General features: G+C 41.2%; 1 protein-coding gene across 1 annotated transcript; it reads right to left on the bottom strand.

Moving 5' to 3' along the window:
* Positions 1-16,764: 16,764 nt before the first annotated feature.
* On the bottom strand, positions 16,765-55,206 carry STMN2 (stathmin 2). The gene is made up of 5 exons (XM_057426202.1): positions 54,962-55,206; positions 31,102-31,197; positions 30,295-30,467; positions 20,350-20,541; positions 16,765-16,995 (listed from the first exon to the last, which is right to left on the bottom strand). The coding sequence occupies exons 1-5, from the start codon at positions 54,978-54,980 to the stop codon at positions 16,936-16,938; spliced, it is 540 nt and encodes a 179-aa protein (XP_057282185.1). The 5' UTR covers positions 54,981-55,206; the 3' UTR covers positions 16,765-16,935.
* Positions 55,207-72,089: the final 16,883 nt, after the last annotated feature.

Here is a 72,089-nt window from a genome sequence, read left to right as displayed (position 1 = left end):
GCCTGAGCTACTTCCTCTGTCAGAGTTTCAGGCAGTGGGGAGCACAGGGAACATTTGGAAAGCCTTTTCTTAGTCTCCTACAGCACTTAAGCAAATGGTAGCAAAAAAAAAAAAAAAGAAAACCAAACCCAAAATAACCCAACAAAAGGAATCCAGTTTCCACAGTACCTTCCAGTACCCTTAACTGTAAGACTATTTGACACTCCAAAGTCTTCTCACACATTCAACTATTTCAGCAACAATTAGACCCCTTCACTACTCCCTGCTGAAAGAAAGCCCAGCCAGTGGTTAGAATGAAACAGATTTCTTAGGCAGCATTTATACTCCCCTTAGATGTGTTTTTGTGTGTTTGGCTTCTTAAGTCAGCATTGTATTTTTAACACAGTCTTTTGTGTATAATGTACTAAGTCCTAAATAAATTATTTGAAGTCACATCTCCCCTTACGATGTCTCAGGTCATCATGTGTATGGTTCATCGGTAGGGCTGAAGGTCTTGGATTTGGTGCTTGGAACACTTTAACTGGGAGAGATAATTGGTGACACATGTAGGTTTTCTTCATGTGGACCAGATCTGGAGAATAATGGGCTTAAGGGGAAAAAGTATCCAGTTGAGGAGCTCAGCATGGGGGTGATGGTGGGGGATGCACTGCTGAAGGATGTGTTGAGATAGCACAGATAACCAGTGTGGTGCTGAGCCATGGTAGGGACGTGGGGAGGTGCAAGCTGGGATCCCGGGGGAAAATCTAGCGTAGACAAAAATGTTTAGGAGGTGAAAATTGACAGTTAGAGTGCAGTATTGGGAGGAATAAAGGCATAAAATGAAGCTGTCTGGGGCTGTGGAAAGAGGTTGGGGCTGTGGAAAGAGGTTAGGGTTGAGGAAAGGCTAGTGTTTGAAGGGAGAGGATACTTTCCTCAATCCTCCTTGTTTGCCAGAAGTGTCATGGTAGTTACCAGCCCTTACTCCTTGGCAACTTGGACACCAGAGGCAGGATTACCATTAGTTGGGCTATACCTTTATGCTGACTGAAGTTGCCTCTATTCACGAAATGAATGTAATTACCTGGATGAGAAGCTGGCAAGAAAACATTGCTCCTTTTGAACAAGGTGTCCCAGAACCTGAATTGCTGCAGACGCAGCTGTGCTCTTGCAGTCTTCCCTGGGCACAAGCAGTACCATAGCAGCATATTTTTCCCCTGACTAATTGCTTGTTTCCCTTCTGTTGCTTCGCTAGTTCTACTGTCTGATACCAGGAACACTCACAAATGTGTAGCACTAAGTAAACAACTAGGTGCTTCAGCAAAGCATTTGTGCCTACACATGCCTTGGTTACTTCAGATGGCCAGTTTGTACCTTGGAGTGGTGGCAAGAACCTGGTCAAGAAATGAACATGGAGCCCTTATAACTTTCAGCAAGTTGTCTCCTCATCATGATGTAAGTCAAAAAATGTAATTTGTACAGGAGGTTTGTTTAGGAATCCTTTGTAAGAAGATAAAAAGTAAATCTCTTTAGAGCAGTAGGAAAACTTTTCTGAAGGACACAAAAAATACATCAGTTATGTCTCTTCTTAGGGAGTGAAACCACATTACAGAGTAGTCTCTGCAACAACTTTGCTTTGTGCTCTGACTTTCACAAGACAGAGGAGGAAATCTGAGAGGTAGCAGAGCAATTGCTGTTTTCAGTGGCATGGCCCTTGGGAGCGAAAAGAGCACTGTTTGGGGCGGAGGTGTTGGCTGCACAATAGCAAGGGAGCTGTTGGGAAACACTTTCATACAATTTTATGAGAGAGAGAAAATAGGCGCCTATAGAAATAACTTTTACAACTTCATTTAAAAGAGAATGAGAGTGCAATGAGGGTGCTTTTGTTCAGCAGAGGACTTTATAGTATGTATTGTGTTCTGAGGTCTCTGTGACTTTCTGCTGGTTGGGGCGCAGCAGGCTGACTCTTCTTGACGTTCCTTCACCTCCCTTTAAGGCCAGCAACTGTGTCTGAGCTCAGTTCTAACATGTATGGCACAAGGAAAAGAAGATTTCCTTAAAAGCCCAAAACAAACCAAAAAACCTGTGCAGAGGCTTGAAACCATGGGGTAATAATTAAAAGCTTCACCATGTTGTCTTCATGGGGATGAGATCACTGTTGCAGTCCAAGGCTGCCATTTCTTTCCGGGATCTGTGGGAAAAAGAATGACATGGTCATAAGTACAAAATAATAATTTCGGTGCCACTGAGCACTGAGAGATCCCTTAAAGAAAGTGATCTGGTGTCAGAAAATATCTTTCTGCTCTGGAGCTGTACTGGCATCTCTGTGGAGTGAGAGCATTACACTCCTGCAAATGGCTATTCCAGATGAGAGGTTCATGTTCTGGTGAAGTAGTCACTGTTAATAGGTTTGAATTAACTGTTATTAAAAAATGAGAAAATAGTACTGGGAAGCTCAATCTGAAAAGTGAAATGTGGTGGGCATTCTGAACTGTCAGAGTCCCGCAGGCTCACATACAAGCGTACCTAAAAGTAACAGCGGTTGCAGGCATCGCTGCAAGTCCTCCCTCCTGGACCCCTGAACTTCCTCCTGTAATCTCAGCGATAACCCAGCCTGTGCCTCACATGTAAGGGATGATACAGTGTGACCTTAGCAACACGCACACTGCTAAGGTGTCCAGATGATCAGGGATGGATCAGTATTAACAATTCTGGATGTATTGTTGAAGGAGTCAGATACAATTCAATCCATGTATGCTGCTAGTATCAAAACCAAACCAGGTCACTTTGACTTTTAATAGGCAGTGATGCCTTGACCAAAGGGGAAACCTGATGGCAAAGGACAGTGGTGCTGGCCAGAGGATTTGCATCAGCAATGCCTCTCATGTTGCTGAAGCTCCGGAAAGTAAACCCAGCTTCTGGGAGGGAATGTTTGCCATCTACTTCCCTCTGTTGACTGAGTTACTGAAGTACACTAACCTTTGGTAAACTGAAGGCAAACCTCATGGACAATAAAGTGGGGTCAAAAGGCAGACAATAGGCCAGATTTCTGGCATTTGTGAGCTGGTGGAGCTTTGCTCAAAATATTGCAATGGCTGAGGATTGGCCCACTTCGCTCTTAGCTTAAGCAGCCCTCTTTTATATAAGACCATGCTCTCAGAAAGAGAAGACATGACCTATGTGTGCATACTTTTGCAGGTGCTTCATATTTTTTATGTCTAAAAAATAACACTTTTCTTTCATCAAACTGTCAGTCATTTCTAGCTGTTGGCATAAAATCAAGGAAGAAGATGAAGCAGAACTACAGTTTTCTTGTTCCGAAGCTGGTTTTAAAACAACAGCTTCTTATTAGTCACCACAGCTACCAAATGTGGGCAGCAGTTCAGAAGGACTTTTCAAGAGTATTGCTTTCTGTCACTGAAGTGTTGGTAAACTTACTCTGGCTGGGAGGTTCAGTTTCCAGCCTTTCATGGAGTGCTATGGAAATGTAATATGCATGATAGAGGGATACTTTTATTAAACCCTAACTGCTCATTTGCACTGGAGTCAAACAGAGTAAAATCTATCATCCTGTCCTGCTCTGCCTTGACCACAGAGTATAAATTTCCCTCTTCTGAGCAGGGAGAAATGGCAGCAGTGACTCATGTTTGACACTTAGGTCATTTGACATGAAAACCATTTCCACTGAAGACTTGCAAGACCCTGGCTTGCAGTTTCTTTTGTTTTCTTACTACTCTGGCATCCTCCTATGTGACATTGTGTTTAAAATGCTAAAAGGGATGCTCAGTTGGCATAATATCCACATGATTTTCTGTTGGCAGAAGAGTGTTACTCAAAGGGGCTTTAGCTCTCTATAAAGCAGTCCTCAGATTTGAACAGATTTGTGTTTGCACTGGTTACCTGAGCTGCGCTGCAAAACAGCATGTCTATGCCCAGAAACAGACTTCACCCATGATAAAGGCACCTTTATGACCTTGACACAATCCTTTTTGTGGGCGTAGGGGTGACTTTGAGGTGTCCCCTGAATTTGTTGAAAGAGCACCGTCAGCTCTGCATTATCTTTTGAGACGTGAGCTAAAGTGCCCCATCACCTACTGGACACTTTGTCCCGGCTCACCCTGTGCTGAGATGCTACTGCCTGGGAGAGATCTTAGAAATATTGTGGATCTCTTTAAAAGAGTAAATCTCTTAAAGCTTCTTGGCACCAAGATGTGATCATCTGCCCATCTACAGAATATATTGGCGGGCCACCACATGGTAGTTGTCAAAAATAGCCACGGGATCTCCTGAATGTGCCAAGGAATGTTGCAGCTCTTTCTTGGTGGCCTTTGATCAGAGGCACAAGCTTATGATTTGCTTGGCTCTGTTCAGTAGATATATGTATTAGGACTATGGTTTTAGCTGTCATCACCAGGCATCATTTGTTGTTGTCTTTACTTGAGGCCTGCTCTGGTACATACAACAACCAGTGGATTTGCTCAAAGGTCAGTCTTTTTTAACACTGCAATGGAACAGGTACTTCCCTTGTTTGGCTCCTACATGATGCTGTGTTCACTTGGGGTATCCTACCAGAATCCTAAATAATCCTAGATGATGTGGGATCATTACTGAGGTCTCCTACTTCTAGCAGTTTCTTCTGGTTTCCTTAAATGTTCTGGGTGATGGACTACTGGGCTTTCGCCCAAAACCAGGTATCACTAATCAAGTGAGCATAAACGTTCTATTATTTACACCTCTCTCAAAAAGTGCTGATAAAGAAATTTCTTTTTGGAGTGGGTTAAAATAGATATAAGTAATATTTTCAGTCACCTTCACAGATGCCTAACTACAGCCTATACAACCTGTCCTTTACTTCAGGTTTAGCACTTTACATGATGGGAGAATTAGACAGGATGCACAGAGCAGTGGCCTGACTTTCTGCTTTAAGGGTGTGTTGGTTTGTAGCTGGGAGTTATGGTAAAGCAGGCAAGCTCCTTCATGCATTTCTTGCTGTTAACATGAGACCTGCAGTGCTTGCATCGGGCATGCAAGGACTTACTCTTAATAAATGCCACTGCTTGGATACTTTGTTGAGATGTAGAGTACCAAACCTACTAGTCTGATGGCTTCATTAATAGCACAAGGACTGATAAACTCATGAGACATCTGGCAGGCAGGAAGGTAGCTCACCCGGGAAGTTCATCTGTGTTAGAAGATGGAGACATGCAGCTCCTAAGCTGAGTCGCACATGGAGTCACAGGTACTTAACCAGGTAACTTTTTCTTTCTTGGTAGGAAGGCAAAGACAGCATTTAATTTGCTGATACTGTTTTTTTTTTTTGAGTTTGACATCAGATACAGGTACTATTTGGACACGTGATGAATGAAAGAATGATTGCCACAATTCTGTATCAACAGCAATGTACTTTTCATTTTAGAAAAAAATATGCCATGGTATCTAGACAAAAAAAGGATGTTGTCTTAAAGTGCCACAGTGTGTGCCTTTTCTTATTTACTTAAGTGACTCTAAATGTTTTCTTTTTTACAATGACTCAGCTTTTCAACTGTAAGATTTTGAATTACCTATTTGGAGCCCAATTCAACATTTACTGACACTGTGGAACAAATTTCTGATGGTATTAGTGAATATTCAGGTCAGATCCTTTATTAACCATTCAAAGGTCAAATGAGCAACCACACCTCAACTCTTATATTGTCCTTTTTGATGAATTGTACAGTTTACTTTTAATTGTGTGTTTCTATGAAGTGTGATCAAAATGCAAAGGTTTAAATCTAAAACTGCAAAGATTTCATTTTGAGGATGTATTTATTATGACTATTATATGATCATCATTTTTTCTTTAGAATAATGAAAACTGATATAATGCTTCAATACCATAAATTCATTCAGTATTCTCTCAGGGATGAAAACATGAATGATCAAAACCAGTTAAATGCTAACATAATGCAAAACATTTGCAGCACTTACCAGTGATGTCCAGTTAAAGAGTTCAATATCTGTTCAGAATGCCACAGCCACTTCATTATAGAACAGAACAGACCAGAATAATACTTCAGATGGAAGGCACTTACAGGAACTGCCACATCCTTCTGTCTGACTAATTCAGGGCTTACAAAGTTAAAGCCTGTTTTTAAGGGCATTGTCCAAAAGCCTCTTAAACAGGCCTGGGGCATCGACCACCTTCCCAGGAAGCCTGTTCCAGTGTTTGGCCACCCTCTTGATAAACAAATGCTGCCTAATGTCCAGTCTAAACATCCCCTGTAATCCATTCTTTTTAAAGAATCCATGAAAATGGCCCTGGTGTAAGTAAATCAGGTGAATCAGATAGTGATTAATGGGAAAGAAACGTCTCCTTAAGTAATTTTGCAGATCCACATCTGTTTTTTGAGAGGCAAAGTTAATTCTTTACAAAGTAAAACACTTCAGTTTGACAGTGGTACTGGATTTTGTGCAGTTCCTTATGTGTGACTTAGGCAGGTTTCCACAGGGTAAGCATTGCACCGTTTCAAGAAGCTTGCATGAACTGATGAGGTTCAAAGACTCAAAATGATGTGTTACCTTGTTATTTATGTTGCTTTATCCCCTCATGCAAATCCCAAAGAATGACCTGTACTTGCTATGAAACACTTTTTCCGGGACTTGTGAATATTATCTTATGGTATGATGGACAAAATACGTAAGGTGGGGTAAACCAGACATATTTTAGAAACTGCCTGCTTATCCTTAACATGTTTTTCTCTGCTATAGCCTCTGAGACCTCTTTTGCCAGCAAATATTAAGAAGTTTGAAGTAAGGGTTTGTGTCCTTCCTAAGATGTTCAGTAGCACTTGAGAAGTTCATGGGTTCATGTTCTCTTATGACTGCTGTACTAAATGAAGCCCAATGCCATGCACAGGCTTACTCAGAGGATGGGTAGCTTGTGAGGGTACCTAGAGAAGTTGTCTGAGGGACTTGCGTCATGAGAGAGGCCCATTTAACTAAGATAGGTAGCATGTTAGTTGTCCAAAGTGTGAGTGAGAAGACAAAATTAGGGAAACTTTAATTTCTGTTTTGAGTTGCCTTGAATTTAATACTATTTAAAGGAACAGTGTCTGGACTTCCAGCAACTTTCCAAATGCAGCCGTTAGTGGTGGCTGGGTAGTAGCAGCTACCTGAATGCAGGACATTTTTACCTGAATCACATAGCTATCTGGCCTGCTCTTTACAGGAACGGCCATTCTGTGTCTTGCAAGTTGCCTCCAGTTCCTGAGGAGGCTGTTTCTGTGCAGCACTATGGACTACATGAAGACCTCTATTTGCTGGCCCCTTGTTAGAAGGTGGGTTTTTTTCTTTTCTGCGGCTTTTTTGATAATTATGTCAAAACAATTTTATGATTCCATATGGAGCTGTTAATGCTTCATAGTTGGTTTTACTTTAGAGGTGTATCATGCCCAAAGCATATGATGACATGTAGTTAAAGGTTTCTCCGGTAGGAGGCTGATTGCTACTGAAAGTGACACATTTGTAAGTTTCTGGTGGACTTGTTCCTCGTATTTAAATTTAATAAAATATCTGCTGTTACTGACATGGTTACTGCTGTTGATGTGTAGCAGCTACCTCATGCAATGCAATGAATACCAAGAATATTCGTAGTATCTCCCACATATCCACTTGCTTTTGACTTTCTAAAGCTTGTTGCTTCATCAATGTGATTTATCTCCATCTCCAGGCATTTTCTCAGAAGTAAGCCTCGAGATGGTAAGATTCATGAGTCTTTCCTCATTCTGAGAAAACTGTGGAGTTACTGATTCTTCTTGAGACATTTTGATATCAGATTTATTGTCTTTCTTTAAGGCCAGCTGCTGAGCAAAACTGCAACTGCTCTAGCAACTTGGTTTTCAGCCAACCCTTCTCTGGCCAAGTGTAATGGAGATAATTTCATACTTAATTTCTGTTTGCATTCTTTTAAGACCACTGTAAACACAGTGGTCATTTGGAGAACAATAGTGTCTTCATAGTGACGCAAAGATGCAAAAGCTTGTTTTAAGACTTTTTCACAGTGAGATAATATGCGTTTTGCAAAAACTTTTCTGTCAAATACAGCTTCTACTAAAAGGGTAGCAGAAAGAAAATAAGTCATTGTTAACACCAAAATAACAAATAGATCACTGAGCAGAATAAGGAGAAAGATTGTGTTTTCCCATGTTACACAAACCAAGAAAGTTTATGGGTATAGCCATGCCAGGATTCCGTATCAGAGTATTTGTGTTTGACTTCCACTGCAGGGATAGAAAGCTAGATGCTACATTGAGCAAAAAAACAATATACTCTTTAGAAACATCGTGTGTTAAACATCTGGTTTTGTTTACACTGCAGAACTGTACATCATCCTATGCTGGACATAGGACTTCAGAGCTACAAAATGCATATACAGAGCTCTTTAGCAGGCTGGAATACTTATTTCTTGGTTTTGTCCTGTCTTTGAGTCCATTGGAAGCTTGAAAAATTGGCTGGTGTGTTTAGGAGCTCTGCTGAGACCTACAGGACAAACCTGCAAGTCCTACCCACACCCTTTGCTTCCTATCTGCTTTGGCAGGGGTCTCAGTGCAGCAAAGAGAAGGAAGTGTCTGAGTAGCTTCGGAAGTCAGCCTCAACACCCTGGCAGCCAACTGGACTTCCAGAATACTTCCTGGAAGAGAAAGGGAATCAAATCCACTTTAATACTCCCCAAAACCCCCAAGGACTAACTGGGCTTTAGTAGTAAAAGACAGGAGCAGCCAACTTGGCTGCAGAAAGAGTGGGGAACCATGGCATGGGAAACCTTGACCAGAGGAACCTGCTGCACTAGAGGAGAAAGAGACAGTGTGATGGAGGACAAAGTGCCAGCTCTGCCTTGACTTGGGTCTGGAGAGTTCTGTGCAGTTGTGGTGGATCTGCCTGTACTCCACACCAGCTGAGCTGAGCTAGCAGTGAGTGGATCCCATGTAGCTGTGCTACAGCAGCTGAGTGCTTGCACTGCCATGTCCTGGGACTCCCAGCATGGAGTTGCTTGGCTGGGGAGATCCTGTTTTCAAGCTGCCTGTGCTCAGCTGGCTCTAAGCCCAGACTAGGGAGGTGAAGGTTGTTTGAATACATCCTTACATATGTGCTGCAAGAACCAGAAGATGCCTTGGGCAATGCAAAGGACTTTGTATAGCCAAGACTGCTTGCTACATCTATGGTCATTAAACATGCCTCAGCATGGAGGCCAAATGGTGCAAACAGCCCATGTCTCAGTAAACAATCAGGGTGTCCAAGCAGTGCAGCTGCATGTAGGCTGTCTGATAGCGATGTGGGACCCCCCAACCCTGCCTGAGACCTTCTTGGCACAGCAGAAACTTGCATTGGCCAAAAGGGTGCTTGCAGCACTGTAAATTCTGCATGTTCCAGAGCTCTGGAAGAAGATGTCTGAGTTATCAGCTTCACAATAAAATGATACTAGGTGACTTTTTTGTTTTAAATTGCCTCCTCCTAGTCCTCCACAACTATGTCACTTCGAAAGAAAAGAAGTCCTCAGCCTTGATGTGGAGAGACTGAGAACCTTGTCTAACCATAAAAATACAGGGAAATAATGAGAAAGAATCTCTCTAATGTCAACATTGTAAATTCCATATTGGTTTGCTGATGAGCTGTATCAAAGTTATGGAGGTGGCCTCCTGAGAAGACAGAGATGCTGGCCTGTCTTCAAAAGTCATCATCAAGCCTTTCACAGAAAAATACAAATGTCTTTAAAACTAGCCCAAGCATTTGGTTGTTGCATAAAGCGCAATTGTAAAAATGTACAGAAAAATACATATAATTCCTACAGTCAGCTCTAATATGAAGCCAACAGCTGGCCAGAACATATAGACAATGCCCAAGGCTGATCTGCTGTAAGCTGGGGAACACAGGGGCAGACATCCACGTAGTGGTGTCAGGGCTGGGGAGCATCTTGGGTGGCTCCATGGTGCAGCTCCCAGGACACCCTGTGATCCCACTGTCCTGTTTCAGCTGGGACAGTGTTAATGTTCTTCCTAGTAGCTGGTGCAGTGCTGTTTTGGATATAGCATGAGAATAATGTTGATCACACAATGATGCTTTAGTTGTTGCTAAGTAGTACGTATCCTCAGTCAAGGACTGTTTGTCTTCTCACCCCACCCCACCAGTGAGGAGGCTGGGGGTGCACAAGTAACTGGGAGGGGACACAGCTGGGACCCTAAGTAACCCATGGGATATTCCATGCTATATAATGTCATGCTCAGTATATAAACTAGGAAGAAAGCTGGTGAAGGGCCACTGCTCAGGAACTGCCTGGGCATGACATGCATTGGTCAGCTGATGGTGAGCAATTGCATTGTGCATCATTTGTTTTGTATATTCTAGCTTTTAAATTGTTTTTTCTTTTTCTTCTCCTTTTTCTGCTTATTTTTTATTTTTTTTTTAATTTTATTTTCCATTGCTGTACTCTTAAACTCTCTTTATCTCAGCCCATGAATTTTACTTTTCTTTCCCCAGTTCTCTCCCCCATCCCACTGTGGTGTGTGTGGAGTAAGCGAGCACCTGCATGCTGTTTAGCTACCTGCTGTATTAAACCATGACACCCACATTCAGATCACCTTCCCACGAGACCCGTCCTGAGGTCCCAGAGATGAGTGGAACTCAAAGCAGAAGCAGCACCTCCAACTTCACCCTTGTTTTCCTCCAGCTCAGCTGCTGCTGCCAATATTCTGCTGTTTTCCAGTGGCAGCCAGCAGCCTCCTATTTCTCTGCAGTTCCCAGGGGATGTCTCCTTTCCCTACAGTTCTGCTGCCGGTTGTGGCTGCACGGGCAGGCTCTCAAGCTGACACACCATTTTGGGCTGAGCCAGGCTCCCTCCAGCATTGGCAGGGTGTCCTAGGATCACGGCACAAGGAAAACTGAGCTTCCCCTTCATGGGGACATCTAAAGGTCTGACAGAAACTGTTAAGCCAGGTGCAGGCTGTTGTCTTGTGAGCAAGCATCTGTGCTCCTTCCAAACCTCTGTCCCTGAAGGCTGATTGTGTATTTATTATTATTATTTATTTTATTTATTATTTATTTTATTCATTATTATTAATTTTTATGTAAATGCGTATTTATCCAGTGCTGGATGCAGCTGATTCAAACTGAGTGTTTCCACCCAGCACTCAGGAGCGCTGGGTCAGACTTGCTATGAGTAGGAACTATCCCCTAAACTCCAAAGTAATGGAACAGCTAATTTTAAGATGTTTACTCATATGGCTGCCTTATCCTTTTGCTTATATGCACTGCCTGCCCGGAGGTGTATTCTTAAGGGAATGTTGCAAGAGTAAAGAATTTTGCCCAAGGAAATAATGCTATCTTTTATGTTGTATATAAACCCAAATACAGGTTTTAGGGTAAATATAGAACATCAGTCTCTACGAAGAGAGATTTCAGGATAGTGCACAGCTTGACAGGTTTTTTAAGAATAAAACTTACCATCTGTAGTTGTCTGTTAAATAGTCAGAGCTTGCCCTCTTCTGGTGACAAGCAGTGTACATGGGGGTATATTTTTGTAAACTGTGAACCTGTGGAAATCAATATCTAAAAGACTCCTTGGAAAATGACATATTTTAAGAGTTAATGTTCTTAAAAATGTATTTTATTATGGTGTACTTGTTTTTCAAAGTTTGTTTAAAAATCTGTTGCAACTACAGTAGCTAAAAGAAATATAAGTTGTAGCTCAGCTGTTTCTTTCTATCACACTTGCACGGGCTGTATCTTGGATAATGCCTTTCATGTCCTCCAACTTCAGGAACTGCCCAGGAGCATCCTTTTGTGGGACCCGTTTGACCAAAGCCAACCTGTTACAGTAGGAGAGTTTTCAGCAGCTCTTTGTCGCCACCTAAAAGAAAGAGACAGCAGCATCACGTTGTAAACTTGAAGAAGGTGGCTGTTTCTCTAAGTAAATGATCAATTATACGCATTCCTATGGTCTTTTTGGACACTGGAATAGAAAACAAAACCTCCATTAATTTCCCCAGAGGAAAAGTTAAAGCTCAGATGCTATCAGAGCATCAGTATAACACTGGAAGTTGCCAGTGCCTGTAGCGCATGTGTTTTATTACACACTGGAGAGGCCCCTAACCCGTGGTGAGTCCATAGCATACTCTGGTTTCTTCTGCCCACAAAGCTAGGAGTTACATTTACATATATACTGCAGGCTGGGTTTTAGGCTCCTCTGTCTTGTGCCCTAGTTACAAGTATTGGGATTGGGGTGGAAAAAGTTCAGCGTTTTTCAAGGGAGACGGCTTAAAGTGTGACCATCACATCTCCTCTGCTGGGACACAAAGACAGCTTTTCAAATGTGAGAACTGTTTCATGGCTCATTTAGCCCCTGATCTGCTGGCAGTTTTTGATGCTAGCTTTTCTTATCTTTCCATATACTTCTGACATTGTTTTTATCATGTCCTTGGTCTTTCTTCTGAGCTGGGCACTGTCTATTATCTGCTGCTTTCTATACGTGTTTCAAGTTTCAGTAATGCAGGTATTCTCATAGTCATGAGAGTTTCTGATGGTGCTGTTGCAATAGTTGTAATTCTGGCTATTCCTTGTTCCACACAAAAATATCATCTCTTCTTGGTCCTACAGGTATCTGTGGTTGTGCCAGTCATGTTACAGTGGAGTTAAACCTGAATATGTGTGGTCTCAAGCTTCAGATTTCAGAACCACCATCTACACGACTCAGTGTAAAGTGCACAGCAGACTAGATGGATATCCCTCAGAGGAAATTCTCACAATCCCTGATGTATTTAGAGATGATCCCCATTATTAAGACTGGCCACTGCATGGCAGTATTGCACCAGCATCACTGAGGCGTGGGAAAGACTCTCTAACGTTCTCCCATTGTCTCCCTCGAAATATTCCTTCTGCCATTGCTGAAATATGCTCAGAATGGGACATGTGCTGTAAGATGGAAGTAGGGCCTACCTCTTCCTGTGCAATCCTTTCTTCTCTCCACCACATACCTGATGAGAAGGCTTGATGCGACATGATGAGATCTGGATGAGAAAGAAGATGTTCATACTGCCCTAAATGTAGGTTTTAAACCATGTCCCTCTCCTTTTGGGAGACGAGAGAAGTACTTCTTTGTATGCTTTAAGGTGCTGAGGGTAAAACTCTTTCCTACTCTGATCACAGAGCCCATCTCTGTGACAGGACTGCTGAAAAGCATACAAGTAGCAAACTCTCTGTGTGTGCGTAAGATGTTGCTGTACATCAGTGACGTGTTTGGGGATTCTGGAATGAAGGAACAGACATTGCTATTTGGCTATAGAAGGGTCAGGATTTTGTTCCAGTCATTCAAAACAAAACCTCAAACCTCAAACCTCCACATGCCAAGTAGCATGATAACAAAGGAAAAGGGCATTGTTTTCAAGTTCTGGACCAGTGATGGGTATAAACCCTACATACAAGCCTCCTGACTTTGGAAATGCTTGGCTTGGTTTGAACATAAATTCCGTGGCTTCAGTAGGACCACATGAAATTTGACAGGTTTGAATCGTTCCTGTTTGATTACTTGGGCAGCCTTCTTGTGGCAGCCTGAACATAACTGATGGGTTAACTAGTGGGAGAGCCCTACCCTATCTCAGAGGGGCAGTCCTGGGACCTGGAAGCCACAGATCGGAAGTGCCTTTCTCCATGTGCTGCACAGCTCTGCCCTGCTGCTGAGCCACCATATATCTATTTTAGTGAGGGGGGGTGCATCTGCATGGTGCAGCGCCAGTGCTCCAGGCTCCCTTCATGTCCTGCAGGAGCTTTCAGGTGGCCTATGGAAAATGCTCTGCATTTCAGCATCAGCTGCTCGCAGCATGTAGTTGGGCATCTACAGCTAATCAAAGCCACGGCCTACTTTTTTATCTGAAAGTCCTGAGTGCTCTGTTTGCCACTGAATTAAAAAATAAGCTGAAGTATTTCAAGTAGCAAGAATTGTGATACTTTAAAAATTTATGTTTTGAATATTTCATTCCTTTTCAAGGTGATCCTTAATCTGTAAATCCACATGAGAGACCCATGGCACCAACATGCTTTTGCTAGCACAAGCAGGGAGGAGCTAGGAAGGCAGTACTAAAGCAAAATACAAGGAAATAAAGTAAGCTGCCATACTGCAGCTCTCCAGGTATTTCTTCTTGCTATTATAGATTAAATATGCAGTGTATTTGCAAAGAGACTTTCAAAATATAGTTATACCTTAATAAAATTAATAAAACTTCAGACCCACAGCTGTTTAAAGATTCAAGTGAACAGGAGCAGAGTATGGCTTTAACATGGGTCTCTGGCACTCACAGTGTATTGGTCTTCACTTGTTTCCCTGGTGCAGTCTTGGTACTTGCTGAGAACCATTTGCCAGGCAATGCCTAGGCCTGTGCTGGGGTGAGCATGTGCTGGGGACCATCCCAATGGGCACTTTGGATGTGGACACCCTCATCTGTGGGGGAAGAGAGTTTGGCCTCATGGAGGCAGGCTGCCCTGCTTGGCCTCAGCACCAAAGGTTTGTCCTTGGCCTGTTCTCCAAGCAAGCATAGCCAGCAGGACAAACAGGAAAAGGGCTTGAAGCACGACTAGAGCTTGTTAAATCAATGCACAGGGAAAACTGTAAGTGACTTGCCATTGGGAAATGAAATGGAAATCCAGGAGCCCTCAAACCAAGATCCTGGACCTTAAATGGAAATATAAACATGACTGAGTGACCTTTTATACTGGGGCTTAAAGCAACATACAAACTTTGAAGGCTTGGCAACATTGAAGCTCATGACATACAGATTCAAAGTTTGCTATTTGGCTTCTCTGCCAAGTTTACTTCTGGTAGTTTTGCCAGACAAGGAATTTAGGCAAGGAAACCCAGCTGCCATAACGAGCTGGAGTACTCCTGTCATTCTGTGGTACAGAGCTCACTGCACACAGAGCTCTGCTTGCAGCCTTGCACATGGATCAGCTTCTGCTGCTTTTTGACTGAGCGCCAAGTTTTCCAGGGCAGTAATTTGGCTCTGAAATAAAACAGGCTTTATGGGTCAGAAACTGGCTGTTACAGATCTGTAGCTTTTGGACCATCTCTCCAAAAAAGCAAGTAGATGCATGACCTTAGGTCGAAAAGCTAATCCTAGAGGTAATACTTGATCACTAGTCCAGTTCTAAGTGGGGCCTGATCCAATTTTATATCTCAGCTCTGCAGCTCAGAAGCTTTCCTAATTATTTTGTGTTTTTCAAAAAATCATGTAAATAAATCCCTTTTACCTTGAAAATCAGCGTGTTAACAGCTAAAATCTTGCTGCAGCTGCTGACGTATGTACCCAGAGCTACATTATTCACTTTTATTTCTCCCAATTCCTTTTTTTCTCAATATTGAGTCTGGACTGAGGGGTGCATGTGCATGTGTGTGTAACTAGCTCTCTTTTTTAATAAATTCAGTGCTAGAGATCACATTCATAGGCTCAGTTTATATGGTAATATTTATAAAAAAACAGCCTAAACTCTAGAAAACACGTAGCAGGAGTTAGTCCTGTATTAGAAGGGGGATAGGCTTGATTTATTAGTAAGTCTTATTTAAGTCTCATTTCTATGCTTGTACGATTACATTAGGTTTCCACATGGGCACACGGCAAGAGAAGTAATGGAGCAAGAGAAGAGACAAGCCCTTTTTCAGTTCACAGAACCCCAATTCTTTATTAATCACAGCTTGCTCACAATGACATACAGGAAAATAGCACTAATGAAGAGTAGAATATGCAGTCAGCAACCTCCAGGGGGGTAGGGACAACTTCAAAACTGCAGCTATTTTGGGAGTGGTGTTAGGTTTGGTGATACTGTACTTGGCACAAGCACCCTGTCTAGTCATTCCTCCTGCTTCAGCCCTCTTAGTCCTAGATGTCTGTCACTAGGTAGGGTTGGCTAACACTGAAGAGTTAAGGTCATGATGAATGGAAGTCAGCAGTGTCAAAAATAAAAGGTAACAACTGGCTCATGGTTTCCAGATGAAATATTCTTTAGCCTCTTGTACTATTTATTACAGATGTAATGTGGTAGCATCAGATAAGTATCATAGATCATGGCACCTATAGATAAAGCCACTTGATGCTGTTTATTAGTTGCTCCATCAATAAATTTTCAAGTGGTGAGTTAAGCTCACTTTACAATTAGCATTTGTATGGCTGTTTGGCATCATCCAGAATTTGTCATAGCTTGATGGTTACAATGTGCCTCTTAAATTTGCCTCAAACTGATCCCACTTTGCACAGCTGTGTTTGTTGCCTCTTACCCCAAGAAGCAGAAACAACAAGTACTGCATGTGGCTATTTAACCTCAATTATTTAGTACACTACAGAGTCCTGTAGTGCAAGTTGCATTTGAAGAAACTACATTTTAAGAGCCTTTTGTCTTGGACAGCTGAATATGAAGTCACAATACCTGTGATCTAGTCACTGTTTCAACATAGCTTATTGATGGCAAAGCAGTCTAGGTTATTAGGCAATGACTGGTCTCTAGCACCATAGAACTACTACTGACCTCGTGGTGGATTGGAATGAAAGTCGCAGGGGATGGAATTAGACATGAGGTGCTTCAGATGAACAGACCCAGCAAATTCAACCGAGTGGAAGTAGACAACATCAGAAGCCTGTTACAGGACATGTAAGATTATGAAATAACTTGCATAATGCAATACTTGTATTTTTTAACAAAAATGTAAGTATTTACAAAATAAGATCCAAGTTTTTTAAACATCAAGCAAATCATTCTGCAAAGAGACCACATTGGTTTTGTTTTCATTTTTGTTTCTTTTTTAAAGTTTTTTATTGAGTTCTTGATTTTTATTTTTTTTTTAAACCATGTCATACATTTCCCATACTGATATCGCATGATCCATAATAATATAGGCAGGGGGAGTTTACTAATGGTGGGGATGGGTCACATCCACCATTGCTGTTTTCAGCCAGACAGTTCCACCTGGAGCTCCTTGTTTCTACGGACCTCTGCAGCATGCCTCTCCTGAAAAACATCAAGAAGGGAAAAATCAAACCTTTTCTCATTCTGCCTGCCCAGGGAAGCTCCTGACAACAACCCGTTTAGACTGTGCGTTTAATGCTTGTGCAAAACTTGTTTTGCAGCACAGCCATCTTTAGAGGTTGCAACTCAGGAAAGGTGCCATCCAGTAGACCAGCCTGAGGCCTACATTCTACTTATTCTCTGGAGCTCAGTCTTATATCTGATATGGCCTTATACTCCTCAGTACCTCACAGATTTTCATTTTTAAGGCCCACACAGAGAGGTGGTGCTTGCAGCATAAAATGTGCCTCATGCTCACATTTGCCCTTTGAATTCCTAGATGTTAAACTTAATCTAGGGAAGGATGAGTGGGCTTGAATTAATTTTGTGCACATTGTATGATGAAATAGTGTTTAGTTACTGTGTTATCTATCTGTAGCATTTAGGAACCATATATAACAGCCCAAGAATTCAGTTCTATCAAGATGGGTCAATCTGAACATCTCAAACATCCTCTTACACTGAACGTTGAAGCTGTCTGTCCTCTCTGTTGTTTATCTGGCTGTGATGGAGAAGGGACACGGTAACCAAAAGTCAATATTGGCCTTTCAGTCCACTTTCAGCCATGTTGTCTTCCCTTTTACAAAAGCAGTCATTATTAATTTAGACTTATTTGGGCCACTGTATGTTCATATACTTCTGTGGAAATGGGCCTGTGGTCACGAATAACAGATGTCAAACTAATTTAATCATGATCTACCTGGGGTGTTTATAAAAACCATCATTTTTGCAGCTTCTGGGTTTTAGGGGATTTGGTTTATGCCTCTCTCCTTTCAACTCTCAAACTATCAGACTTTTACCTCTTGTGTCTGAACACTAAACCCCCACCCCAGACAATGAAATGACAAGCAGAAATTGACTTCAGAAGAAAACATCCATCCCTAGCTGCTTTGTTTAAGGCACCCCCTAGGTAGTTCCATGCATTAGTGGGTCTTTTTATGATAAACATTTTTCAGAAGGCAATGGTTACCTTTTTGTTGTCTGAGTTGGACTATGGATCAAAGGCCAGCTTATTGCATCAAGTGAAACTGTAAATCACAGTTCTTTAAAGATCCGTAACTCTGAAGGCTAGATTTTATAAGGGACTTTTTCCTCAGAACTCTTATTAACTGCAGTACACAGAAGTTACTTTGATTGCAGGTACTTCTAGACACCAATACCTTTGGGCATCCACAGTTCTGTGTAACTTTTGAAGACTTGGATCCAGATGCCTCACTTTTTCTTTTCCTGCATATTCAGGGTTCACTTTTGTGTTAGCAAAACTGTATAGTCATGCGATTCTTAATTACTGGTCTGTACAAATGTTCCCAAATTAGTTACTGTCATCTTTTTTTCAGAAGTTTTTTTTGGATTTCATGCACATGCTGTAGAAATAGGGTTTAACAGCCTGTTAACATTAACCTAAGACAGAGAGATGCTTCAGCTGTCCTCATTTCCTTCTGGACCTCAAAGAAGGCTAATTGGCTTTTTCCCTTGTTTTCATAAGCTCTGGGATATGTGCCTGCAAACTAATCTAATAATGCAAAAATGTCAAGTAATCTGGGTACAGCTCTTAAGTTCAAGAATTATCCCATTTGTGTAGTTACTTGTAGCATCATCCTTTGGTTTCTGTTGTTTCTTTCCTACTTTCTGGGATTTTTGACTCCATCACAGAAGTAGAGGTGCTTATGGAGAAGATCTCATCGAAAACCACAGAGCTATTTCTTTGTTAGTCAAGTCACTAACATACTAGAAAGTTCATCACTGAAAGACACAAGTGATCACTCACACAGAGCTAATTATTTTTTTCTTAACAATTCTAAATCTTTATAGACATATTTCCCTCTGTCCTGGGTTCAGCAGTAGCAGTCATTTTTCTCCTTCTTGGTAGCTGGTGCAGTGCAGTGTTTTGACTTTCGGCCTGGGAACAGAACTGATAGCGATGTTTTGGTTTGGCCAAGGACTTTGTGAGGCTCATGCTCTGCCAGGGAGGAGGGGAAGCCAGGAGGAAGCAGAGACAGGACACCTGACCCAAACTGACCAAAGAGGTATTCCATACCACAGCACGTCATGCCCAGGATGTAACTGGGAGTTAGCCGGAAGGGCTGGTAGATGGCAGGGTTGGAGGAGGTATCGGTCAGAGCTTGGTCGGGCTGAGGGGGGTGAGTTATCGGTTGGCTGGTGGTGAGATGTTGTATTCTCTTCCCTTGTTATTTCCTTTATCATTGTTATTATTGGTAGTAGCAGTAGTGATTTGTGTTATACCTTAGTTACTAAACTGTTCTTATCTCAACCCGTGGGAGTTGCATTCTTTTCGATTCTCCTCTCCATCCCTCCGAGAGTAGGGGGAGGGAAAGAAGGGGGGGGGTGTGAGTTAACGAGTTACCTGACTGGGTTTAAAACACGACACCCTCTCTTGTATGGAAGGGTTGTTTTGAGACTGACACGCTTGGTCCTGAATGATGGGGTTTGTGGTTTACCTGTTTCCTTTGGTTGTACCAAAGATCTCCAAGAGAAAATTTACTGTTTTTTAGTCTTATGGAAGAACAGACCCCTTTTGTATAGGGATGTATAGGAAAGAAATTTTCCCCATATTTTTTCATCTTTCTTCTCTGAGAAACTAACAGCTACAGATGGACAACAGTTTGATTTGATCAATGACTGACTTAAAACCTGAAATCTAAACAGAAGTGACCTTTCATTTGTTCACAGCACTTCTTAAAAGCTAGAAAATCAACCTTTCTCTGGAGAGAGTCCAATAGAGAGCCATTGAGATGAAGGAACTGAAGGAAAGGCTAAGAGAGCTGAGACTGTTCCTCCTGGAGAAGAGAAAGCTCAGGAGGATCTCTTCATTGTGTATAAATACCTTAATGGAGGATACACAGAGCCAGGCTCTTCTCAGTGGTGCCCAGTGACATGACCAGTGGCAATGGATACACACTGAAACACAGGAGGTTCCCTCTGAACATCAGGAAACATTTTTTTTCACTGTTAGGATGATTGAGCACTGGCACAGATTGTCCAGAGAGGTTTTAGAGTCTCCTTCCTTGGAGATATTCAAAAGCCATCTGGACATGCTCCTGGGCAAGTGGGTCTTGGTGTCCCTGCTTGAGCAGGGGGGTTGGACCAGATGACCCCCAGAAGTCCCTTCTCACCTCAAAAGTGAGTGCTGGTTTAGACAGACATAAGGGGCTCTGACTTAAAAATTGCTCAAGTCTAGCATGTAGCAACTGAGATAAGATCTACCCACAACATCTCTTCAAAATGTTGATTAGATTTTCCTCTCTAGTCTAAGGTGAAGAGTGATGGTGTGGTTACCTTCTCTTGGAGACGTTCAATAAGAGCAGCTAAGTTAGCTTCACGGTTTTCTTTGATCTGTTCCATTTTCAGTATCAGCTTTTCCTCTGCCATTTTGCTGAAGTTATTGTTCTCCTCCAAAGCTTTTTGAAGCACTTCTCGCTCATGTTCTCTCTTCTCTGCCAGATGTTTCAGCACCTGGGCCTCCTGGGACTGGAAACAGAGAGACACACAGCTGAAATTAAATACTGGCATGGAGCAAAGTAACCACCATGGGCAACAGTTTACTGGGTTTGGAAACTGCATAAATTTTGTTGCTTTGTTGTTACATGCACTGTTTGGAATGATCACTTCTGTGTATAAAGCAGATTATCTCCATTAATAGGGTATATGCCTGAGACAGCAGCAGAGAGGTGTCTGAAGCACTTCTGTTAACAAGAAATGCAGCCATGTGTTACTGCCCTGGGTTGTATGGATTACTGCTGTGGTTGCCCAGTCTCTGAGAGCTGCATTGTATTTGTAGAGAGAGGGAATGGAGGGCTAAAGGTATGTCTAGTGTTAAAAGGAGACACGGGAAAGGTGCATTTTTCACCTAAGGTGGACTTCCCTTTAACGTGCTTAAATAGTTAAAAATGGGCTTCTAAGTTTATTGTGAAAGACAGACAGAACCAATTAAGATAATAGTTTTTCCCCCACGATATTTATGTTTGGCTTCACCTCACTGATTAGGACGGAAAAAAAGGGGTTTATTCTATAGAAAATAAGAAAAAGAGCACTATTTTTAGTTGAGAGTTCAATTTTGCAAGGAAGATGAAAACTGCAGGTAGGATGCAGCCTATGTGTAATACTGTGTTATTTTTCTTTGTAAATTCATTGCTCAGAAGCATAAGCTTTATTATTTATTTTAAATCAAACTGCTAACATGAAACCATTAATCCTAGGAGAGAAGCCAAAGAACTTACAGGGTTGGGCCCATCCTCCAAGCAAGTCTAGTTGAAAAGACATGCTTGAGAGGGGTTATTTGGAAATGATAAACAACATTGTATGCTTTTGGATAAGATAAATTAGCAGAAGCATGAGAAGCAAACAGAAAACAGGGAATGAAATATGGCTCTGGGAAGCTAAGTGAGTATTTCAGTGCAGATTACAATATGCTGTTGCTATTGTTATCTGTAAAAATGAATTAATTTAAGGCCTAAACTAAGGGCTTTAACCAATAATTACAATTAGTGGTAATGAATCCTATTAAATTCTGTCATATGGCTTGAAACAGAGTGAAAAAGGCTGCAGTTCTTTTACATGATTAAGATCCAGTTAAGAGGAGAAAACAAATAGTTTAACAAAGGTAAGATACGCATCAAGCCAAATGCATTGATAAGGCAAATTAAATAGTGTCTAGGAAAGGCTGCAAAAGCCAGGCAGAACATCTTGCAGCAAGACACTGGAGTAAAACATTTATAGCTTTGAAAGGCTGTAATGACTTACTTGAGATCAGAAGAAAGAGCTACTTTCATCCACCTTGGCCACTTAAGGTATTTGCTTTCACCTCTGGCCTGGTCACAGTTATGTTCTTATTTCTCAAACTGATTCTGGGAGCACTTGCTGATGGGAATGATCTACTGAAATGGCTGGTACCTCACAAAGGCTCTTTCTGGCTCTTACCTTCATTATAGCATATGCTGAACAGAGAGTAACTGAGAGAGCATTTTTCAGATCTTTGAATCAGAGAAAATAACTGTTGTGCAGGCCAAAAGATGTTGCCAATGGGAACAAAATGTCCCCAGAGAGCTGCAGCCAAAAGTAGAGGGAGTTTCACTGGTAGAGAATGGAAGGCACATGAGCCAAAGGGAAAAACTGTTGGGCCATGAAGCAATTTTGTAGACTAACTAAAAACCATAAAAGCCCCATAAGTTTAAGAAAAACATCAATAATTTTAAAAATAGGTGATTTTGAAGTAAAATATTTTATTTCAGATACTTAGCACTTAACATTTCTTGAACTGCAGGCTTGTTCAAAATGTAAGAAAGTTATTTTGAAAGATTTGGTACAATGTTAAAATGGAAATATTTGAACATCTGCATCTTGACATGGACTAACTTGAGTGGCTCAGTTTGACCAGTGCTTGTGAAGTTATTCTGCATTTTCTGTTTAATTTACTATTCAATCACAACCTTTCATCTACTTTTGGAAAAGTTATTGTCATTAAATTTTGGTTGCCAATATGAATTTTGTGAACCTTTTGCTTAAGTGATCTAAAAGTGATTTTGATAACCTAAGAATCTATTTCACTTTCTATTGGCCCTTTACTAGGAAAGGTACTATGATATTAATTGTAATGTTCTTTTCTATGAAATGTTTATGAAGTGACTTGTTAATTTGAAAAGCAAACATTTCATACTGTTTCAGTATGTATATATAACATATTATAAAACCAAACCTTTTCAGATTTGGAAAACAAACATTTTAGAGGATATATACTGGGCCTATGAAGATGCTATAATATCAGTAAGATTTGGGCTGTGTTTGTAAGCAGCATTTTTGAAAAGAGCATTGGCTTTTAAAGGGAGGTAGCAAAATGCCTTTTAGACCTTGCGGCATTTGTCTCTTTTTCAGGATTTGTTTTCTTCCATTCAAACCCTTCGCCTTCTGAAACTACTTCTTATAATCATAAATCCAGGAGAACTGTGAAAAGTTAGAGTTGCATATCAAAGAACATACAGTTCTGGAGGCTACGCTGGCAGACAACACATTCAAAAGTACTCTGTCCACTAATCCACGATAATGAAGAAAATCCTTATTCTCTAGTTTGGTATTTACTGGATGCACATTACATTGGCAGCAGTAAAAGTCAGAATGAAAGCTAAACCAGGCCTCAAGAACTGACTGTACACCCTTAATGCAATTTTCCTTTAAGATATGCCTTAAACAGCATTCTTTTTCCTCGCTCAGAATGTTCAAGGTAATCCGGACTCGTTCAAAATAAAGGAAGAGCCCTCCCCACCAGAAAACATCCACAGGGTAGAGCATTTTGACTGACATCCCTCTTCTAGTGTTGTTGTACAACAGCTGTGAGCCTGCTTGTTTCCCTGATGTTCAGACCATTTTTGAAATCCCCTTATGACACTTTTGGAAAGTGATTGATATTTTTTTTGTATTGGATTGTCACACAATTTTCTGCTTCCAACACATTTGGCAAAAGAACTTGGCCACGTTGTCTGCTCAAAGTCTACTGTACGTCCAGAAATGGGTAAATGAATGACCCAGATACCTAGTGGGGCTGGGATTAATAGACTCCCTTTGTTGTTTGTGCTGGCTTTTAACTGCTGTGTTTGGATTCCCACAGTGTTGATGCAGGATTCCAACATACATAGGAAGTTTATTTTCAACAGTGTATTGTCTGAAGTGCTGGAAAGGATATTTTCAAATCCTTGATAGTCCGTGTTCTAACACAGCTGTAAATGGCTTATGGTAATTGCTTCTAGTACAGTTATTGTGAGAAAATGAGTAAAAAAGGCTGGAAATGGGATGAAAATAAAGAAGATTAATTAGGAAAGAAAAGTATGAAATTGCAGAGAAAGAAAAAAAAAATAAAACAATACTCAAGGGGGAATACCCAGAAGAATTCTTAAATATAACAAGGCATAATCAATGCAGCTACAGCTGCAGCATCTAATGGTAGATGTGGAGGACTGTAAGTGTTGCAAAGCATTCCTGGTAAAGAAACCTTTGCTCGTTGAAAAGTACTGCTGTGCTAAAAACGTGGTTAATGCAGGCCAACTCCTATGATATTCATACCATATTTCTAAAGGATCCTGTGCATACCCACCTTTCAGAGATGAGCGCTTCAAAAGGAAATCTGCATCTCATGCGTATCTGGCCAGAGATAGGCTAAGGCAACTGAACACTTACAACATTTATGGAAACTGTCTTTGGAGATACACGTATTTTTAAATTACAACTCACAGGAAGAAAATTCTACTAATCTGAGTAGCACGTGCTTTATTTTCTCACATTTATCTATTTTTATTTGACATGTACATCAAAACATTGAAGTAATTTATGCAGAGAGAAAATGAAAGGATTACTTTTAAGCAATAAAGAGGCTCAGACAACTGCTTTTAAGCTGGGAATTTAGTCTTGAATGCATTCACCTTAGTTACCAGCACCCTTATTCATGAGGTACCCTATCAGTCACGAGAGCTCCACTTTCACTACTCATTCATTCACTGGCTTGATTTTCAAAAATTCATTTGTTCAGCAGAACAGTGTATTGTGTATTTGAGAGATACTGCTGATGGAGCTGAACTCAAAGACAAGATTAAAGGCTCCTACTGCAACGTAAATGCCAAGGTAAACCCTAGGTATTAATCAGAAAGAAATGGTAACTTGAAGAAGTGATGTTTGCAGGGGAAGGAATTGAGGTTGAGATTTATTCCTTTTAGAAAAAAGGGAATGTACTTAAGTGAGACCTCGCTCATGGTATTGGCTTCTTCAAATCTCTCCATGGTTGCATCCAGTTTCTCACTGGGAATAGTATTCTATTTGCAATACATTAGCACCTGTTCTGGTTGTCATGAGGACTCACTGTCCCAGGCAGTGTGCAAATACATACAGAAAGGCAATTCTTCTCCCAAAGCAATGGCATTCTGAAAAGACACGAAGAAGAGGGGGATGCTCCTGCTCCATGGGATCAGAGCAGAGAAGTGAAATGGCCATATGGCAGGAGAGTCAGAAATATCTGAAGCTGTAGCTATAGGGTGAAGTCCTACTTCTACCAGGCTAGATGGTGCTTGAATTTAAGTGAGGGTCTTTGGTTGGTTGTTTTTTTTTAATCATCCAGTCTGCCAAGGGACCTTTGGGTCAGGGCTGCAGAGAATGTGAAGTAGAGTAAAAAAACATTAAAAGCCCATCCACAGAGAACTCTCTTTCTCTTCATCAGCTGGCACAGAATTGCTGCTCTCAGGCTTGTGACCCACGGGGTGAACAAGGCGTGTCGGAGGGATGCAAGAGGTATCACCTGAGCCCTCTGTCTGATGATCTTAGCTGCTCAAAGCATTTCATGATCTGCTGCAGCTTGAGGCCTAGCATTTTAAAGTTAATGAAGATCAATCTCCTGATCTTGTCTTTGTCTTATGACAGTTCATTAGCAGCAAAGCCAATGGCAGATTGTGGGGAGCAGTTTTGTCAGCACTGGGATGTATGCTGTGTCTTCTCATGACTCTGTGTGCTCTGAGGCACACCCTGGTGCCTAACACCAAATCCTCTCCTAGCTGGTAGCAAATATCTTCCTGAGGGCACATATTCCATAGGCTTATGCTGTTTGGATGAGGAACTGCAAGGTGGCCTGCCAGGTTTGGCTATCGTTTATAAACGTTAGGGGTGAAGCACAGTGTATGGAAATGCTACAGTGTAAACCAAAATGTGTCCAAACCACCCATTTCCAGGGCTGATTCCACATGTTACTGGGACTTTACATGGAAAAGTACTTCATGCTGCATTCCCTCTCCTCACAAGCACAGCAAAGGGACATCATTAACAGAAAGGGAGACCAATAGATGGGCAATATGGGAGGCGAATGTCTCAGGCAGTGCCTGTTCTCCCTCCCAGCCTGCTTGCTTACAAACTTGGTGGCAAACCCAGGAGGGGAGCAAGAATGAGTTGGAAGAAAGAAAGTTCCACTTTTGCCAGGGGAGGTGCTGGTCCCTTTTCCGCCTAAATCTCACCTACAGAAGTAGTTTTATAGGTCCCATGCAATGTCTAGGAGTGCAGATTTGCCACCCAGCTCCACCATGCTCCCGGCTTGGGCAAAGCCTTTCCCCCCCGCAAAAGCCTGTTGTATGGTTAAGCATGGGTGTTTTTTTTCAGTGTCAAAGGAAGGATGGATCAAGAGTACTATGAAGTGCCTCTGGGCAGGTTTTGGTGCTGGCTTAAAGGGGCAGCGAGTTGAGTGCTGGAGCCTGATGCAGAGTGAAGCCATGATGCTGGCATAGATGGCCGGGCTGACAGCCTGCTGCAGGGGACTCAGCCAGCTGGGCTGCATGAGGGCTTATCATGCAGCTTTCATGGTAATGGTATTAAAAACTCATGTAGTTCTAAGTCTGTGTTCAACAGCATGAAAGTTAAAAAATACGACTGTTCTCCTGCTTTCTTTGTAGTGCTAAGTACTAGGGATGAGCCTGATTCAATTTTATCCCAATATAAAGCCATTAAAAGGATTTAATTACATACCATTTTGCTCCCATAATCCAAAGTCTAGTACAAATGCATGTCCCATTAGTGTTTAATTTTTCTACTAGTAAGTTGAACACGGGCAATAAAGACATATGATTTGACAGATGCTCTTGAAGTCTGTACATCAAGGGTAATAAGGCCAACAACATTCAAGGCCAATGGGTTAAAATCAATGACTGGTAAAGACTCTGTAAGAAATAAACTTCTGCTGCATACAATGTCACTGTGCTCTAATTTGTTAAGTGGGAAGGATGAAAAGATCTTTCTGATTGTCTGCCAAGGTGGGAAAATATAGCACACATAAGCCAAAAAAAAAAAAAAAAAGGGATAATAATGACATGCTGTAAAGAGGATTCTATAAATGGAAAGGACAAATCTGTAATGAGCCCAAATGGGTCTCACTGTATGGTGCAACGGAAAAAAATGCCTCAGGTGAAACTCTCAGTTTGGTCTGAGAGTATGAGGTCATGACTGTCAAGTGAGGTAGAAAAAAAGGGGCAGAAAGTGAAAGAGCCTTGTAATAGCTTGTGGGGAATAAACAAGATAATAAACAGGACACTGCATAAGCAGAAGACTGCTGAAGTGCATGCCTTGCAGTAGATGTTCTCATGACTCTGAAAATTTATTAATGAACACTGTCTAACAGAGCAGGACCTAAATCCTAAACTGTGTGAAATCAATTAGTATTTTTTCCAAAAAGGCAATTCTCCATTAGTTATACTTGATTTTAATTAGGACTATGCTGGAAGGACATGCTCTAGAATGGTCATGCCTGACAGCTGTTGTACATAGATTGAAAAGTATAATAACAACTGCCATGCTGGATGTCAGAAAAAGTCTGCCTGCTTTGTCTAGCAGCAGAAAGTGGAAGATGCTCAGGGAAACTGCAAATGAATTTGGGCAAATCTTCCTGGTCCTTTCCTGCAGATACACAGAGATAGATAGACAAACAGATACATAGACAGAGAGACAGATAGATAGATGGATAGATGATAGATAGATAGATAGATAGACAGACAGCTTTCACCAGTCACGAATTTACATAGTTTCTGAGCCAGGGATTGCATTCACAAAATCAGTTTCTGAAAGGTGGTTCTCTATCAATTTTGCTATTATCTTTTTGAAATAAATAGTACTTTAATAATCTCTCAATAATCTGTGATAACAGATTTAGCTTTATTAACAATGCATGAAAAGGTGATTCGCTCTCTTTGTTCTGAAATTGCTGTCTGATGATTTAATTGAGTGTTTCTTCCCCTTTGGATTGTGTAAACTAGAATATAATTGTTCCTATTAATCTTCTCATTACCATTCATGACTTTGCAGACTTCTGTCTTATCTTTCATCTGTTATCTCTTTCTGAGCTGAGAAGTGGACTATTTAATTTATCTTCTTATGGAAGATTTTCTATTCCTCTGATTGTTTTTTAATCCTATGCTCTATACTCTTTTTCAGGCCAAAAATGAAGTCAGTAGTTGAGGTGTGAGAGCACCAGGGATTTTAACAGTGATGTCATGAAGTTTCTTGCTCTGTTCTTTGTTCTTTTCCTAGCAATATCTGCTGCAATGCTGATGTGGAAGATCTTGTCTATTAAAATAACTCAGTTATGTGTTAATTCAAAATGAATATAGTAGCAAGGGAAAAAAATGGCAGGTGTCTGTATTGGTATCACTGATTATTGCATAATGAGTTTTTCTTTAGGAAGAAATGAACAGTAATGAAATCAATGAAATGAAATCTCAGGGACATTAAATTTATATTTCCCACTAAGTATATGCATAATATTAGGCTTCTTAATTGCTGCCATTTCATTCTGTTTCCATATATTTACTTGAGTATTTGTACTTGGTACAGAGGCACTTCACAGATTGAGTCATTGGGTCATACCCTCTCTTCGGTGTGTGAAAGCTCATACTTTTGGGCAGGTGCTAGTGCAAATGAGTATTCTTTTCACATATGGTCATGTGCTTTTATTGAAATGAATATTCTGGCAGAAGTATTACCTTGAAAGAAGCAATAGTGCTAATGTGTGTGCATTAGGAGCCGAGAGTCCTTGTGTTAGCAATGCAGCAGAAATGGCAGATGCAGCAATGATTCAGCATTCACCTGAATGAATTATTCAAATAACTGAGGGCGAGAATAGTCAAGTTTCACTGCAAATCAAAACTGAGGGACAGGTTTTAAGGACCTACCAGTAATCTGTATCTACTGACTCTAATGGGCTCACATCTCACCATACACCAGTGCAATCACTCCATCCTTGGAAGCAACCCTGCTCTGATCTGACAGGAGTGAAAGGAGAATGGAGCTGTTTTGTTGGAGGTGCTTCATGTGCTGCCTGCGGCATATCTGCTGCTCCTGGACTTCTGCACATATTTTTGCTGGTATCTGGAGAAGATTCTGGGCAGGTCAGTTTTAGTCACAAATCACTTGTTTCTTTTAGCTAAATGAAAGCCTTAGATACATCTAAGCTTGTTTCATTTTCAGATACTCTCTACCAGGGACTCCATGAGCAGCTGGAAGTGGTTGTGAACTCCAATTTAACTGCTGCAAACAGATTTGCTACAAAATAACATTGATCACCTGGTAGAAGGACACAGAAAGTCCTTCTTTGGCTCCTGAGGCTTTTCTGGCTACTGCGGCTCTGCTTTTGTACCACAGCAAAGATTAACCAGGACGATGTATTACCATACCTTCGGTAGCCACGGCAGCCAGCCATGGTTTTCCTGAAATGGTGCAACACAGCATAAACATTGGGCCCATTACAGAACACTGCCAGTTTTCAGACTGGCAATTCAGGCTGGCTGTGTCTCATTGGCTTTGCCTGTCATCCTCCAAATCATCTGATCTGGAATTTTATCTTCTGAAAAACAACCCAAAAGGAATCTGAGCTAGTTCTGGCTAAGAGCCAATAAAGACGTCTTCAAACTACCCATCATGACAGAAAGCCAAATATACATTTAATATGGGCTTCCTGCTGCATGCGCCTTGCATTTGTGCTAACCTTTGTGAAGGAGGTCTAACAACCCTCCCAAACCCTGTGTGACAAACTTATCGATTATGAAACAGGTTTTCACCATTATGGGTAAGGTCGTAAAGAAGGGAAGACTTAGTCTGTAGATAACCCTACAAGGCAAACTTACAGCACTATTGAGAGTGTCTGCTAGAAATGCCTCTCTTACTAGTTGTGCTATGCTGGCATCTTCATTCAAGCATGTGGTGAGTGATCCAGAGCACTCTTTATTTAGGGCTGACAGGCCTTCAGACTGCACAAACAGGGTATTTTAGCTACCTCAGGTAGGCCTTGTGAGTAATTACTATGAGAACTACATGGAATCAAGATCTGTCATCCCAGGCAGGAGCTGTTTGAATTGCACGTCCATCTCTTAAACTTAGACACCAGAAGAATTGCACTGGGTTTCAGCAACCACTACAGATGCTCTGAATGAACCACTTACTTACATTCAGACAGCAAGCACATGTATTCGAACCCATGTGGGCCTTGTGTCTGAAGCTGTCTGTATTTGCATATTTCTCAAGCATCAAAACCACTGAGGTTTGTTTGCAAGCTGCTGAAAGCAAATAAACTCATTTGTCTCTCTAACCGTGTTAATTTTTGTCCATGGATGACACTGTGAGTCAGTAATGGTAATGGAAAACATACCAACAGACAGGAAACTTGGCTCTTATTCCATACACTAAAATTACTAGCGTTTTGTTTTTAAGTAAAGATACCTTTCTCCTCTCCTCTGCAGCCTCCAGCTTTTTCTGGATCTCCTCAAGAGAGAGTTCTTTCTTCTTTGGAGAAGCTAAAGTTCGTGGTGCTTCTGAGACCGGAGATGGCGGCTTTAGGATCAGTTCAAAGGCCTGGCCCGAGGCACGTTTGTTGATTTGTTTCACTTCCATGTCTGCACAATGACATGAGAAATGGTAAGCTCTTCAATTCTCAGCAATAGTGAGGAGAGAAGCAGCACAGACATAGTGTAGGACCAGAAGTACAGAAAAAAATTTAGCATTTTTGCCTTGGGCATTTTAAATGCAATGGCAGATTATGGGCTGAAAACTCATCTTGGGAGAAGTATATTCCATTTTATCTGTAACAGCTTGATTATACCTTAATCTCATAAAGATAAAAATTTACAGCAGTTTTGGAAGCTTATTGGGGTTCTGTGTCATTTCACACCCCCTGTGAGCAGTGCCCAAGCTGATTAATTTTTTAAGTGTGCTTTCATCATTTCTTGGTTTCCTTGGGAATTATGCTAGCTATGAAGAGCTGTAATTCTCAAGTGAGTAGTAGAAAAAGAACAGCTCAGTACAACAGGGCTAACTATATTAATTTAGTGAGTTGCTATGGGGAACAACAGCCAACATCATGGGCAATACACAATCAGTAAATAGTAATAACCAAAACTAGCAAATAAGTGGTTGGATCAGAAAATTATTCACTGACTAATATTATGGACTGGGACGATGACCTGAGTCATTGCCCAGCACCAGCACATTATCTGACCTGCAGGATGATTCCCAGAGAAAGACACTCACCATCATATTTATAGATGTTCATGTTGCGAGGTTCCGGGTAAAAACAGGAGCAGATCAGAGAAAGCATGGACAGCTCCTTCATCTTTTCCTTGTAAGCTGAAATGAGAGATCTTGTTAGCATGCTTCACTTCCCCAGCTCCTCCTGGGGTGACTGGCTGGAGACCAGCAAATCTGCTCTGTCCTCCACCTGGCAGATTTCTCTAGAATATTTACTTTCAACTATTTCTCCTGAACATTGAGCCTTTATCAAAACACACATGAGATGCCCAGTACTGCGGAGACTGCTTCTGATCTCTTGCGTGACCTCAGCCTTGGGTGTAATGCAGACAGCCCTCTCTGGTTTATAGAAAATGAATCTGGCTACCAAGAAATGTGTTTAGCATTGGAAGAGTGCCATGACTCCACTCTCTCCTGGCAGGTGGAGAGACACGATGCTCTTGCAAAAACTCTGACGTATCCAAATGCAATTGAGAACAGCTCTGAAATACTGCCCATGTGTTGCCATAGTCAGATGCTAAAGACATTATCCGTTACAAATGAAAATGTCAACCAGATAATTAAAAATAAAACCAGAAATGAGGATACATTTATCAAATCCTCTGCATAATATCCTTATTATGCTTAAGTACTTGAAACAAAATTCTTCCTTCCTTCCTTACTGGCCAAAATATGTTGCTTCCCGGTCTAGCATATATCAGCTGATGCAATATAAATATCTTGAAATTTACCTTTACAGTGTTACTTTTATTGACTTTGTAATGCCTATAGGCCCCAGTTGTGGACTCAGGAGGAGCTCATCTAGAAATGGTGCTACCAATGCCTAACCATCATACAGGGTTCTGCATTCACCTTTTCTAATTTCTATCACCCCAGCTTGTACATAGGAAAATTGTCTTGTATCTGGCAAGTCAATGGCAGATCCCAGACTATAGACATCTCTCCTGGGTCCTGGGGCAATACCCTAGCCACTGCCCACACTGCATAATATATTTGTTGAGGGAGGGGATTCAAAATTCCTCTTGGCATGCACAAATTCCTGCTACTATCAAAATCATATCTACAGAGACAGATACGCATTTGCTGCCAGCATGTGAAACATGGCTTAAAATACAACTGCAGCTGAAAGTATTGTATGTAGCAGATTAAATTAATCTTTGATGTTAGTAAAGCAAAATCAGACAGCCCTTTGATGTTCAAACTGTGGATACATATGGAATTGTTATTCAGCTTTTCTCATAGATGCTTTTGCGCTTTCTGAATACTTTTTCCTGCTCAGAAAGGCCCCTGAAGTTAATGAGGGCTTGAGAGACTTTGTGAGCTGCTCAGTATGGTGGTATTTGAATGGTCTATCAGTTTAGGAATGGATTTCTAGCTGCCAGTGGATGGTTGATTAATCTTATTAATTTGTGTAGGGGCCTTTAATCATGGACACCAAATAACCCATCTAAAGGATGTATAACTTTTTGGAAACCACTGAAGAAAGCCAGCATATCAGGTGAAGAGCATACTGAAAATTTTGCTTTCTGTGAACTGAGGTTGTCAAGGAAACTTGGACTTGACAAGGTTTTTGGTTGGAAACATAAGTACCAACTTGCAAGGAGTAACTCAAAAACCCTCCAAAGAGGGTCCAACTGATCATATCCAACTAATTATATGTTCATTTAGGCCTCCATCCAACAAAGCATTTACCTGCATGCATAATTCTAAGCACACAGGTGTTGCTGTCCAGTCTGTCCTTTGAGGAGGGCTTGCCCAGCCAGCTGCCTACCCTACCAATAGTCCACATCCTTTCCAGGACAGAGAAGTGGAGTGGGACCACATGAGAGTCAGCATGCTGCCCGGGAGGCTGCTAAACCTAAAGTGATAAAGACATGGCCACTGATGACATGAGCTGAAAGCTAACCATTCTTGCACAAGGTCTACTCAACAGCTGCTGCAGTGAATACCTATAAATGTTGTTGTAGAAAGATCCATACAAAGCAGCATCCAAGGAACCCTGCCTTTTGCAGCCTTTGTTGTTATTTTTATTTTTGCTTGACATTGAAGGTGTCTGGTTTTCTAACAGCATTTAAAACAATTAGAAAAAGGTCCCAGCTTGCCATCTGCAAAATGTGACTGGAGAAAGGTAAGAAGGTGCTCAGTTCTCTTTCCTTTCAGTACAATAGCTGCACTGAAAGCACACTGGTGAAAAATCATTGTCCTGTTTCACTCTGGCCACTGACAGAATTAGGGTGACTTTCCACGCTTTATAAGCATTGCATTTTTTTTTTTTCATGGTATTGATTTGCTCTCCATTTGTCCTAGCAAATCCTTCAACCATAGCTGGAACGTGGCTTGAATACTCACAGAACGTTCTGGAGGCTTCTGCAACCCTGGGAACCAAGATACCTGCTGTGTTGACAAATACTGTTTTTCCTGTTGGAGACTTTAGAGCTGAGGGCCTCAAAGGAACTGAAGAACTACACACCTCGTCAGGGGTCCAACATCAGCATGGTGACAACCTCTCCCCTTTGACCAGGCAAAGAACAGCTTATTTAGCAGCACTGAGTAGCAGGAGCCCTGCTTTGCTCAGCTGTCCTTTCTTTAAACTACCATACATTAAAAATCCCCAAAGCACTAAAATTAGCCCAGGTAACGATTTGATAAGAATGGCTGGCCCATGTCACACAGGTTGAACAGTGAGATAACTGTGCTTTCTGAAATCCCAAGGAGTTAGAGTTTTAGCCATGGAAGACTGTTCTCCCAAAAATAAATGCTCTTCTATTAGAAAAGCAGCCCACTTAGGCCAGAATGCGAACTGCACAGCTGCTGCATAAATGCAGTCTGCACAGGACTTCTTGTGTTAACTGAAGTAGGCACAAAAATTATCTATCTTATAGTGGAGCTTTTGAAAACCCTTGAAGACAAGCAGTGATTGCAACAATGTTTATTTTCCAAATGTGTTTTGACTGGCTTGCTAATTACATAGCTCCTTGTGCAGTCATGTAGGGGACATATTCTGTTAACTGTGCAAGTTAAATGAAGTAAATGATGGTAATCGTAATACTACAAAAGCTCTGATAGAGAAATTGCTATAAAAGAACAATGTTGATGAAAGATGGCAACAGAATCCTCTAGTTATATGCAGCAAGATTGAAATGTTTATATGCATTAAAAGCTTCAACATTGGGTAAGAGCAGAATACTGATTTTTGTTAAAACCAGAAGAGATTTCAGTATTCTTGCAGTTTTGCTGTGAATATCCTAGTATTTACAGGTCTTCTTAAATTCTAAAGCTGTGTGACTATTTCAGAACCTCATCTACTTTTTTTTTTAAATTCCTCATATTCAGAGTTGCAGAGGAAGCCTTAGAAATATTATCTAATCCCCTCAAAAGTTTCGACAGCTTCAGAGAAGAAAGTCAGACAGCTCTGAAACTCAAGAATACATGATTTTTTCTGAATGAGTCCCAAATGCACCTTAATATTAGTGTTTTAAGCTATTTTCTCAAACTATTTTTAACAACCCTGTTTAGAAACTGTGAAACCACACCCTGTGTTGGGTGAACATTTCCATGCTCTTTGTGGGCTTTCTACTTGCTTGTCTAGGTAAGATCTTCCACATGCTTTCAAGGGTGCCAATGCTACATCTGTATGAGCAAGCAGGGTAGGACAGCAGGACTGGCTCTCCAGAGGGAAACAATATTAGGGAGTCCATGCCCATGCTGTATGGATTTTGGGATTCTTTCCTTTAGACTGATCCAGTCCCATTAATGCCTGCAGCATGGCGGGTATAGTGCTAATGCACTAATGCATAATTTCCAGTTTCATTACCCACCAAGCAAAACAGTTTATGTCCTTGGAGATTGCTCTACAGTGTCAGCCAAAGCATGGTCAGCTGGGGTGTTTGATGATTCTCTTTGAAAGTGCTCTCCTGATGTCAAATAATATGATTATACAGATACATTCCATATTCCTCTACAAATGACAGAAAATTACTTCATTGCCAGTCCTGAAGCTCTTTGCACATTGAGTGAAGCTAATAAGGAAAAGTGCCATGTCCGCCATTAGAAGTCAGCAACCAATTTTTTGTTGCTGGCAGACATAGAAAGATTAGGGAAACCACTGGTAAAACCACCCTGTCTGTTTTCATCTATAAACCAGTAGTTATAAGGAATATTATACAGTTTACACTGTAAAATGAAAATCTGTCCTGACTGACAGGACACTGGCAATTTGGGTCATATTTTGTTCCTTGGCAAAGCACTGCTACGACAGATTGCAGTGTCACAGCAGAGACAACATTATTCATAAGCAAGACTATTTTTAACACATGAAAGCAAGAGACATAATTGTAAATGTTACTTATAATTAATATCTGATGAAAGCAAATATATTGATTCCTTTTGCCTTCCTGAATCCAGTCCACATATAATGAAGTGTTACTGATTTTTGATGGTTCAAGTCCTACCAGCAAAATGGTTCTTGAAGTTGTGCACACCTGGAAGGAAACAGAAACTGGCATGTTGCCCATGGTCAAAATGTGAGCTGATAATATGGCTCAGCCCCATGTTCCCATTCCAGGTACCTGTGAGACAGTCAGATTTCTGAAACCAAACTGAAATCATAGAATCATAGAATGGTTTCAGCTGGAAGGGACCTTAAAGATCATCTAGTTCCAAACCCCCTGCCACAGGCAGGAGCACCTTCCACTAGACCAGGTTGCTCAAAGCCCCATCCAGCCTGGCTTTGAATACTGCCAGGAACGGGGTATCCTGCTTTGCTTTCTGCTTTGAAAGAAACTGCAGGGAGTAAGAAATAAGATTAGATGAAGCATCTTTACTGCAAGGCAGAGAAGACCTACTACACCCATCCTGTACAACGATTTCTCATGGATGTTATTGACAAAGCAGTCTGCCGCAAAATTTCACTTTGTTAATGCTCCTTTGAGATGATAGAGTTTTTGGTCTGTCAAGACAATGCTTTAAGTCATGAAAACCGACATAATTTTGTGAACACCAACAGGTACAATCTTCTGGCCAGTATTTTTGTTTTTGTTTTAATAAACTGTTTCAGAAGTGTGCTGCATAGTTTTATGTCAAATGAAATGGTGTTATATGATCATAACTGTAATTGGTTCCCCATAGGTGGTGGAGTATTTGAAAAAAGCTGCATGCTAAGTGTTTACAAAGTGGTGAACTAGTACTGGGACTCATATATGGGACTGGGAGAACTAAAACTCAAGATGGGGCATGATTGACAGGGATCCTACATATCATTTAATTTTTAGCACTTGTCTGAAATGTGTGAGTTTGTGGTCTAATACTTAAGACAGCTAGTTTGCAGCAGTCATGAAAGCTTTCATTTTAGTCAATGGAAAGATGAGCATCACGAGGGAGTGACTGGTCCAGCTCCAAGAGATAAATGAATTAGGTTGTTTTAAGGCCAGTGAATCTCTGTGTTGTCACAAAACCTAAGGATGTTGAGAGGCTTACAGAGTTGTCAGTAATGGAGGGAATGAAAGCAAAAGCCCCTGCAGTGAATACATCTTATCCATGTTCAGTCATGAGTGATATCTCATTTTGGTGGTTCACAGAGGTGGGGCTTATTTTGTTACCGTCTCTCTGAAAGCAAAACACTTCTCAACAGAGTATTTGGTGTGAGTCTATCTCACTACCTTGAGTATGTGCTTTTCCAGTCTCCCCAACGAAAATAAGGTTGCTTTAAATTGTACTCACAGAGCATGGGCTCTTTAATGCCCTAGAGTCCTCAGCTGTTTCACTGGTGGTAAAGGTGCCATGGGACCCTCACCCGGGTGGGACCAATCATTGATGGCTAAGTCTTTAAAATTGCACTCTTCATATACTACAATGCGATTTAATATAGAGATGAATACAGAGTTTTGGTCGTGTCCTCTGTCCCTGAAATTCTGGATATTTCAGTATCTAGGCCATAGAGTAAATTGGTACTATGAAAAGAAACAAGAAACAGAAAACAAGGAATAGAAATTGTGTATGATTGAGTTTCCTCTGCCAACAGTGACTCCAGCGTTTCCTATCTTATGTCCAGAAAATGTATTATTTGTATTATTTCTATTTGTGTAATTTTCACTGCTGAAGCAATGAGAAAACCCATTTACTGAACCCTGACTGTTATAGTCACCTGTGACATGAGTTAATGGGACTATTTTGTTATGCTAATGCAATTGCATTGTCAAGATTTTAATGGAAGTGTTTTTTTAATAATAAAAAAATAATTGATGTTGTCATGGTTACCCAAAACAAACAGTGATACAGATGCTTTGCCATAGTCACTATTACAGAAACTTGGGCCAGATTGTACTGTCTGTTTGTAGAAAGAAAAACTCATACATTTTCTTCCAGTGTGGAAGGAATATAGACATGTGCCTGTCCAGAGCTTGTCAGTGAACTCAGAGACATGACAGCCTCATCACACAGCATGCTGGTAGGCATGGGAAGAGCAGACAGGAAAGCTATGGGTAGGCTTCTCCTTCTCCAGCTCTGCAGACACTGGTCTGTAGCAGTGGCAGTGGCAGAGCCAGGTGCTGCACTCTGTCATCTGAGCCATCCCTCTGGGGAGCCAGTGCATCACATCAGCATGAGGAAGCCCCTGGCAGTTCAGTTCCAGCAGTCCTTCAGGACTGAGTGGAAGGGAACGTAGCCCACTGCTAATACAGAGGTCTGTGACCCTCCTGAAATCTATTTAAACTTCAGGGAACTTCAGCCAGGGTGAAAATAAAAATTGCAGTGATATTTTTTTTCCCAAGGGGAGAAGACCTCCTTCTTTAAGGTCTGCTTTACCTTTGCAATTTGCTCAAGGCATCTCCCACTATATTTCCTTCCTCACCTCCACACCCTATCTTCTTTCTCCCAATTTTCCTCCCATAGAGTTTTTTTTATGTAAGAAAAGATGTGAGCTACTAAAGCAGACTTTGAAGACAATGGAGAGGATGAAAACTGAGGAATGAACTCAATGGCTAAGACACCTTTATTTCCTGATGGCTAACTGAAAACAACTGTTCAGTTTTTTGCAGTGAGAAATTTAATCCCTGCTCTTCAGATGCTTTTGCAGAATGCTGATGTTTAAGATGCTGGACTTACACCTGCCTTCATAAGAGGCTACCTCAGCCATAGATAGTTCTTACTATCACCTAACTGTGAAAGTTGTGCAAACATCCGTAGTTTGCAAATCTTTAAGGCAGCCCCACCCAGTAACTGTTCTACTATCTGCTGTCTCCTGTATTCTAAGGAAGCACTAAAAACTATGGAAATTCAGCTATGGGATGATGTGAACCAAAGAGATTTTCCTGAATGTGAACTGGATGGAAAAAGGGAGTAGGCTGTTTGGTTAGTCTGTTTGACTCACCTTACCTGCTTGAGACCTGGTGATGGTTTTGTGTATATACCTGCACATGGGAAAAACAGTCTCTTTTGGTATTGTAGCAAACTTGGCTGTGTCATGTCTGACAGAAAAATTCTGTTTTACTTTTAGTTCAGGACTACTGATACAGTAATAACAACAATTCTGTGCGTATTATTCTGGGTCTGATCCTATAATTAATTTTCCTGTTCTCAAGAAAAATCCCTATCCCCTGAGCTATCACTCAGAGTCTTGTATGAATGATTTAAAAATAAAAACCTTAATCCCTGGAATTTCTGAACGAGCAGATTTGCTCTTCATGATTTAGTGCTCACTGTGTGAAAAGTTATTTCCTTCTCATCGTATACCTGAAGAGTTGTGACACACCCTTTCACCAGCACACAAAGCCATTAAACTCTTTTACTTCTGAGACAGGTTAAATACAAAATGGCTTAAAAAGCCAGGTATTTCACTCAAAAATTTCCGCTAGCATGGCTTTGAAGATGCCCCCTGGTAAACAGCACTGAACCAGAATCTGTCTCCATGCAGGCTAAAAGCAATGTTTTCAGGGATGCTAATGTCCATGTATAAAGGCCAGAGAAGCAGAAAGCTTCTTAGAGATGCTCCTAACACACCCACCCCAGCTCTGTTGTTCACAGATTATCTGGTCTCAGGATGTCAGAGATTGAGGCTACCACCTGTACTAGCCTGCCATAACAGCAGCTTGCTTCAGGACTTCCCCGCAGCCAGACAACCACGAGAGGTATGATACTTCCCCCAGAAGTGGCTGTGCAGTGCTTAGAAGCCCCTGGAGCCATGCTGTTTCCTGGCTGCAAAGCTGTGGTGCTTAGTCTTGGGGCCATGCTCATGGCTGCAGCACTAGGGAAGGACTTGCAAAGGAAGTGGTTCTTCAGTGTCCTTGTCAGCGTGGGGTGGACTGTATTACAGCTTGGAAGGTGCAGAGCCTGCAGGCAGCCTGCTTTCCGCCACCAGCCCTGCCATGTAGGTATCAGTCACCACACCACCAGTGTGCCTACACTTGTGCTGATCCAGGCACGGCATGAGAAGCGCAATTTTGAGTCCTTGTGTTAAGCACACTAGTCTCCCTTGAGTACCCAGCAGTCAGGGACTAGGAGATGGCTGCTGTCTCCCAGTAAACTCTTAAGGTGATCTTATTGCATGGTGTGAACACATGGAGGTCCATCTACCTGTGCAGTGCCTTCTGCACAAACAAGTTGGATGCCAACACCCCATGCCAAAAAGGTTATGGTGTAAACGATAAAAGACAGGCAAGGGATGCTGGGGGAGAAATTACTCAGAGTTGAAAAAACCTGCCTCAGGTCACAGACCCTCTCTATAGGAAAACTTAATGGAGAACATAGGTCTGATTTCTAGAGTGACACCTCCACTGGCACAGGCTGTCTCCTTGAGAGTGCTGCTGGCAATACTGGTGCTGGCTGGTGAAACAGCCCCTAGAGTGAGGATGCAAATCAAGTATGATGAAATAAAATGGCAACAGTTTAGTTATAAAGCCTACTATGATCAAACAGCATCTTCCCAAGGTATGAATCATGCTACGGCTTATGTTTTAGTGCAGTAAGACTGGGCTACTAGAGCAGGGTGTGGCAGAGCTGGCTGCCAGTCTCTTTCATTTTTCTGATTCTCTCCTTCAGCCACATGTATTTGGAACAGTGGCATTTACTCAGTTTTTCATAATGATCTCTTCAGGGGCTTCCAGTGACTTAATTCTGCATCATCTTGATCCTTTTATATAGTCTCAACAAACTCTTCCTGGTCTTGTAACATCTGGCCACATGTCACCTGCTGACATTGGATGTTTTTGTTCCATGGCAGCTGTGTATTATCATGCCTAGAGAGTAATGATATAATCCTGGCATGTTGTCAGTCTTCACAATAGAAATAGGAGTTCTGCTGCTGTTTCTTTTCATCTGGACACAGTAGATTCTTTCTGTATTTGTACTGGTATAATTTCACATTATGAAATGCCATCCCCTGTCTTTGGACTGAGATCACTGTCAAAACTGTCCTAAGAGCCAGACTGAGCTTCTCAAGAGAGCAATTTTTTAGCAAGCTGGGCTTGTTCATCCTGGAGAAGAGAAGGAGAAGAGAAGGCTGCGTGAAGACCTCATAGCAGCCTTCCACCATCTGAAGAGGGCTATCTATGAGGATGCTGGGGAGGAACTTATCAACAAAAACTGTAGGACAATAGGACAAGGGCTAATGGGTTTAAAGGAAAAGTTCATGCTAGATACAAGGAAAAAGTTCTTTACTGTGAAGGCGGTGAGGCACTGGAATGGGTTGTCCAGGGAAGCTGTGAATGCTCCATCCGTGGCAGTGTTCAAGGCCAGGCTGGACAGAACCTTGGGTGAGATGGTTTAGTGTGGGGTGTCCCTGCAAACGGCAGGGGGGTTGGAACTAGATGATCTTAAGGTCCTTTCCAACCCAAACCATTCTGTGATGCTATGATTCTATGTTCTGAAAGCAAGACAGTAATGCAGCATCAAGCAAAGGAATAGCATAAAATCCTTCAGCAAGTAAGGCAATTTAGAAAGAATGGATAAAAATATCCAACTTTTTCTGTTTTCATCATTCAGGGAGTCTTAGCTGTTGTGTACCTCAAACAAGGGAACAGAGACGTATTACTACAGTTCCAGTTTTCATAGACAAACAGGCTGGTCCTTGTCATTTTTCTGGGACCAGATACGCATGTGGCTTTAACAGAACAGTAAGTCACATACAAAATGTGACTATTTTTTATAATTCATATTGGGCTTGTAACCACAGCCCTCATTAATACACATCCTGTGCCACTCCAAAGTACAGATATCTTCCAATATTTTAAAAATTGTGCTTTGAAACTATGAAGGCTAAAATATGAGTTATTCACAACTCAAGGCTCAGAAAACAAGAAGCAAATTCAATTGCAAGGTGCATTTTTCTTCCTTTAGGCAAAGAAAATACTGAGGGCAATCAGCTAAGTAGACACTTGTGTTTACATTATATGGGATAAATGCAATTATAATTTACAGTAGGATCGGACTTGATCTTTACATTTCAGTAAATGTATTCCTTGCTTGCTGAGTCATTCCACTGAGTGCAGAACCTACTGCAATTATTTTCACACCATAATTATCAGGAGAATCAATTTTACAGACAATATGCTGCTGTGAGGGCTGTGAAAGGTACCCCTCAAACTAATTATTTTATGTAGACTAGAAAGCCCACCTTACAGTGTCTGAATAGCAGACATATAGAATCATTCATTATTTAGTTTGTACATATGTTTATACATAAAAATATATACATAGATAGCTTTTTATATATGTTTATTGGTGGATTTAGAGCAATCCACATGTATTTAATGTACTTGACCTAAAGCCATGTATGTGTAACTGCATCTTTATTCTACTACAATCACTCTTTCTGGCTGCCACGACTACTGACTAAATGTCAAAATGCAAGACAATGAAAGGAGACAGTCTGAAAAATCCAATATTCTTCTGGGTTTTGAATGGAATTTTAACTTTGTGAGACATTTTCAAATAAGGATGTATCATCAGTTTGAATAAAGGCATTAGTTTGTTTTCTGTACACACTCGCAAATGATGTATGCAAGTAGATTACTTAAAAATGAAGGGTTCCTATCCTTGCAATAATACAGACAATGGCATACACATTATAACTGTGTTAATTAACAATAGTATTTAAAAGCTGAATGATCTTAGTAAATGACAAAACAAGCTCTTAGTAAATGACTCTAAAGTTTCTGTATAAAACTGTATTAGAGTTTGCCTATTTACGGAATTTGTGTTTGTGGAGGATTTTGATTTAAGCCCAAGGAAGTACCATAATTGAGACTGTGTCATGGGTACCCAATAGTCTCATTTATACTTTGGTGCTTTATGTCATATGGTTTAATTCCCCTTTTTTTCATAACAAAGATTACAGAAGTTTAAATGCTTTTATACAAATTTAAGAGTCTACTTAATTTGGTATATGTGGGAGAAAGGGGCTGTATTTATTTGATTACAAGATATTCCAAAGGACTGAATTTCTGGGTCTAATTTAAGGATGTCTCCCTAGGAGGAAGCCTGTCAAGGGTGTGTTTATTCCTGGAAAAATCTTTTCATTCAAAAATAATGTCTTTAGGTTTCGAAGGACTTTGAAAGCACTGCACAGAGTAAGCAAAAATGAAATCAACTCCCTTATCAACCATGCTGATATGAAGCAGAATCTGTAAAACTCATCTTTTCATTTGGCATTACCTCCTAAACTGTGGGCAGCAGAATGACTAGGGAAAGGATTTTTTGGCAGGTCCCCAAATCTAGAAACTGGGGCTACTTCTAGATATTTCATTATTCAGTGCTCACTGTGAAAATTTATTTCACAGCAGTTAAAGACATAAGATAATTTTCTATTAGTCTTCTACAGAGCCCTCAAGAGGACACAAAAACCCAAGTGAAATTTCAGATGATGTTTCAGTCTATGTCTACATAAACCCATAATTGTCAATGCTGAAAGGTGAAATCTAAACACCAAAATAGGAACAGATACTGAGGCAGTGACTTTTTTCCTTTTCTTAAATTTACGGAAATATATTCAGTGTATGTAGGCTGGCTCTGAAAGTCCCACAAGGAAGAGTTTTTTGCTGTTTCTTCCACCTTTCTTTTAAATGGGTCAGACTGGGAAAATGGAGAGATGAAGGAGGCAGAGGTATGTATGACTCAGCAGGAGGGGAGGTTAGGTTCAGCAGTAGTCAAAGGTGTTTGGTTTTGTGGAGCTGCACCTTGGGTACTGCATCCAGTTCTGGGCCCCCAGTCCAAGAGGGACATCAAAAAACAGGTGAAGGTCCAGTGGAGGACTACCTGTGAAGCGTGGTAGAAGGGGCAAGGTTGTTTAGTTGGGCAAAGAGGTGGCCAAGGGAGAATGTACTAGCTGCTTACAACTATTTGAAGGAAAGATCAATGAAATGACAGGCACAAGCTTTTCCACATAACATATATCTGTGCTTCTGTGGCTCCAGATTTTTCTATATGTTCTTTAACTAAACTATGTTATTATTACCAATTAACCTGATTTATATTTCTACTACTTCTACTATAGAAGTATTTCTATATTTCTACTATTGTACCCGACATATCTTTATGCATATATTCAAACATTTTGATTGCTTCCATTAAGCAAATAATGATACCACTCAACATCGCATTGCTAAAATATATCATAGTTAGGAATAGATTGTAAACATTACAGATTACTTTAATCAGAAGATATGAAAATGAATGGAAAAAAAAAACAACAAAGAATAACAGCTTCTTCTTTGAAGCCATGTGGATTGTGCAAAGAAATTAGTATATTATTCAGAATTGATTAAATTGGCTGGGCTAAAACATTTGCTGGTGGAATATTTTATTACAACTGATGCTACAATAAAACTAGAACAAGAACCACTGGTCAGAGGAAGCAACTTGTGTTTTAAGTAGCTCTCCTCAGACTTGCATCATAGAAATACATAGATTCTTTTTAAGATGTAAAATTAATCTTAAATGTCTACGCTGTAACAATTTATATGGACTTTCAGTAATGTGACTGCTGTAAATGAAACCTTCCACAATCCACCCCTTTTTTTTTCTTTCTCTTCTCCTTCCTTCTTTTTCAATTCAGTGATTTTTTTCCTGTGCTGAAACATTACTGAAGATTTTTAGAATTCATTTGCTCTGTCAGTCTATTTATCACTCTGCAGCTATATATCTGTTAGACAGAACCTCTCTGTCTCTATTTTTCTGTAGTACTGGCCTCCACTTAAGCAGAAGAGGATCTTGATGACTTCAGAAACACCGCTTTGCTACTAAAAGGAACCACACAAGGAGTCAATCCCTGCAGAGATGCTCCAATGGTTTCTGTGGGGCTCTGGTGTGAAGGTGCTTGGCTCATTTAGAATAAAACAGCTAGATTTTCAGGGCACTGTGCATCAGCATGTCCCAGCATCAGGAGCCTGTCACTCAAGGCAAATCAGAACTTATTCTATGTATCAGCCCATCCTTTCTAACAGACCTATCAAACTTCCAGAACTGGGTTGGCCTACGTATTCTTCAGTATGTTGTATTTTTTCAGTAAGTAGCAGGACCTGGAGATAGGCAAGTGTCAACTTGTAGCAGTCTGTTTTTAATCTTTTTTGTATAATCAAATTCTTTTTTATGTATTAAAAAGTCTCCTTTCCTGTGTAATCAGATCCTCCTTTATTAGTGTAGCTGGCTTTTGTATGACTTTTCAAAATAATAAATATATTTCCTTCCTAAGATGATGCTTTGGGAGATTTAAAGGAGGGAAAAAATGGGTTCATCACACTTAAATCAACATGGGTCTACTACCATAGATTTCTGCTGTTTTAGGATCTAATTCTAGCAAGGCTGGTGTTCCTGGCCTTTGCACATTTGAGCAGCTTAAATGTGTTACCCATACACCACAGTGAGACATTGCTATTTCCCACCTAATGCCACCCTTCTTCTTCCACTGCACTAGAAAATACAGGAGTCCTCCTTCCACTGAACATGACTTTGTTAAATTGCAATTTGGCCTACAGTTTTCTTGGCTGAAGGGCTGCCTCTTGCTGAATTTTGGAGAAGCTCTTAGCAAAAATTATTTCACTATTTCTAGGAAGATGACTAGGGAAAAATAGATGCATGCGGTAAACTAAACAAGCACTTATTTGTTTGGAAGGCTCTAGAGCTTTGTGCCAGGAAATCATTCCTCATTTGAAAAATCTGCCCAGGCCTGGCTGCGGAAGAAGTCACTGAAATATCTGATTTCAAGCTTCAACTGTGGCTGGCAGAAACACAACCAAGCTTTACAGCCAATTGATTTGCAGTGCTCTTCCTTGTCACTCTGGACTAAAGGAGAGCTGGAAATGGGAAGAAAAAAGAACTATCCTGTGGTCTTAATTCCTTCCCTTCTGGCCCAACAGAAGTGTGGAGGATCAGCAATTAGCAGAAGGAATGGGCTGTGTGAAGGGATGGCAGTTCAATCTGCCTGGTGAAAGAAACTGCAAAGAGAGGATGAATTAAAAATAAAAGAATAAGAAAAAAGGTAAAGTCAGTCAGGAAATGGGATGATTGAAACTGGACCAAGAATAAGGGTGATACTATGATGACTGAATAGATGATGATATTAAGTTACGAAAATGAGGGAAAAAATACCAAGGAAATGGATTGGGACTGGAAATCAGTAGGTGGTGGTAATGAAGCAGATGGGAAACTGACGAGGACAGCAGATTGCGCACAAGAATGTCTTCCTGACTGCTAACTCAGACTTTCCTCTAATATGTAAATGACACTAAAAGACTACAAAAATATTAGAGTAGCAGTCCAGGGGCAGACTGAAGTCCCTAATACTCTGTTTCCAGTCTTTGTTTTAATCTAGGAAATTATATCCATCTAATCACATAGAAAAATACTAAATGTAATTTTGTAATCTTTGTAATGTAGGTTACCCCTGTTTGCTTCTCTAAATTCCTTGAATTTTCTGCCAGGGTTCAGTATTTATTCTTACTGCGGCAATTTTTTACCCTTGACAGGACTGTTCACATCTTCTGTGCAGAAATCAGCATGCCAGCAGGACTGAGACCTCTAGAACAGCATTGGCAAGCTATGCAGACTGATAATTACAATTTTGCAGAGCATTTAAAAGTACCCTTGTCATGCTTAATCCTGTTTTTCAGGCCTCCCACCGCTAGAAGGTGGAATTCTTTACACTACTAATCTAACGCAGTATGATTCTCTAAGTAAGATTATTTCCTTTTTTAATATTTCCTTGAAAAAAATACAAATGCACTTCAAAAAGGAATAACTTGACTCCTCAATGCAGATTAAAATCAGTATCTTACTACTAGGTCTCTTAAGAAGTCATTATTGATATTTTTCTTAGAAAATAATGATGTTTAGAGATAGAAAATTATTTCTCTAGCAGGAAGATATTTGCCTTGAGAACAAGTGGTTTGTTGACAGATATTAAATATTTTGTTTTTTTAAACCACAATGAGTATGGGATTCTTTCCTATCTACAATATGTAATATTGAAAGCTCCCTGATTGCAGCCTTGACAGTGTGAAAAAAAAAATAATCTAAACACATAGAAAAAATATTATCTTAGAAATAAGTATTTTGTATTACTCTACATAATAAATCAAATAAATGCCAGTAAAGGCTAATCATACAGGTTACAGGAGTGAATTTCACTTTAAAAAAAGTATTTGAAAAACTATAAAGCTTGATTCATGCATCCATTTTAAATCAGAAGATTTCCTAGGGGAATGCAAACATTTTTTTACAGATCCATTCAGGTAGCTAGAGGAATTACAGTACAAAAACCAAAACCCAAATTTTGCTACACTTTTATGTACAAATATAACTAAATTATTTTGTGCATCTTTGACCTGGCTGTATTGTCTGCAGCCTTTTGTAAAGGTCAAAAGTCCTTTACTGTAATAATTAACTGTAACAATATTGAATTGTAATAATAGTAACTGTAGTAATATTGAACACCTCAAGGAGCCCTGCCAATGAAATCACATCAGGAGACATCCTAGTGGAAACCAGAGGATGAATGTGAACATGTGTATATCAGAAATTTTAGGCCAAAAGGACAATTTGTCTTTTCAATAACTTTAGATAAGATCAAAAATAGTACAAAGATCAAAAGTTTTAGCTACATAGTCATTTAGTGACTAGTGATTGTATTTAAATGCAAAAAATGTAAGCATTATAAGGTACCTTAGCTAGCTTTAGGTAAAGCATAACTTACCTTAAGGTAAATTCTCAATTTGTAGACTTCTACACCAATCAGTAATATTAAATATACACATCATTATTCTTTCTTTACCTAAAAAAATCTCCCAAGGATCATAAAAAGAACCTGAATGCTAATACAGCTTCAGATGGTAAATTGCTTGGTTTCCTAATTTGATCACTACGGATTTTGCAACTCCTGTAACATTCAAGCATTGTTACACATTTCCATGCACTATGGGACATAACCTCACATCACAGCTCTGGGGTAAGTATTGAAGATTATCCCCATCTTAATGAAGAAAAAGTCAGTTCATAAAATGTTTAACGGACAAATCTGATAAAGGAGCTAGGCACCTAAATTGATGTTTAAGAAAAATTTAAGCTTCTAAATCAAAAACGTAGATTCTGCAAATTCCTGCATGGCTGCAGAGCGATCATGAACATCCACAAATAGCACAATTTGTGCTCATCAAATTGGTGGTGCACTGTAGTGTGCTACCTTTTTGTACAAGCAAGGGTGCCTCAGACTTGAACTGTTTACTCCCTTAACACTGGGAACTGCATGTTCTTCCAATCCAGACCCTGTCCTCTGAAGAAATCTGTCTAGCCTACTTCATGAGAGCATGTGGCATGCATAGATAGGACAGGGTCCTGCATAAATGGAGGGACAGCCATTGCTTTCTTTTAACATACAGCAGAAAGGAAATGTTGCTGGCACTCTTATAGTCCTTTGGGACAACTGTCTACAGTGAGCACCTTTGACTGGGAAGGGCCAGAGCTGGGTTCAACCTCTTGCAGAAATTAGGGAATTCAAGGTGAAGGGTCCCACCTGCCACCCAATGAAACTCAAATTTTATTTTCTGCTCTAGTCTATTTTGCTGTATCATGCAAAATCCAGCAATGGTCTTATAAGCCAGAACTTCCCACTTACAGGTGGAAGTTATCTTCCCTCCTGTGTGCTCTGTTGTCCTCTCTCCAGCATGATGCTCTTCCCACAGGAGGGTGGAAAGGGGCCACAGCTTGGTGGCTCTAGTGTTCTCTGGCGAGGGACAAGGACCACCAGATCTCAGCAGAATACTTGGAGGCCAACCACCAGTTGTTTGGCTGAGGGGCAGGAGTGCACTCGCTGACACCTCTTTTTCCTCCCACCACGATGGAGGAGACTGAAGCAGAGTTTCTCTGCAGCCACAGATTAAGTTCCCAAGGGACAGTTGCAGTCTCACCATTCCCCACTGCATCTCCCTCTGGGTCACTAAGTGATGAGTACCTTCACTCTGGGCAGCCCGCAGCAATATTCTGTTCAGCCATAGCTGGAGGCACTGACCTTTCCCGGTGTGTTGAGGAGGTACAGTCACACCTGGATCCCACCACAGGTGCCTTAGAACTTTAGTTACTCTATCCTAAGTCAACTCTCTAGACTACACCACCTGCTTGGGGAAAAAGTGCAAAGAATCCCCCAGAGCCCTACCAAATCCTAACAATGATGTTTTGTGATTGAGTGCATGAAGGATCACAATCTCTCCACACAGTAACTGCTACAACAGTGATGGGTTTTGTGTATTAGAATGAATGCATAAATTATAATTTATTAGTGAACTTCTTCGATTAGATAGCTATAACTTTAAAAAATACATTTTTAAATATCACCAACTTCATCAAAGTTGTATGTCTTGTGTAGATGCTGGCATCAGTTTAACTGCACATCTTGGCGGAAAGAGCTTAAATTGATTTCATTGGTTAAACTATATTTTAGCAGAAGAAAAAGGAAAAATGTAATAAATGGAAAATTAAGTAATTACAGAGTAGTTTTTTGTGCTGGTATTGCTCAGACACATGATGTCTTGAGTACTGTAATCCCAGAAGCCAGCATTTTTGCACTGGTCCTTTTCTTTTGACTGAGGATGCAGATCTGTGAAGACTGAGGTCTCTGAAGCAATTTTTTTCTGGTTTTGAAAAGTGTTGAGCAACCAGAGCAATAGATACTGCCTGTGCTGTAGTCATGGGGGCCCAGCATCTTGCAGGATTGAGTATGTGTCCCAGGTAGAATCGCTGGCTCATGATCACAGGGGGACTCACACGGAAACCATCACCACCTCAGACTGTATCCACAGAACTCACAGCATGAGCATTTTGTGCAACCTAGAAAGAACTGTGAATGGCACACATTCCATCAAATCATCCAGCAATTTCTGTGGCCCCCATGGGATGAGGATCAGCTGATGGTACGGAGGTTAGTGGTTGAACTCCCTTGGCTCCATCAAAGCAAGCCTTATTTGCAAAGTTGGTTCATCTGTCATCCATTTTATGGATACTGCTGAAGAACACATTCTCTGTAAGCTACCTGATAACAGCAACAGTTCTTTTGTATATAAAGGTGACTTGTACGGAGAACATTGGATTTTTGAAGGTAGTTACTGCAGAGGTAAGTGAGCACTGGTTCATGATGTGATATTTGATCCTCTTTAAAGCACTGGGAAGTACCAGCTGTGAAGGCTGGTACCAGAAGCTGACAGGCAAATTTACTCAGTATACATATACAGCCTGGGGGGAGCACACCAAGTGAGAAGACTTGTTGAAGGACTTTACTCCCAGCTGTGATTTTGCCGGCTAGTCACAGGGCTAGGAGCCACCCTCAGTCACTCACATTCAAGTGGTGGCTTTCTTGCTGTATAATCTTTATAAAACCTTTTAGCGAGTTCATTTTCCCACTGTATTATTTGGAGTGACACCATTTTAGGGTGGTATCACTTTAAGACACCTAGAGCCTGATGTTTTTCAGGAATGAGGAACATCTCATGTTCCTTTTGATTATGAAGGTAGTTAAATTAGACCTACATGAAAATGCTGCATGGGTCAAGTATTGGCCAGACCTACCTGTCATAGGAACATTTTGATCTCTCTGTTTCAGACTACATAATAATGCCTACTACTCACAGAAGGCTCTTAGGAGAAATAAGTAGTTAATTTCATATGGTCTTTGAAGGCTAAAATGCAATCTAAAAATACTGCTGGATTTGACTGTCCCATCTCTCTTCTGCAATGAGGTGGCTGGTTTTTTTTGGTGGTGTTTTTTTTTTTTTTTTATTAATGCTATTGATTTGAAAATGAAGAATTCTTTTGTAAAGAAATAGCTATAAGCGCACCAGAGAAATTCTAACTATAAGACTGGATTACACATATATTAATACTAAAAAATAGCTGTGCAAAATGTGATCAAGAGAAATGTATTATTTTTGTAAAATTCCAAAGAAATGAAAAACAAAAAACAATGAATTAAAGGCAATTCAAATTGACAAAATCAATGTGAATTAATTCCAGGTATACTTTATCAAAAAGGAAGCCTTTAGTCTAAATAGAGCTTATATTAGAACAAAGAGGTGATGGAGGTGGAGGTGAGAGAACATTTTAGAAGTGTTCAAGCTGCTGAATTTTATTTTTATTTCCTCAGCATGTTATGGGATCTCTTCCATAAGATGACGGAATAGATGATGCTTCCATGCTCCTGCCTCTACACTTCACAGGGTAAGTAAAGAACTGCTATAAAGCAACATAAATTCCCAGCCATATGGACTGTTTCTACTGCCTCAATTATCAACAGCAGGAAGAGTAATCTACTTTTTAAACACAGGGAAAGAATGTGCACGGGTGTTAACCTTCAGGTCTCCAGTGAATTGTACTTGCCATATTAGCTTAGTAATCAAAATTTTTGGAAAAATAAACTAGTTGAAATGTTTATTCTAGATCTTGATAAAAGTTGGAATAACAGTGTCTCAGTCAAATCACATGTCTGCTGACATTATGAGACAACAAAGTCTTCTGAATCTTGTCTAAATTCATTCTCATCTTAATTTCCTATTTGTCTATTCAAATATGCAATTTTATGACAGCTGAAAATAATGTAGTGATGATTTGTGTTAATTTATTTCTAAAAGGGGAAGAACTGCATTTATTTATAAAAGCAGGAGGTTAAAGCCTTCTGCTAAAAACTGCATAATATGGAAAGGAGCATGCTCTGTCCAAATGCAGCCTGGCGCCTAGCCATATGCCGTTTAACTTGAAGCTTGTCGCTGCCATTGATGTCCAGATGACTACTCATGCACAGTTGTGGAATATCAAGCAATTCTTGAAGTGTACTGGCAGATCAGAGGCAAAATGCCTACCCCTTTGCAGTAAAGCTCCCTAGTTATTAAAATAATTAAACCAGTTAAATTCAACAACCATAGTTACTTGTGACTTCATATGTACATTTGTATACCAGATAAAAGAATAACGCAGTACTCAGTTAATAGACAACAGTGACACTGCTTCCATCAAGCTAAGTATGGAAGACTGAGCTTGTAACCAAAATGCAAATGATAAAGTAGAAGAACAACTCTGAAGCACTTTTACAACAGTTTAATTAGTCTTACTGAGATATGCAAAGGAGGCAGCATGAAGCTGCCTGAACTCTCTCTTCTGTTTCCTCAGAATCCCACCTATTTATAACCTCACAGAGTTTCTGTCTTAAAAGCAGTTTGAATTAAAACACTTCTTTAACACATTATTAACACATATCCCATATACTTCTGTTAAACAAGTTCCTATAAAATAAACAAGAACCATAATAGTGACTGAGACTTTCTGTGTGATGATTGTCTGAAGATGTCTTCAAAATAAATTCCTTAATGTAAACACTGCAAGGAAAGAATGAAATAATGGTTTCAGACACCTTATTTAGCTCTAGTGGCATCATTGACAGTTTCACCCTCACACTGCCATGTACACACCCTAAAAAAGTTTATCCAGCCAGGTGCATGGCCTATAAGTTAGGCAGCATAATGCGTGAAGGAGTCCATTTATCCAACCCTGGCTTCATTTAGAGGATGGTGTCAAGGGGAAGATGCAATTTAAAAGCTCCCAGAATGTCTGTATGGTTGTGTTATATGAAATTTAAAAATAATACACACTTAAATACAAATACATAAAAGTGCGTGTGTGTGTGTGTCTCATGTGCATCATTCATATACTCTAAGCTAAACAGAAAGAACTCCATAGGTCTTGAGGGTGTACTGAGCTCCAGAGTTTCCTACAGCTGTTGAAATTCCTATGTATGTCAAAGGGGCTTTCCTTAAAACCTTTTATTAACAGAGCTGAAGAGAAAATTAGGCTTAATTCTGCCTTCTAGGGCAGAAAATAAACACAGACTTATCAAGGTATTTAGCATCTGCCTAACCTGAGTTACATACTGTTCTGTCCAAAGCCACAGGACTATTCACATGCTCAAACTCAGACACCTGCTTAAGTGCCTTGCTGGACCAGGGCCAGAAACATAATAGAGGGCCAGCTTAAGCTGATTAGAAATGTTCTGTTGGCTCCAGTGGCAGCAGGATCAAGCCTTCACTGCCACTTTGCAAAATACGGTGTTCAACAGGGAAAAAAAAAGGGAAAAGTCAGGCACTCTATAGTTGTCTCAGTGGTCTACTGGGTAAAGCTTGAGTACAAAACAAATGTAGCTTATTTAGCACTAACTGGAAAAGCGTATGACTAAAAGTGCATCTATTTTTTCCACATGAAAATAAAATTTGTTGCCTTGAAGAAACTCTCATGATGAAGTGGCTTACTCTAATCAGCTGCCTAGATCCAAATTTTCTCTACAAATAACTACACCAACGAAGAATAAGGTTTAAAGAAATGGTGAAGATCATACTTAACCTTTGGGAGTTTAAAGAGGGAAGATGCTTTTAATAATGTATCTTTCACTTTTTTTATCGTATGCTGCTGTAATTAGTGTTATTAGAAACCCAAACTAGGTAGTTACATTGCTTTTTATTGCTTGCATATGTAGCTCCTTAACCAGATATTATTAATAGGCAAACTGGCAAGGCATGGTCAGCCTGTCTCTAGGCAAACTCAAATGATTCCAGGCATCTCTTGCTGCAGAAAGCTTCCCATTTGCGTGATGTGAGACAATTAATCGAAGGCTGAAGAGCCCTTTCTTCCCTAGTGACAGAATTCCTAACAGGGCCTTCTGCGGAAATCAGTCTCTGACTGCCTGCAAATTATCAATACTGATTACCAGACTGCTGCAGTGGGGAGGGGACGGCGTGCTCGGCACTGCAGGGCTGGCCAGACTCCCACAGCCGTGCTTTCCCTCCTCTGCTTGCACCTATAGCTGTCTCACGCCTTGTTCCCAGGTGTGCCATGGCCAGTCAAAATGCTTTCAGTCCACACCGATTATTCCTCAGGATTGGATCATAAGCATTCAAATGAATAAATATATAATGCATCAGTGACACGAGGATTTGGTATAACTTTGTGATTTAGAGAGAGAGTCTGCACAAAATGGGAATTTGAATGGGTTTTGTTTCTTGGAGAAGGATAATAATTGTGTTGAAGCTCTCCAACCTTATTCTGTGGGATTTGTGCGTGCATGACTTTAATCGTGAATGATTGTGAAAACTTGAATTTGAATGCGTAAACGTAGGTCCTGCTTCATTTGCCCCAAAAGAAAAATCAAGGATCAATACTGCCTGGATGCTTTCAGCAGCCTGTTCTCTCACTCACACACCCTCCACTACCATTCCCCCCACCCCACCCCACCCCTCACTCCCTCGAACAAAGGGGCCGGCGCGGGGCTGCGCCTTTCGCTCCCGCCGCGGGCGCCGGGACAACCACCCGATGGCCAGAGAGGACCGGAGAGCAAAGGTCTCCCGGGGGCTCTCGGGGCCGGGGCTGCGGGGGGGAGAGCGCAGCTCGCCCGGCCCCGCCCGGCCGCTCCCCTGGGCCCGGCGGGGGAAGAGGCGGGGGATGCGGCTGTAGGGCGCGGCTCTGGCCGGGGGATGGCGGGGGGAGGACCGGGAGGGTGAGGGGATGTTCTGCTTGCAGCTCACAACCCCAAGGTATCAACAGCCCCCGGGCCAGAGAAAAACAGGGTGAAAGGTGCTAGAAAATACCAGCCAGCCATGATGCAGTGACCTGCTTCAGCCTGTCCCCCAGTCCCCGTTATCCCTCCGTTAGACTGCAGGTGCGGGCAGCACCTGGGCAGCAACCGAGCGGTGACTCCCGCTGCCGCCCCCCGTGTCCCCCCCCGTCCCCCCCCCACACCACCGCCCCTTCCGCCGGGCTGGGCGCGGCAGGCCCGCAGTGCGCGCCGCGGCCGGTGATCGCGCCGCTGCAGCCCCCCCACCCGACCCTTTCCCGTCCCCACGGCACCATCACGGGCACCCGCACTTCCCGGTCCGGCGGTGTCTGTACCCGTGCCTGCTTTTCTTCTCCTTCCTACGCAGGGTGTTTCAGGAGCAGAGGGGAGCACAGACTGGGGGCTACAACGGCGGGGGGAGGTGTATCTACAGCGGGGATAACTTTCCGGTTCGTTTTCTTTTTTATATATATATATTTAATATATATATTAATACCATAATATATATATTAATCTTCAAAATAACGAAAGCCATTTCAAAATCAGGCTGTGCTCATGTGCCGACCTCACCCATCGTTAAATAATTAATCTGATCTCAGGATGTTAAAAGAGCCCGGGGTCCCCCACCCTCTCACTTTTTTTTTTTTTTTCATGATCAAAGAAATCAAAAATCTGCTTAGCGTTGTCTTGATTTCTTCCTAAACTCCGGGGATGCTGAGAGGAGCGGTCAGTGCCAGCAGCATTCCCAGGGAATAGTGGCCGGTGTAGTGGCTGGAGGAAAGAGAGGCATTTTCTTACCCATCGCTGTTTTGGCCATGGTGAGACGTGCAGGCTCTCAGAGGCTGTGAAGGCAAAGGGGTCCAGCTACAGCGGCGGAGAGAGGGAGAGGAGACTGAGTAAGGCACTGAGTCAGCAGAGTGGGGCTGTGCAAGAGAAGGAGTGAGAGGCAGGAGCCCATGAATAATTATCACTCCTCTACCCAAGCAGATTGGCTCTAGAGGTCCCCTGACATGACTCCTGCAGAGCCAGAATCTCTGGGCATTAAATATTGATCCACCAATGGTGCTGGAGTACAAAGTGCCAGAATGCAGTTTGAAATGGAAATCAGCCCTTGAATGCCTCTCCCCCCTCGGCCTGGCTTCGATAGTACATTCCATGTCAAATGTTTTATGTCTTACACGAGAGAAGCCTATTGGTGTTGAAGGCTCTGCTGTTGCTACCTGTAAAACATGTACAAATTCATTTTAACACATTTTATTCCAAAGATACAACCAAAAAAAGAAGGGACCAACACAAGGGATTTTGTAAACCATTTCAGTAAAACTGCTGCTCAGATTATTTTTACCTCTGCATCCCATTTCTTACAAACGTATACAGATACCACAAACAATAGTTTTATATTGAATTTTTCTCCATGTTGGTATTTGTTTTAGTATCCTCAGACCTCACCATGGACAACTGGAACTCTGCTAAAACATGGGGAATGGCAGCTGGACCTGCTTACACTCTTGAAGGGCTCTGGAAAGCCAAACTCAGGATAATTGGGAAAATAAATCAATAACCACCCCCCTGCTGTGCTGTAATACAAGCCACAGGGAAGCTGTGAGCTTGATTCATCTGATAAAGTGTGCAGAATGGGACCTGATAACATCATATGACAGGGGATGGACACATTGTAAGGATTCTCTACATTCACTCTAAGGGTTCTCTCTCCCCCGCAGGAGGAACACCAGTGACATGACTGGTAGACACTACATAAATGTGGGTGTTTAATTCAAATTCTTGCTAGAAACATGGCAGCGATGGGGCCTATTTGTACACCTCCTAGGGCTGAAAGCAGTTGCTTGCCTGGAGGAGACAGTATACAAGAGAGTGGTGCAAAGAGGAGGACACTCCATCTTTACTGTCTAATCCATGTGCTGTCCAACTGGAGCTCATTTGCAACTCCCAAGGGAAACCAGCCCTATTGTTAGAAGCTATCAGTGATAACAGACTCCCATGCTGCTGGTAGACAGACATGGCAAATTTTCAGCTTGGAATTTGGAGGATGCTACTTGTGGAGTTGTTTCACGGTGTGTATGGGTGGGTGAGAAAAGTGGGAGAGAGCCAGAGGTCTCACGGGTGGAGCTGTGCTCTTCTGAAGCAGCCAGAGTGCAGGCACAATTCTGCTTCCTTCAGTGGTGCTATTGCAGCTGCACAGTCCCTGAGATGTGCCAGCACTGGCTGGGGTGTTCTTCCTCCATGTGTGCTTCCTTAGGACAGGCATCATAGGATTACACTTTTCAAGCTTCCTGGATGTCAGTGAACAGCATCTTCGAGTAGAGCAGGGTCCTGAGCATGAGTCTGAGGGCCAGCTATCTCTTTTGGAGTCACTACTGGTGATTTCTGAATTGCAAGAACTAAATTATTTATTTATTTATTTATTTATTTAAATTTAAATGAGAATAGTAAAGTCTGGAAGTGATTCTGGGGAGACGAGCATCCCCAGACTGCACAATGTGCCCAGGGAGATGTGTGTGATTCCTCAGGGTGTGAGCTGTGGTAGGGCAGATGCTGCTGTGGCTGCCTGGAGAGGCAGCACAGCTCGGCGGAGGGGGTGAGGTGCTGCGATGCAGGGGCTGGGCAATCCCCTGCCTGCAAGGCACCGAGAGAAGGAAGGCGGCCGGAGGGCCCTGCGGCCTTTTGAGGGAAAACACTTCTGGGCCTTCAGCTGTGGCTGCATATAGGGTAGGGTGAGCAGGGGACGGATATCTGGAAGTGTCGGGGTGTCTATAGTGAGAGGAGCTTGACCCTGAAAGGAAATGGTGAGAAACGACTGAGTGCAGCGCATGGGAGGGCGTAGGGAGGGGCACGCCAGGAGGGGCACCCCTAGCCCCCGGTACCCCGGCAGGGGTGGCCCTACTCCGGGCCAGGCGGGGCAGCAGACGGGAGCACGGATCAGCCCGGCCCTGCGCGGTGCGGGCGGAGACTGTGCGGGCGCTGTCCGTGGTGCTGGAGGCGACTGCGCTACCGGAGGCAGAGTGCGGGCGGACAGGCAAGGAGGGGGCAAGCGGGGAGACAGGCAGGGAGGCAAGGAAGGAGAGGTAGGGAGATAGGCAGAGGAAGTAGGCACGCACAGAGGAGGGGCAGGCAGGGCTGGGGTAGGCAGCACTGGGCGCGGCTGTCCTCCCCCTGCCCCCCCCCCCGCGGGCCCTGCGCCAGCTCGGCAGCCGCAGCGCGGAGCGGGTGAGGCGCCACGGTGAAGCTCCGCCCGGCTGCTCCCCGATGCCCTGCTTCCTTCCCGGCACGGGGCGGCACCGGGAAGCGGTGAGGCTCGGCTGTCTGGGGAGGTGGGGGCGCCAGGACTGCCCTCGGTTCCGTTCTCGGTTTCGTTCCCCCGTCGCAGCACCCGTCACGCCCAGCAGGCAGCAAGCCCACCCTGGCATCTGTCCTTTTTGTTTAATCCTGTCTTGCCTTTCCTCCGAGCTCAGCCGGCAGCGAAGGGCGACAGGCACAGCGGCAGGGTTCCCGTCGGCGGTGGGTTCCTACAGCCCCTGCAAGAGCTCGATCGCGCCCGCCTTCCCCGCAGCCACCGCCGCAGGGACAGCAGAACTTCCCGCTCCCGGCCCTGCCACCCGGCGGTGCGGGAGCGCTTCCTCTACCCGGCCTCCGATGCCCCAGGCCGGGGATAGGGCGCGGACCCTCCGCGCCCGCGTTCCGGGGGAGCCAGCGCGGTGCTGCAGCAGGCTATCAGGCCGGGAACAGGGGCTTGGCTCTCCCTCAGGGAGAGGTACGGAGTTGGGGAGAAAGCAATGGAAGAAGTTGCATGGCCAATCAGCTGTCACGTCAAGCTCTTGGCATATGCTGGAGCAGTTACGAGACACTCCATGTATCATCTCTGATCCGCTGCCACTTTTTGATGTTGTTTCACCTACATTTTAGAGGGAGTGTGAATCAAGCTCCTGCATGTCCTAGCACGCCTAGGACTTGGTTTCTTTCACAGTGTGGACCTTCTCTCGATTAACATCAAAATTCATTTGCAGCCTAGCCTAGCTCCAGATGCATGGATGCCCAGGCTCTAAAGATGTGCTGCTGAGCAAAGCACTCCTTAACTGCTTCTAAATAGCAATGGGATATAACTGTGGCTTTCACCCCACTTTTGTCAGATGCTTCTTCTGTGGCCTGGGACTCTGTCCCAGTGAAAAACTCTTGTTCTTTTCTCCATTTCTTATAAAGGATCTTACTTTTTACCCCCTTGCAGACAAGAGGAAAAGGGAGATGATACTGGAAAGAAAAATGTTTATGCAGCGCTTTGAAGACTGTTGTTGCTAGGTAAATGAACTACATTGGTACGGTAATAGTACAAATGGCAGAGATGGGAGTAGGTCATGAATCTCTTTCTGTTTGCCTGGGGTTTGTGTCTCTGCTGCATTGGCTGGAAGACTGTGCAGCCTTGTTTCACTTTCTGAAATAACTTGAGAAATTCAGCTTTTTCCTACTGACTTTTGGGAGACTTCTTTACCCTTAGCCTTTATCATTAGGAAATGTAACAGACCTTATTTAGAACATCTGATTTTATTTCCTTTGGTTACTTTTAGTTCTTCTTTAGGCCTCATGGAGCAAATTCTCTTTGTGTCTATGCAATTTTAGAAAATTAACTAGTAATTAATTCATGATTAGCTTGTTTTCATCCCTATTCCTTCCAACCCCTCACCAAAACTATGGTAAAGGATATTATTCAGAATCTAAGATTAAGTCCTTGGAATTCAGAAAAGAATGGTGCCTGTGCAATCTCAGTTACCCTTCCTATGCATAAATATCATGATACAGTTTTTAATTATATGCTCATGTTCTACTTTTTCCACTGGATTCTCCCTACATACATAACAAGATGGATGGTTGTCCCTTGGTGAGCCCTATTTGATGTTTTGTTTTCATTCTGTTCTCATAAACCAGAACCTTGAAACAGTCCTCTGTGCCTTGAAACCATGGGTACAATAAAGATTTTCTTGTAGGGATGTTTGCCAGAATCTTTTTCTAACATCGGTAAAAAAATCTTTTGTCTAGCCTTATTCATCACAGCAGGTTAAGCTAGTTTAGAAGATATTAGCAGAGTTTGTGTTTCAGTAAGCAGCTAAACCCTGTCTATTTTAATGTGAAATATAGAGAAAGGACTACAAACGTGCAGGTGAAATTTTGTAATTTCTGTAATGTTTTGGCTTTTTCTGTCACTTTTCCTGCAATTTTCTGCAGAATGCTATCACTACACTAAGCAGATGCAAAGATCAGCTGTGTGCTGAAAGCACAGGGAGAATGAAGAGCACTGGTACGTATGCATAGCTGTGTCTTATATGTGAAGCATGGCACCATTTTCTTCTTGAATTGTATTTTTCTTATCCTTTCATTTTCCTATGTAACATTCGAGTTACAGAAACATAACAGTACATTACTGCTGTATTAGCATTTCTCTTGCTTCTGAATTTGTTCTTTTTTTGCTGGGTATAGCCTCTCTAAAAATCTTGTTAAAGCTTGGTAGTGACTTCATAAGCCAGCTGCAAACAATGTCACCATTAGTGATTTCGGTTGCTGTTCATTCCACATACACGTTAGAATAGCGCAGCTTTAGCACTTGGCTGGTTTCATGCAGGCTTTTATACGTGCACGGCTGCACATGGTGTTCCTTTCAGCAGCATTCAGGAACACTGTGGGGAAGCTGAATAATCGTATTACGCTATTTGCAGATTTTTTTTCCCCCCCTAGAAATGTGTAAGCGATGGCTTAGTGTTAACACAGGAATTGTACATAATGAGGTCTCCCGCAACACCCTTGTCCATGAGATGTGAGCTGTGCCAGGCCATGTGATGAGAGCAGGTTGGTTGTGTCTAGACTCTGTCCTGTACTGCAAATACATAAACCACCATAGGCCTTATGGGGGAAAACAGAGCAAATTGTAGCAGAAACCAATTGTGTCATTCATTGTGAATGAGGACAGCATGCTCATGAGACCATGAGAACTGTTGTGTGGGATCAGACCAAGGGGCCGTTTATCCAGTAGCTTGTAAATTGTATATTCTCCCCTTCCAAGGCCCCAGCAGGTAACAGGATTTTCTGGTCAGTGACATTCTTGCCTTGGGTGAACCTGTTGGCAGCAGCTCTCCAAGGAGGCAGCTTGCAGGGGAATCCCAGTGCCTGTGGACCCATTTTGGTTTTCTCATCATGACCCATCTCTGGGTAGGCCACCACTGGGCACCACATCTCTGGGTAGGCCACCACATCCTTAATATGCTTGGAGTGGTCACAGAAAAGCTGTTACAGATGCTCAGCTTGATGTCCCCTAGCAAACCTGTATTTTCTGCATTTGTAACCCTTCGACTCTGTCCTGCTTTCTTGTTCCCTCTTACAAATTCCCTTACCTTAGTGGTTTTGTTTGTTTGTTTGGCTTTTTTAGGGAAGAGCAGACACCTGTCTCTGAAATGGAAAATCACGTAGGAAGAGCAGCCATAAACACAGGCCTAGGAGTAGCAGCAGAGGGCTAACATGTGTGGTAGAGCTCCTATTATTCTGCCAGTGTATGCAGCTTGGGGCCTTCCTGTGGTCTTCTACACATTTAGTAACCCTCCTGTAGTCCAGCCTCTCTGTGTTACCACTGGCTGTAGGTGAATGCTGGGGAAGGCTGAAAGTAGGAGCAGCACGTGCAGTATTCCCACAGGGATTGTTCCAGCCACTGACTGCTCTCAGGAACTGCCTGTGCCTGACGCAGTTTTCCTACTTTGTAACCCTTGACAGGGTTTCTTCTGCAATATCCACAATGTCCCGTGGCAGTTGGCTCCACAGAGTGGCTCTTTGCTGTGTAAAGAGGCATCTTCTTTTGCTTATTTTAAGCATGTGTCCTACTAAGACCTATTATGTTTATCTAGATCTGGGATACTAAGTACACTTTTGTTCATAGAGTCATAGGGTTCTTCATTCCTTAAGGTAAAAAGGAGTGGAGATAAGAATACCAGATCCAGTTCTTTTAAAATGGGAGGAGACGAGTAGGTGATGCAGGAGTAATTGAGATTAGGCTAACTGGGGACAATGCCATCCGCTGCGCCTTGGAGGTTCACAATGAAATTTTCCAAGAAAAATAAAAGTGCCAGTGTTTATCAGATCTAAATCACAAGTTATTCTAAGACCATGAGGCCTAGTTTGAATGTGTCCTCCAAGTATCCGACTGAAAAAAGGTATTATACTGGCACATTTTCTGATTTGGTTTCCTGACTTTATTTTTCTGCACAGCAAAATGCTTTGTGTACCAAGAAACTAACAACCAAATTATGCTGCAAAGTGTCTAATTCCATTTGCTCTGTCTTCCTTTATGAGTAAATACACAAGTGTTTTAACTTTCTTTTTCTGTTTTTGCTTTTCTTCAGATTGACTAAATTTCTTATGACTGTTGACTATTTATCAGCTATTTCATCATTTTGTCTTGTTCCCCCTGGAGAAGTTCAGTAGACCATTTGCTGCTCCCATCTGTACTCTAGACCAGTTTTCTCTTTATAGTCAGGTATATCCATAGATATGTGTTTTAGAGCAATAACTGTTATGTTATTGCTGGCTCTCAAATAAGTTCTTCATACCAGGCTCATCATTTAGTTTTGCAATTAAAATTTATTTTGACTTACTCAGTGACTTATCACAGTAAAGACAATATGTGATGGTAAAATATGCTGAGAATAGATAAACCAGACTGAAAATATTAGTTGCATTTGAGTGAAATTCACACTTAAAGGAAAACAGTAGCAGAAAAGAACTTTGACAATGAAGTGTAGGAGAACATTTTTTTTTTAACTTTTAGTCTTTCTCTGTTAAAGAAATATTTTTTTTCCATTAAAGACTTTACAGGAAATTTCATTGAACACTGTTTTTGCTCACAGCTTTGCCAGACTTCATTGTCTTCATCTAACATTCTGTGTTGCATGCCCACTGGTTATTGTTTGTCCTTTTAAAAAGTCAGCTGAGATGTCTTAGCTGGTTTTGAGGATAAATTTTGTGCAATATGACAATATTTTGCTCATTCTGGTGATCTTTTCTTGGAAATGCAGCAGCATGCCCTATTCTGCAGCAGATAATTGAAATCTGGCAGGCAGTTGTTTTGGTAACAGAGAGATGGATTGTCTTTTCACTGTAAAAATCCACTTAAACTTGGCAATATTTTAATGCTTTAGAAAAAAACTGCTTTACACCGCTTTTGGAGACTTGCTAAAACTTAAATAGCTGAAGTCTGAAGTTTCCTCATTGAGCATGCTTTAATTTTTTTTTTTTTTTTTATTTTTTTAACAGTGTCTGTTTCATCTTTTGGGATTGAGAGCTGGTCAGGGAAATAGTAAATGAAGTGAACTAAATGTTAATTATGAAGAACACTAAGACAGAAAAACAGCTGATGTAGTGAGTGAAAGCAGAAAGCAGGCACTGGCTAGACAAAGAAACTACAATGAAGAAGCCTTTGGGAGCATGGGTAATTAGCGTTGCAGGAGCAGACTAGGGAGAGAGCAGGGTTGTGAGACAGAGCCTTGCATTTGTTTGCTGAAGAGATGACAGGGATTTGCAGCATAATATGGGGAGGTGGTTGCCTGGCAACCTTAATTTGTTCCCCTTGTGATACATGTGTGATCACACATTGTTTTTATTGCATGATTTCTGGCCCAAGCGTTGAGCAGGATGGACCTGCTGTAGCGATGTACTAGGGCTGTGCAGGAGAGATGAGTTATACCTGTGTGGCTCCTGCCTCATTTATTGCTGGAGCTTGGAAGTCATTAATGATGGAAGCAAGGGAGGGTGAAGGAAGGTCATGTGAGCAAAATAATGCACTGTTGCACTGAACTTTTCCCACCTGGTGCTAATATAACCACTTGAACAAGTTCTGTGATCTCTGTATGTGGAACCTTTAATAGTTTCTAATTATCTAATTTTTAATGACCACCTTTAGAGTCTTAAATCTAATTTGCTCAGCAGTCACACCTGCGACTGGTGCTGCAATGTCTGTGTTTGGAATATTGTTAAATACTTTTAAACTACATCTATGATCCCTTAGACAGGACATCTAAAATCACTGAACACCTCTGCTTTAATTTTGCTGTGCTTCCAAACCCTACAGTTTAGACAGCAGTAGTACCTTTTCTGTGCCACTGAATTTTTGTGAAGCTAAGTTGATTTGCATTTGTGCAGCTCTTAGATATTGAAGTAATGAGCACCAATGAGAAGCCCTGGAGGAGATTAATTATTCTGCCATCATAACACAGTTGAATAATGGTCAGTAAACAAAGCATGGGCCACACAGTGAGTTATGAGGTGAAAGCAAAGTATTGATTAGCTGTTTGCTAAGTGAAGCAGTGGTTTTATGCAAATCAGTGATTAAAGACTATATCAAAATGCTCAGATACAAAATGTTACTATCACCCTTGAACAGGAGAGATTTCCAAGAGGGGAATTAAACAATGTGTTGATGCCCCGTGTGCCTTTTTCTGTCTCTAGGGTAGGGTTTGTTATTCAGATAGTGTGACGTTTTGGGTTTGTGATGAGTACTTTGATGGTTATACTCCTATTTTAAATGCATAGGGTTCATGAGTGTACACTGTGCTGAGTAGAAGGTGATGGAGTTTTTGGAGGTTCTTGTCTCTTGTGGGAATTTGTTCCACACTATGCTCCACATAGTCACTGCCTCCAAGCAGTATGGTTGGGTACACTAAAAGTAAATAGTGCTTAGGTAGATATTTAATTGGTGACATGGAAAATAAAAATGGAAATTAGCAGCTTGTGTCCGGGTAGAAGTTAGATAAACATCTTAATGCTACTGTTTGAAAGAAAAAGGGTGTTATAGTGAAAGTTCATGCAGGTAGGGAGCTACTGGCTTAGTAACTCACAACAAAAGTTGTTCAAAGAGAATAAAGTGTTTACTTTTGTATTGACCTTGGTATTGACCTCTTTTGGTAGTGTTTGCTTGTAGGTACTGTAGGTATGGAGCTCAATAGGAATCTTCTTTTTGGATCACATAAATTTTCTCCCCATATTTGTTGTCTCAGCTCTGAACTTACAAAAGCCCATGTACCACCTGAGTTCCAGCTTTGTCATATGGGTGATAGTTCTGTTGACTGGTGCACATCTGTCCTGTCCCTTTTGGCCTTTTCCTGTTTTTATGTGCAGCTCTGCAAAGCCCATGTGCTGCAGTCCCATGCTATGAAGTGTTCCCTCAGTTTTTGTTGTGTAGACCTTTGTGCTTGTCGCATGAAGGTGGTAAGAAAAGTGCTACCAGGAGCCAATGCTATTTATGCTTTTTGCTTTGCATAGCTGTTTCTTTTTTCATCTCTGGAGTTTGAATGTAATCACTGTGTCCAGAAGGAATGAATCTTTTCTAGTAAATCTTCAGACAAGAAGTAAAAAGGAGTCTTATTAACCCACAAAACTTGAAAAGACCATGAGCTATTATTCATGTGAACTAATTCAACAGCCATTTAAATCAGTAACTCAGTTTTATCTTTTCTAGGGCTGAAAATATTCTTGTCTGACTTCTGATTTCCTATTCAGTCAAATGCTATTAGATTCAAGTCATGTAAGGGCTTTAACTTTAACCAGAAAATAGTAATAATAATAATAATAATAATAATAATAATAGCAAAAGCTGCCTGCCTTTTTTGATGACTCCATGGTACATAGCCATTGTAATAACCAAACATGGAAGATCACATTAGATTAAAACTTCCTAGTTCAGCAGCTGAATGGGACTGTCCAGGAATGCATTTTTATACTGTTTTTTAAACTTAAGTGCAAATTGTTCAAAAGTTCTTTGAAGTGTGGCAGTTTGGGGTGGACTTATTACCAGAACAGATTATAGATAGAGAAGTCTGAATGGGTCATAGTGTTGGTAACCTACAGATTACAGATTCACTCAACACATGAAAGCTATTGTTATCTGAAGGGTGAAAAGGAAAGATGATTAAGGGAAGTTCCTTGAGAACAAATGAGGTTGTAAGCTGAAGAGTGATGCACTCTCTTTCTTGGGAAGACTCAAGTAGGAATCTACAACTGGCAGATGAATATGTACAGCTGTTGGTAGCCACAGCTATATTCTGTGGACTAATGTAGGATGTCAACTTCCAAAGGCTGGTTGCTTTTATAACTAGATCGATTTTAGAATTAGAAATACTTCATTACCCAAAATTTCAGAATTTAGAATACCACATTTTATGATGGTTTGCAGTAGAATATCCAGTTGCTAACCCAAACCTTTTTGCTGTCCTTGGTATTCTAACACATCTCTACAGTGTAAGTAGAGAAGTTGTGATTGAAGCTCACAAACCATGAAAACTAAGGCTGTCATCTCATTTTGAAAATGTTCCATACTGCAGTGTATATGTGACATGAGATAGTGCAATGCAAGTAGTATACTACAGATTTAACAATATGACTTTGAGGATGAAAATGTTAAACTCTTGGATTCATAGACTGAATAGTTAGGCAAGGATCACAATCCATTATTTTAAGATATGATCTTCTGAAGTTGCTTGTCAGATGCCTGATTAACAGTGAAAGTGTGGTAACAAGACTACTGAGCCAGAAAACTTGAATCTCCTTTGCCGAAATTCTTGCTCCATTGACATTTCTACCTTTGTAGATGGACAGGAAAGAATAGTAAATCATAAATTCTCTTTCTTTCATGTATTGAACAAACACACAGTTACTCTTGCATTCTAAAAACTATTTGGCAAAATAACTCATATTTTCCTAAAACTATCCTGAAAGAAAGGTACCTAGTGTTTACCTGAAGGCACTGAGAGATGAAAAATTCACTAATCTTTGTGAAAAATTATATCTAGTTTTAAATTTTAATTTCTCTGCCTTCTGAGTCCATCTCATTTTCTTTGTGTCTTCGGTTTAGTTTGCAGTGTCTTCTCAGTTCTTCTACTGAAAAACCAAGATCTTCTGGCCTCTGAAGTTCCTTGCTTAGGCCTGAGCTTTATGGCTTTTCTTTTTCCATTTCTATCCCTCTCTTTTAGCATCTTAATAGAAGGGTAGTAGACAGGAACATATTATTCTAAAATGATCTCATCAACAGGCAAAACCTGCCTCTCCACTTTTGCTCATTTCTTTTTTTTTTTTAATGTGCTCAAAACTGTATTAGCTTTTCTTGATATAATGTAGCTGCTGAAGAGTTTATGCCACTTCTCCACTTCTCCACAGATCCCTTTCAGACTGTTTTCCAGGTTGTTGTTCTCTGTTATGTTAGACTGCCCATTTCTGGATATATACCTTTGTATTGGAACATATAAAAATGCAAATTTATATTATTTGCAAAATAGAGGAAATTTATTTTTCCACATCGTCATTGCTATAGTAATGATTTAAAGTTAACTCATAAAAGAAACAAACCAAATATTTTTTACATCTAATTATTAACAGTATTGTTTCATCACGATTGTTGTTTTGTCAGATCCTACAAATTATATGTCTCATAAGTATCTTTATACTGATACATAGGTAAGCATAAGATGCTTGAAGTTAATGAGAAACACTGCCTGACTTCACTAGAACAACCAGTAGACTCCTCAGTAGGCCACTCCAGGAGCATGAAAATGGTTAAATGTGGAGATGTTTGCGAAGGACTAGGACACAGAGTCATCCTGCTAAGTACCATGTTTAATTCTGTGGACAGTTTCATTAATTAGACCTAAAGAAGGTGCAGTAAATGATCCAATCAATAGTGTGTCATCTGTTCATAAATTTTTAAGTCTGGAAAGGGCTATTGCTTTCTCTTAGTCGTTCTGCAAATAATTATTTACGAAGTCACAATTTTTATCAGTATTTTCACGTCTACTATCATCTTGATGATTTAATAGTCCCATTTAGATTATTGACAAATGCTGCTTCACATCTGTTTTAAAGGAGATAATTTTTTGGGATCAAGTCTAGAAAATACCTCTTTGGATAAAGATGTGCTTGCTATTGTTTTCTTCAGTCTCTATGGTTAATCAGCCTTCAGACATTTAATGTGGTCACATTTATTTAGAAAATTTCCTAAAATCAAAAATCAAATTAATTCAAGTATCAGTATCTTGCAGAAATCTGTTATATGAATATAACAGGTTTATTTCCCTCTACTCTCATGAGGCCTCACTTGGAGTATTGTGTACAGTTCTGGTGTCCTCAACATAAAAAGGGCATGGAACTGTTGGAACAAGTCCAGAAGAGGGCCACGAGGATGGTCACGGGGCTGGAGCACCTCCTGTATGAAGATAGGCTGAGAAAGTTGGGGCTGTTCAGCCTGGAGAAGAAAAGGCTGTGTGGAGACCTCATAGCAGCCTTACAGTATCTGAAGGGGTGCTATAGGGATGCTGGGGAGGGACTCCTCATTAGGTACTATAGTGACAGGACAAGGGGTAGTGGGTTAAAACATAACAGGGGAAGTTTAGATTGGATATAAGGAAGAAGTTCTTTACTGTGAGGGTGGTGAGGCAGTGGAATGAGTTGCCCAGGGAAGCTGTGAATGTTTCATCCCTGGCAGTGTTCAAGGGCAGGTTGGACAGAGCCTTGGGTGAGATGGTTTAGCGTAAGGTGTCCCTGCCCACGGCAGGGGGGTTGGAACTTGATCTTAAGGTCCTTTCCAACCCTAACTATTCTATGATTCTATGAGCTTTTTCATGATATTGCTCAAGTTCTAATTCCTAAGGCTGAGTAAATACAAAAATTTTTTTAATGGGTTTCCTAGGTATTAATATGGTTCAGTGAAGTATTCCTGTATTGCTAGAACAGTTCCAATTCCAGTCATTGGGTGTTACTTACAATCCTTCCTCTGGCAATAGATTTTACAAATGAAAGAAATTCAATTGTCTGAAAGGATGATAAGAATACTGAGCAGCAAAAGGAATGCAGCATCCATCAATTCTGAGAAACCATGTATCTCTATGCTAAAAAGAAATAATTTTGAAAGTAAATAAAACACATTCTGGATAGCTCAAATTTTCAATTCAGTGATGTATTATGTTGGCATTATTACTTACAAACTATGGCAGCAGTGATTCTAAAGTGAGAATTGTCAGCTAAAAGTTTGCAAAATTCAGTAGGTTTGAACTAATATACTTAAGCACATGTGCTTTTTTATCTCGGTAGTCATTTATCTCATCATTGTAGTAGTGGGATAATGGTTTTTCCCATGTCTGTGGTGGTTCTAGGGAATAAGAATTTACTTTGCAAAGCCACAGGAGAAGCAAGGACTGTAGCATAAAATTAATTATTTAACATAAAGAGGGCATAGTGATTTGAAAATGTCAGTTGTGGTGAAGAATGGAGTTGCCATGACAGTAATACAGCAAGCAATTTTTAATTTTTCCTGGTGTATCAGGATTAACAAGTGTCCTGGGTTCAGCAGTAGCAGTCATTTTTCTCCTTCTTGGTAGCTGGTGCAGTGCTGTGTTTTGACTTTCGGCCTGGGAACAGAGCTGATAACAATGATGTTTTGGTTTGGCCAAGGACTTTGTGAGCCTCATGCTCTGCCAGGGAGGAGGGGAAGCCAGGAGGAAGCAGAGACAGGACACCTGACCCAAACTGACCAAAGAGGTATTCCATACCACAGCACGTCATGCCCAGGATGTAACTGGGAGTTACCCAGAAGGGCTAGAGGACAGCAGGGTTGGAGGAGGTATTGGTCGGTGCTTGGTTGGGCTGGGGGGGGCGAGTTATCTATCGGCTGGTGGTGAGGTGTTGTATTCTCTTCCCTTGTTTTTCCTTTATCATTATTATTATTGGTGGTAGCAGCAGTGATTTGTGTTATACCTTAGTTACTAAACTGTTCTTATCTCAACCCGTGGGAGTTGCATTCTTTTTGATTCTCCTTCCCATCCATCAGGCAGCAGGGAAGGGGAGAGCCCCGGGGGGGGGGGGGGGGGGGGAGTGCTCTTGATTGCTTCCAGCCCGGCACCACTCACTGGTGGTGTGTGAACAAGCTGTCTGTAGGGTTTAAACCACAACAACAAGATTTTAATCCAGTTTTATGGTTATGGAAACTGAGGTCAGATGGTAATGTGACTTTTGAAAGGCCACAGCTTAACTAAGAAATTTTTCTTTACTCAGGGATTGGGGTACTCAACTAAACCTTTGTATATGAAAAAATTCACTCTTACAGTAACTGTATATTCCAGTTTACATGTTCCAGTCAATGGAAGGATGTCCACTGATAAACACATTCCTGAAAGGAGTGTGGAAGATATCTGTCTTATATGCACAGAAATGGAATGTTGTATCCAGTTCATATTCATATTTTAAAAACTGTTCAATGATTTGAGAAAGCAAGAGAAGGAACTATGAAAATGATTCATGACCTGGGAGAAATACCTCATCCCATAAGGAATAAGGAAATTGGCATGTTAGTGAATTAAAAACAAGACTCAGAGGTGACCTCATTAAAATGTGTGAGCATACTCACAATAAGAAAATTCTGAGTACTACAGAAGCAATGGCTGGAAGCTGTCACCAGCCAAATTCAAATTAGAAAATCTGTGCCCATTTTTAACAGAAAGAGTGATTAATCATTGAAATACATGATGAAGGGGAGAGATGGATTCCCCATCCCTCATTTTCAAATTAAGATGGTATGTCATTCTGGAAGATGTATTTAAGTCAAACACAAAATTACTGAGCTCAGTACAAAGGTAATAGCCTGCAATAAGTAGATCAGATTAGGTGATCACAAATGGCACTTCTGGATTTAAACACTGTGACTCCATAAGATCATGTGTCTGCCAAGAGCTGAGTGAGCAGCTAATGTTTTTTGTGTGGATCATAACTTGAAAAATGCAGGTTGGCCGGCCCCATCACTGTTATTATTCAGGTGTGTCTAGAACAATGTCTTCACAATAATCCTGGTAAAATTAACTAGACTAATTCAATAACCAGAGAAGCTACTGGAAACTTTAACATATTTTGGATCGAGATGATAAAATTTTGTCTATCAACAGAGTGTAAAAACTTCCATCCCTGTAGCCCTTGCTTCTGATACCAGCTAGGATGTTAACAGTGTAAGAAAAGAGCATGTACAGGGGGATGTAGCACAGTTCAGGTTGGAAGGCACCTCAGGAGGACTCTGGTCCAACCTGCTGCCCCCAGCAAGGCCAGATTAGAAGAGACCAGGTTGCTCAGGGCTTCCTATGTTACAGTGATCGCTGGCTGAGAGGTTTCTTCAGCAACACTTGGAATGCTGCTTCTAGTTTCCTATTCCCCAAATTTGTCTAGGACTATTCATGTGTCAACTGTCCTTAGATTTGATGATAAAGAGTTCCATAAAGCATAATTGTATGTTGTACAAAAAGCCCAGCTCCAAATTACCTTAAACCTGCTCTTTACCCACAGCTTATCCTGTGAAAAATAATGAATAATAATTTGCCTTCTCCCACAGTCCACATTTTACTAAATATCTACCATAGTCACCCTCTTTTACCCTGGTAATAAAATGCAAATGTATCTGTGCGCTCTTCCCACTTCAGTACAGGAGATTAAACTGTGATGTTGATGACATTAAAAATAATGGAGCAAACACACGTTGTTCCTAAAGGTCTTAGCTATAATGAGTTTTGGCTTCACTCATTGAAAGTCTTCTACAAAGCAAAGCCTATTCAAGACTAAGAAAGCTGTGAAAAATCAATTTTCCATGACTGCTTTGGCCTTGTACAAATGCTTAGTGGTTTTTATAGTGAACCAAGCCTTTTGTTTTATTATTTGTTCTGCTTATAAATTGTGAGGATTGAGCTACTAATTTACAAATGACAAACAAACAAATCTCGTGTGACAGTTTAATCACCTAATCAATATTTTAAGTCAGAAGCTTTATTGTATTTTGTTGCATTTGTGTGATTTTGCACATTAACACCTGAGCAGGAACATGTAGTGAAATGTGTCATGAATTTATCAAATGCCAAAACCCATGACAAAGCTTAAAACTATAATTTTTACAATGAAATGAGATTTGAATAATTGTTATGTTGTAAAACTGCAGCCCTGCAGAGGCTAATGGAAAACTACTTTTCAATATAGTTCCTGAGGACTGCTCCCAATGCATTAATTAGGAAAATTACCACTAGTTTTGTCAGGACGAGATTGGGTCCAATTTCTTGGTATAACAATCTGATTCTGTTATGCACACTCATATGCCATAAATCCTCTGCACATTAGGGTGCCAACTTTCAAGCTGAAGCATTGTACGCCATGGATAAGCTTCCTCTCAGTCCTTCAGGCTGAAGATATTAGTACAAAGAGGCAAGGCCTGAGCAGAGAGTGTGTATTATTTGCTTAGCATGAGCGAAGCTGTGTTTCTGTGCTCTGCAGAAGAGCTGGAAACGCAGCCCCAACGGGAGTCTGTGGGTGAGCATTAACAGCCTTCGAGGAGTAGAGACTTGGCTACACTGCAGTTCCTTCACTGAAGTTGATGAGCACAGTTGCAAGCTTTTGGGGCTTGATTTGATCCCCACTAGGAGGTGGAAGCAGTGAACTTCTTGGCCAGAGCTTGCAGAGCTGATCTCTTCAGAGTTCTGGCTTAGAAGGATTTTGGCAACAGCATCCCTTAAAAGCTAGCTGCTGAACATCCTGAGGTAAATGCTACACTTAGCTTTCACAGGTTTCTTGTGTTTGTTTCCTTCATCTTATTAAACTGGAAACGATGAATTGTCATTCTCAGCAAGCAGCTCCACTGGTTTCTCAGCAGAGTTCTTTAAAGTCATTTGTTGACTCCTGGAATGACTTAATTATGAGATCATATGTGATGGTTCCAACCAGCTACAGTTAGCAGCCATTTTTTCATGTTTACTCTGCATTTATAACAAAGATCACACTTTTATGGTGTATTTTACTTTGAGGTTAGAACATTGTGATACTGATGTGAACTACTTATAGTAGTTTCTGAAACCAAAAGCTTTTATTACTGACT

This window comes from Pezoporus wallicus, unplaced genomic scaffold (assembly GCF_028554395.1).
Source record: "Pezoporus wallicus isolate ANWC-B61680 ecotype Strahan unplaced genomic scaffold, APGP_CSIRO_Pwel_v1 contig_4131, whole genome shotgun sequence".
Taxonomy (NCBI): Eukaryota; Metazoa; Chordata; class Aves; order Psittaciformes; family Psittacidae; genus Pezoporus; species Pezoporus wallicus.
Note: the sequence above shows the minus strand (reverse complement) of the source record. Positions and strands in the feature narration are given on the sequence as shown.

Excerpts from the sequence above, each read along its gene's own strand:
- STMN2 (XM_057426202.1), bottom strand. Across the intron at positions 20,542-30,294 it reads CTGCAGAGGAGAGGAGAAAG|TCCCAGGAGGCCCAGGTGCT; the intron begins GTATCTTTACTT and ends CTCTGTTTCCAG. Across the intron at positions 16,996-20,349 it reads TTGAACGTCTCCAAGAGAAG|GAGAGGCATGCTGCAGAGGT; the intron begins GTAACCACACCA and ends GATGTTTTTCAG.